We start from the raw sequence: 72,089 nt of genomic DNA, 5'->3' as shown, positions 1-72,089 counted from the left end.
CAGACTCTGTATACGATGAGAACTCGACAGCTACGTATCCCGAATACGTCAGACTCTTGCAACACCGCTTAAAACATGCTCGTGATAAAGCCTTAGAATACATACATAAATCTAAAGAAATCTCAAAATCATACTATGACTCTCGTACTCGTCCCGTTGTATTTAAAGTAGGTGACTATGTTTTAATAAAAAATCACCTTAGGATGCGTAAAGCTTTATCGCCCATTTGGAAGGGCCCATACAAGGTTGTAAAAGTTCATGGCAATCATACCTTATCCCTTCTAATAAACAGACGCCATTTTAAGCATCATTATGATGAGGTTAAGCTCGTGAGAGTCAACGATGAACCTCATGCTTGAAAAATCCATATAAACATTTTCTATGAGTTTTAGTTTACATATACTTTAGATATACACCTTTTAAACTAAATTTTAGAGCACTAGTAAGTAAGTACCTAATTCTAGAAGTAAATATATAATAATTACCTTACCCTTTTATTAGTAATTAAGGAACAACTTAAATGTAACTTTTCATTACAGCGGTTTGGCCCAAGGTCTCACTGAATATGTGCATCCAATCAATTCAAGCCCTGGAATTTATTTCGACTCAGTTGGCGAACTCAAAATTAATACAGGACATTTAGACATAGTGACCCCATACGATATTTCTTATATACAACCCCACATTCAGAATATCAATACTGTAATAAATCAAATTCGATTTGTTTGTGGTCAAACAAACAATCGAACAAACAAATGGATTTCGTAAAATCCTTAGAATGTCATAACACACTGGAACCTCTCACAGTAAGATATCATGACGTTGTTTCCGAGTATGCTTTCATCGAAAATCTGTCAAGTCATAATAGGTTTAAACGTGAGGCATGGATAGGTGTTATAGGTTCCCTGTCTAAAACCATATTTGGTACTCTAAACGAAGATGATGCTATCAAATATGATAACGCCATACGAAATGTACAAGATAATGAGAAAAGGTTAAGTTCATTAATAAAAGAAAATATTTTAATTACGACTTCCACTTTTTCTTAATTTAATGAGACCTTAAATAAAATTAAAATCAATGAAGCCAGACTAAACGAAGGTATTGATAATCTATCATTAAAGTTGAAAAATTTTTCTTTAGCCTCTGACAATTTAAATGTAAGAACAAATATTAATTCAATATTAAATAGTTTGGTATTTATTTATTTATTATAGTAAATATATCGCAATGACCAAAGATAAATCAGAATACTGTAACCTCGATACGTTAAAAGAATGCAGAGTGATAAGCCCCCGTGACTTTATATGTGACGTCATGACAGTGTTTTCTACTAGTGCAAATCCCAGTTGTGAAAGCGAATTAATTTCAAATGTGATAAGTGTCTTACCCAAACAATGCCAAACGGATTTTATATACGGTCATTTAGATTTATGGAAACAATTAAGCAATAATAATTGGATTTATGTACAAACTAAAAATACTAAGTTATATATTGAATGTTCCAATCAAATAAATACTGATTTAAATATTATTGGAACAGGTATTGTCAATATTCCAAATGATTGTTTTGCATATTGTAAAAGCACTAAACTAATTCCTAGGTTTAATTATATAAGGTTGAATTAATGTCAGCGTTATCCATTCAGATTTTAATATCATAAACGATTCCTGTTGTATTCTAGATAAGTTTAAAGAAGAGATAAGTAGTGAACCTCGTATTAAATTACAAAATATCGATCTGGATCTTTTTACTCCGGAAACTAAGTCAAGATTAAATTCAATCTCTGATAAAACAGACCAAATTATCAATCAACACCAAATAATCAAATACGAGACTAAGTATTCAATTTTATTGATGCTAATTACTTGTATTATATTTCTGTATTGTATAGTTAAGTTAACTTTGTATATTAAATCACGCAACCGTCATCCCTACCGATTTCCCTTATTTTCCCGACCAATTTCAATGGACCCACCTTTGAATGAATTACCTAATCCCAATTCAGCCATTCCTGTTAAGGTCAGTAAGACTCCCCAGAAGCCAGAGGACATTCCATCTCCTACTACAAGAAGAAATATATGATTTTCTAATATTTTCCTAAACTTTGAAGTTCAACCCCAAAGTTTAGTCTGTCCCGGGGAGGTGTTATAACATTCCCTTGCATCCTATAATGCTTACTCATGATTATCATACATTCCCTTGCACCCTATAATGCTTACTCGTGATTATCATTGTCTCAACGTCTCCAAATCCTAACCAGTAGTTAGGCAGTCCTATTCCAACTTCCATATCCGACGGTTGTCTTAAGAAAATCTATCTAATTCTTTTTTTTAAAAAGTGTCAACTCCTAAACCCTATAACAGTTCGTAGCCGAAGGACTTAAAAAAAAACCGAAAGTACTTTAAAAGTGAATTTATTTTAATTCACAAACATTAATACTAATTTAATTAGACTACTTCATGTGTTGAGGTTGTAACACAGAATGCCCCCAGAACCAATTATTATATTATTTATATAATAATATTATTTATATTAATACTTTTCTTAATTTTAAGAGACACAGAAATTATAAAGAAAGATCGGTGTGGTCCGTTGTTGGGCGGCGTGATGTTGCGCAAGGGTTGCTGGTACCGGGCCGTCGTCGGTGGTCTCGGCGGTCGCATACATAACATGCACCAGGTTTACAAGTTTACTATTATTATTGTTTTGCTTATTTCTAATTTTAAAATTTAGGAATTTATCCAAGGATAAATTACTATTACGTAAATTAATATTAGTATTTATAATACTTGAGCCAGAGACTACCTCTATCTTGAAATTCAATTTAAATTACTTTTATCAGTGTTAATATAAATTAAATTGGTAACATTACACATAAAATAATTATTAATATTGTAAGCAATTAGGTTACCAATTTGTCTTCTGGATTTTATTGGTAGGTACATAGTACCCTTTGTCAACTTAAATCTATATATGAATTTATTAATGTCAAATAACATAAAATCATTGCTACAATGTCGGGTCAAATTTTGTAATAATACATTTAAGTCATAAATATGTCAATTCTGTGCATCTGTCAAAATACCATCGACTACGACATATGCTTGGTAATCCTAAAGTCTCTAAATATAGGTTCTACTCCTATTGATTGGTTTCGTTCTTACCTACTTAATCGACAGCAATGCATAAAGGCAAATAGTAGTTTTTCACCTTATTTAGATATTCCTTCTGGTGTTCCGCAAGGTGGTTTACTATCTCCCCTCCTCTTTTCTATTTTTATTAATACTCTCTCCACACTTATCTCTTCCTCCTATCATCTATATGCTGATGATCTTCAAATTTATGTTACCGCTCCCTTGGACGGTATTGACGAAGCTGTTGCAACTTTGAATAATGATTTGGCTAAGATCACTGAATGGTGTAAACCTTACGATCTCCAAGTGAATTCGAAGAAGTCGCAAGTAGCTGTTTTTGGCAGTCCTAAGCTTCTGTCGAGGGTTAAAGACAAAAATCTATTTCCAATAATGTTTGAGGGCCACATATTACTGCTACGAGACAATGTTAAAAATCTTGGACTACTTCTGGATACTTCCTTCTCCTGGGTACCTTAAGTTGCAGAAATGAGCCGTAAGATGTATGCCATTATTGGTTTTTGGAGCGATAAAAAAATCTACTGCCCATCAAGGCTAAGATCAGCTTAGCCAATGCTTTCCTGTTACCAATATTGGATTATGCTGACGCCTGCTACACTGACTTAACTGAGAAGCTTCTAAATAAATTAGAACGACTGCAAAATTTAGCCATTAGATTTATCTTTGGTCATCGTAAGTTTGGTCATGTTTCGCAGTATCGGTTTCAGTTAAAGTGGCTGGCAATCAGGCTTCGAAGGAACTTGCACGCCTTATCTCTTCTCCACTCGATACTATATGTCGAACATACACCACCTTACCTTAAAGAACGCTTTAAATTTCTTGGGTCTGACAGCATACACAACCTGCGTTCTAGTGAGGATAACAAACTAGTAACACCCTGCAGCCGGACACAAACCTACAGCAACTCTTTCACTTTGAAAACCGTCAAACTTTGGAATGCACTACAAACTGATGGCATTGCATGGACATGGCAGTCTAAATCCTTGTCCATCTTTAAGCATCATTTGCAAAACTGTTATCTATCCATATCTCAGTTCTGTCACGGTACTCGTGTACGTCGCACGCGCCGACCGATTATTACGAGTATAATTAACGTATTCTTATCTTAGTTGTTTACGTTTATTAAGGCGGGCCTGCTATGCAGGTTTCCGCAAAGATTGTAAGGTATGGATCCGGATGATTTTGAGTGTGAGCAGAAGGAGAAAAACTCAGACATGAGTCAGGACGAAGAATTACGTGGTTGGATATCGCCAATTCTAATGGATCACAATAAGAAAAAATATGAGCATGTATTTATGGACGTTAAAGAGAAAGAAAATATCACTTTAGATAAACCGATAAAGCGAAGCAGAGAGGAAGATGATATTGGATGGACAAAGGTGGAAAAGAAGATAAGGAAACAAGGCCAAATTAGAACTGAAATTTTTATATCGAGTAGAGAAAAATTACCAAAACAATTTGCTATTGCCAAGTTATTTACATCACCCAACTTTATCGAAATAATAAAAATAAAATATATTAATCCGTATAGAATTAAGTTGGAAGTTCCAAATGATGACTACGCTAGCAAAGTTATAAGTTGCCCGGATTTTGAAAAGAAAGGCTGGAGAGTGTATCAAGAGTCAGAAGTTAACGTTACTCATGGAATTATAAGAAATGTGGACCTTGAACTAACTGACAGTCAGGTTTTAGATGCGATTAAGTGTCCTAATAACATACAGATCCTAGCTTTAAAGACTAAAACGGAGAAATGAGGATGGCCAATGGATACCTAGTGAAGTTGCGCGTATTGACTTTAAATGTTCCTACTTGCTGGCCTATGTATACATCGATAATTTGCGTACCAAGGTGGAGCCGTACATTTTCCCGGCCACACAATGCTCAAGATGCTGGAAATTCGGGCATCCTAAAGCCAGATGTTCGTCTCGGCTGATTATTTGTCCTAAGTGTGGCGGTTCACATGAAAATTGTGAAGTTAAAGAATATAAGTGCGTGAACTGTAATGGTAATCACATGGCGCTGAATAGGAACTGCCCTATTTATTTAAGAGAAAAAAGGTTACGGGAATTAATGGCAGAGTTTAACTGCTCATACCGGAGTGCGTGTAATTTATATGTGCGGCCAGAATCATTACCGGAATCACGGCAAATAATAAAACAAAACGAGGAAAAACAAAATATTATTACTTCAAATAGTTTTATACATCTGCAAAATGAAGAATCTACTACGCATAAATATACGCCAATCTTACCAGAATTCTCACATTTGTTTACTCCGAAGCGAACTAAGTCACAACAAAATAATAGCAAGATCAAAAACACAGTCGGTACAGCAAGTAGTAAAATGAATGAGTCAGAGCGGGACAGGTGCATTGAGCCGGACTGCACTCCACACAGATCAACTGATAACGATGACCATAGCAACATAAATAATAATAAACGCGAGGTGCATTTTAGCGAGCTTGTATCACGTTTGAAAGAAATATTATTTATTAAAAATTTAACTTTAAGTGAAAAATTTCAAAATTCTATTAAGTGTTGTATTGAATGGGTTATTCTTGTGGTGGTTGATAATATTTCTGACTGGCCGTATATGAGTTGTATTTTGGAATTTATCATTAAATTTATCAGTGGATAGCAATAACAAAGTAATTAAAAATAAATTATTGCAATGGAACGCTCAAAGCTTAAGACCGAAACTATATGCTTTAGAAAATATTTTACTTCAGGAAAAAATACATATTTGTTTAATATCTGAGACCTGGTTGCAGCCCGGCAGTTGTTAAAAATTAATTCATATAATGTTTATAGGCAGGATCGTGATGACTCATACGGAGGAATCGCTGTTGTTGTTCATAAATCAATTAAAGCGCAGTGTAATAGTATTAGTTTACCTAACCGGCAATCAAGCATTGCATATTAAATTTTTAACTGTTGTCTTTTAGAAAATGTGATTTTAGTATATTGTCCGCCAAATATTAACACGTCTAGTTACGACTGGAAGTTATTATTCTCAAAATTGTCTCATAAAACAATTATAGGGGGGGACTTCAACGCACACCATTTAAATTGGTCGTCTAAACAAAATAGTAGAGGTGTTCAAATATATGACGCTTCTGTTGAATATAATTATGTTTCACTTAATAACGGAGATTCAACGCGAATTAAATACACCTCGAATAATTGGCAGACAAGTTTCCCGGATATCACATTTGCGAGCCCTGATATTACTCTCCGTTTTGCTTGGAATATAATAAATGAAAGCTTAGGTAGTGATCATTTAATGGTTTGTATTTCTATAGATATGACATTAACAGGCTTTTATTTTAAAAAACGTAATTTTAAACAAGCAGATTGGCAAAAATATAGAAAGATACTACACGACAAGCTACAAAATTTTAACATTTTGGGAGATATTTTAGAAATATACGATAATATTGTGGAACTGATTAATTTAGCGGTTGACGCATCGATCCCTGTGATCAAGTTTTGAAAATCTCACGTCTGAATTCAGACCGAAACCTTATTGGTCACCCGAATCATCTAAAGCTGTGGCTGAACGGAGGCGAGCGTTAGCACAGCTTAGACGGAATCCTACACCGATAAATTTAAGTAATTTTAAAGAAAAACTCTCAAATGCTCAAAAACTTATTAGAGGGGCAATTGCCTATTCGTTTCAACAATTCTGCAGTACTATTTCACAAGTCCTATCTAGTGGTGAGATGTGGCGGAAAATGCAATGGCTTAAAGGTTACAAGAGTTGCAAAAGTAATTTGGATTGGGAAAAAGCTTGCGTGCTCCTAAAACAGTTAACGCCGGATTACGTTTTATCAAAATCGCCCAATTTTCATTCTCATAATAGTTATTTAGAATCCCCTATTTCGGTACAAGAACTAAACAATATTTTAAAAATTAAAGATACGGCCCCTGGTGTTGATGCTATTTTATATTCGATGATATATCATTTTCCTAATAAACAAATATTAATTCATATTTTTAATATAATTTTATTTGAAAATACCACCACAATGGAGGGAAGTTAAGATTGTGCCGATCCCAAAACCGGGTCGTGATCCAAGTGATATATCATCTTTAAGACCAATATCGCTTATTTCTTGTTTATGTAAAATGTTACATAATATTATTACACGGCGTCTTGAGTGGCATTTTGAAAAAAATAAATTATTTTCTAATAGCACTGTAGGTTTTAGAAAGTCACAATCTTGTTTAGATAATTTAGTCAGATTAGTTTGCCAAATTCAAATTGGGTTTTCAAATAAACAACAAACATTAGGTTGCTTTGTAGATGTAAACAATGCTTATAATAACATTGATATTGTACAGGTTACACGTATGTTAGATGATATGGAAGTTGGATCTTCTATATGCAGATACATTTGGGAGTACCTTATTGAAAGACGTATAACTATATTAGAATTACAAACTAATAACTCAGTCACAAGATGGACTTGCAAGGGTTTGGCGCAGGGGGATCCAATGTCTCCAATTTAATTCAATGTTGCAACTAGTGCTATCTGTAAAAATATCGAAGGAGTTTTTATTTCTCAGTATGCAGATGATTTTGTTTTGTATGTAACGGGCCAAAATTTAAGATTGATGACTATTACTTTACAAAATGCATTAGATAGTTTATCCATAATATTAAAGAACTTAGGACTGGATTTATCACCAATAAAAAGTAAAATATGTTTATTTTCCAGGCGTAGATTACACCAGCAGGTTAACGTTCTTATTGATGAGGTCCCTCTTGAAAATGTACAAACGGTTAAGTATCTGGGTCTATGGTTGGATAGGTCATTAAGATGGGGAAAACAAATTAACGAAATATGTAGTAGAGCTAAGAAATTTTTAAATATATTTTTAAATATATTCTTAGGATCATCTTGGGGTGTTCATCCATTACACTTAAGACAGTTGTATATCTCAATCATACGGAGTAGGTTAGATTATGCAAGTTTTTTAATAGACACTAGTGCCAGGACAAATTTGAAAAAAATAGACAAGGTTCAAAACCAAGCAATGAGAATGATAGGAGGTTTTATTAAGAGTAGCCCTATACACACGATGGAATCTGAATTGTGTTTACAACCGATGTTTTTACGTAGAAGATATCTAGCTTCGAAATTTTTATTAAAAACAAAGTCTTTTGATAACGGTGACACTATTGCAGTTATTCGGAAATTAGCTTCTATATGTGAGAATTCTGGTTATTGGAATAATAAAACCACACCATTGCTAGTTATTGTATACACTGAACTATTTGATATAAACGTACATAGTTCACAACTTTTAGAAATGTTTTCTCTATCTACATGGGTCACTAACATAGATATTAATTCACATTTATGTCTTTGCATCAATAATGTACATGGTTTTAAAAGAAGTCATAGCTCAGTCATGTTGTTAGAAAACTGTATAGCAACCATTCAACAAAAGTATAGTGATTACTATCAAATTTACACGGATGGATCCAGAGATGATAACGGAATTAGGGCATCATTTTATGATCCACAAGCTGATACGACCGCAAAATTTAAATTAAATAGCAAAATATCCATTATGGAAGCTGAACTATTTGCAATATCTGAATGCTTATCATACATCAACTCATGTCAAGGTAATAATTTCGTAGTGCTTAGTGATTCACCTCCACCAGTGGTGCACCTCGGGAAAGCGAGGGTTGCCTGTAGCATATTGTATTTTGGATTTATTTTGAATTTACAAACACGCGGCAAAAATATTAAATTTCAGTGGGTCCCATCACATGTCAATTTGATAGGTAATGAAATTGCTGATATTGGTGCAAAGATGGGAATTGTAGAAGTTATACCTGTAAACCATATACCTTTTTTTACAAATATTTTGAGAGATATTAAAATTAAATGTATAGAAATTTGGAAGGAGTATTTTAACAAGAGGTCAGTGGAAAAAGGTGTTTGGTATAAAACCATTATGAATGAGCCGCCTAAAATACCGTGGTTTATTAATGTTCCGCTGAGTCGACAAATGTTGGTTACGAGCTTAAGACTCCGATCCGGACACATTCCACTGAATGCGTTCGGGTTCATGATGAAAACCGTACAGTCTGCTAATTGTTCATTATGCAATAAAAGAGAAGATGTTTTCCACGCATTGGTGGAGTGTGCTCGGATTGGAGCTGAACGTGATACATTAGAATTAGAATTTGAAATTAATTTACATGATGTTGGGTTATGTAATTTGATTTTGTCTAATCCTTCATCCAAATTGGCCATTAGTGTGTACTCTATAATAATCAAATTAATTAAGGTAAGAAGTTAGTGATTTGTAAATTAGAACGATGAGGCTGACATAGTCGCTCAGCGACTAAAGCCTCTTTTCAAATAAAGATAAAAAAAAAAAAAAATCCATATCTAAATAATGTATGCAAGTATGTATGTAATAATATGTAGTTTATAATTATGTATGTATATATATATATATATTTGATTTAATATACAACATCCACGGGCTCACAGTTGCCTGTGCCTTTTTTACATTTTATTTTTATAAATTGTGGCGTTATTTTATATTTTTACTAAACATCAGCAGACCTTCGCTGGACATCGAGCTTGTCGTCTTCTTGGAAGACGTGGCCCACACTGACATTTTTTTTTTCAGTTTAAAATAATATACAAATAAAATATGGTAATATATAATATATAAAAATACTGTATATAGTAGTTTTTTTATTTTATCCGAATTACTGTAATCCAGCGGGCCCTGCTCCGTGCTCGATCAAAGAGAGCACAGCCTCGGCGACTCTGATGTCGCGTTTATGTATAGATGTCTTAAGGCTGTGCTCTAGGATGGTCTTTTCTGAAACACCCGCCGCTCGGCCGATGAATCTGCTACCATCGTCCGTGTAATAGACACAGGTGTTAGTGTGTCTAGTGATTGCCACAACTGCATGAATCCACAATTCGTGTATACGGAGCCTCACATTCTTCGACTGTACTATGATAACGTCGCCGTAGGTCTGTCCCTGAGATTCGTGGATGGTCATGACGCTTGACCCTTCACCTTTTCCGTATCCCTGGTCCATCAGGAGTTTCTTTTCCTCCTGCGTATGGGCCAGATATAGGGTTTTGGATTGGTCGGATGGTATGTTGGCGTTAGTGAATCTCTCCATTTTGAGGGAGTGGACGATGGGGCTTGCAGAGTAGATGTTACGGTAGACCTCGCTAATGGTGTATGCGACGTCCAGGGGGTTTTGGTACGTACAGGATAACTCACGGGTGATATTTATTGTCAGGCTTGGTCGGCAGTACCTCAATTCGAACAGATTTTCTCTGTCGATATAAGGCAACTGGTTGGTCGGTTACTTTTTATGCTCTCGTTGAACCCGTTCACTAGCACGGATGCCATATTTCGTACCCTTGATTTAGCTTTTTCGCCAAATCAGTGTGCAAGTTGTTCTTTCAGGTCTTTGGCGGCTTCGATTGTGGAGGTGACTACCACTTCTTTGTCCTCATCGAAATTCCTGACAATGTGAGTCATCTTTCCGCATCTTGGTACCCCGTTTATCCACGATATCTGTGGCAGTTCCCAACCCACGAGAGGTGCGTCGACCCCCGGACCTTCTGAGATGGACTTTGCCATTGCGAGTATCCTGTCGTCTAGCATTACTCTCGTGCATCTGGCCACTACTACCACTGGGTCTCCTGTTGGTGTGAAGAACCTAGGGAATGCGTCTTTTCGCCCCTCATCTTCAACCAGGCCCACGAATCCTTCTGCAGCGCTGTAAGCAGCCATGTACCGCTCCGACATTTTCCCTTTGATAACTTGGGATGTGTCGTTGTTGTATATGGCCGCGTCGGCTACTTCAAGCTCCACTTCCAGCAGCTTTGTGGCTAAGTGGACCTCACGGGTGGCCGTCACAATAGCCCGGAACTCTAGGAAAGCATTCACTGCATGGTCTTGAGGGTTTGACGCTGGTCTCAGCTTTGGTGGTATTACTTGACCCTTATCGGCCCTTGTTAGATGGGCGCATGTTGTTTTGGGCTTTCCCGGGTCGTTGACCATCAGGAATTCCCTCATTGACTGCGCCTGTCGGTTCGACGAAACCGCCAGGCCAGGGTCTGATTGGGGTAAGTGCGAGGTCGTGTTCTTCGGAGGTACCAGATCGCGGATTAAACACGTCACCGCCGTCACTGCAGGTCCAGGGCTCGGCCGTCTGTCTCGACGGCACTTCGGTGTCTGGGCCGTTCTCTGCGCCGCTATTTTCAACTGCAATCGCTCAGATCCGCTTAATTGGGACTCGATGGTGGCCGGCTTTGCAGTGGGGAATGTTGTTGGGACCTCGGGTTTCAGGAAACCTAGGTCTTTCTCTCTGTCGTCATATGCGATAACCTCATGTTTTTTCGAGGCTAACAGGCAGCCAAAAAGGACAGCAATGTCACCTGTTTCAAAGCCGACTCTCATGGCGTCCACGCTTATCGTACTTGGCTTCCCTCCGTGGTCCTCCTCGCCCATCTTCGAGAGCATTCTGCTCGCCATTGCAAAGGGGGCTTCCTCTTCCCGTTCGAAAAGTGCGACCACTTTGTTTCGTAGTCGCATCAGTCGACAGGTCAGAGCACCCGGCATTTGCGTTGTTAGCGCGTCGATGGTGGTCCGCTTGATGCTAACTTTGGAAGTGCTCCCTTTAATGAGCAAGGCTATTCCAGGAGACACAGTCAAGCGGGCAACAGAATCCAATGCCCACCCTCCCAGTATCTCCACTCATAAAGAGAGTTTGAGTTTGACCTTTGATTTTGATGTCCGGTGTACCTCGTTCACCCATATTTTGCGACAGCTCCGTGAACGCGGTGTATTGAGTGAGCTGGTTGGACGTGATGGGCTGGTCTCTCTTTACGAGTAATCCCCGTAGAGTATGTGGGAGAGCCTGTAGTTTTTGCCTAAGGGCGTTACCGGTGGCCCAGGTTTGGCTTTGCTGGGAAATCGACATCAGGTTTGTATTTTGAGTTTTGTGTTGTGTGCTTTGTGGTGTGGTCTATGCTGTTGAGGGTATTGTGTATTGAATTTGTAGTTGTGGGAGGGTTAAGGATGGTGCAGCGAACGAATTACTTCTTTTTGCAGCTATATGGGCGGCTTTTCTGGCGAATGCGAGGAACTTATATATATATATAAGTCAGATTTTCATTAGGAATAGATTTTTTAAAAATATCATGACCGTTGGCTCCTTGAGAACCATCGGTCATGCTATTTTCATTCATTTTAAATTACTGAATAGAAAGGAATAATTCCTTAAGACTAATGAAATGAAATCACAAAAATAATGATTGACTTATAATTTGATGTAATTTATTAACCTTAAAATCTAAAACTTATTAAATAACAATCTTTTTACAATTTAACGATGAACAATAAACTATAACTGATTAAAATAATTAAAACAAGAACACAATATAACAGGGGAGATGTTACCGCTCGAGTGCCCAACGCAAAAGTGCCGGAGCGTTGGGCGTTCGATCTTAAATAAATGAGTGCACGTGTCACGCATTCCTACTCTCAAAGCTTGTAAGGTGGAAAAGTCAATTCGTTATTGCACTCATTTATTTTTACAATGTTTTTAAGTAGCTTAATAATTTTAAATTACAATGTAATAAATCATTTCAAAATATGAAATGATTTTACAAAGGTCTAAAACAGTTGAGAAAGCATACTGAATAAAATGCAAACCCAGTTACCTACTTCCTTAGTCAAAATGTCATCCATTTAAGTTCATAAATACTAAATAGTAAGTAGTTGGTGTTAGTTCAAATTAAAACTATTTAAATCTAAACAAAATTTAACTTTAAATCATTTAATTGCTATTTGATAATAATAGGGTTCAGTAAATTTACTTATTATAATAAACGGGTAGTTTCGGATAAAAATATTACAATAAGATAATTAAGACTTACGAACTAATGTAGCTATGTGTAGTTTATTATTATACACTAGTATAAATATTTTTTTATTATAGTTTTTTTTATATCCTCTCTCTATCTATTTCTGCACTTACCTGTTTTCGATCTAAGCTTCTATCGCCAAAAGTTGTCAATGAGAGATCGCTATAAGCGATAAGACCGCCTTTGCGCACTATTTATTTAATGTTTTGTGTTTATATTATGTATTCTTGTGCTGTGCAATAAAGTATTTTAAATAAATAAAATAAATAAGATCTTATATCATGATGACAAGCTTGGAGGATTTACTGCAAACCCAAGAGCAAACATTTGGGGCTATAGAACAACTATACAGCAACTTCAAAAAGGACAGCGCGGAGCGCAAAAATGCTGATTATATCAAACGTCGGTTAATAACTTTAGACGGTTACTGGCAAGAATATCAATCAAATAATATTCAATTGTGTGGATATGGTGATGTCTCATTCATATTTTACATCAAATCAATACGAAATGAAAATGAAAAATGTTTATTAACAAAAAACAACATTATATAATGAAATGTCCGGTGGTACCCACACTAGGTATTCCTGTGTCGTGGGTACCTATTGATAGTTTTACAGTACATGTTTATTGTTGTCGCTCGGCTTAGAATATAAATTATATAATTGTTTAACATACATTGCATAATTTAAGTAGGATTAACTTACAGAAGGTCTTATGTTAATGAATAGGTACTATACTAAGTGCAAGAAAAGTTTTTCGGTGGTATCATAGGTCAATGAGGAGAGCCAAGAAATATTTTTTGTTTTGGCTTGTTTAACGGAGCAATGTTTAATATCACAATCGTTGGCTACTTTGTTGTAAATAAACGACTCAATGAAAGGACTGAAGCGTCTAGTAAAAGATGTTTTAATTTTGGGCAAGGGGAGCCTATAGTCCCGACGTTTGAGTAAAATTTTGTAGTCTTTTGAAGATATAGTTGAGTGATGAACTTTAAGTGCGATTTTTAGTATATATAGTTGGCGTACAGTTAGAACTTCGCTTTCCTGATAAAGCTTGGTTGTTGAATAGTCAAAGGGTTTATTCAACATCGTTTTGAACACTGATCTTTGGGCTCGTTCGAGGTGAATTAAATGCGTTTTACAAGCGCTTCCCCAGGAACTAATGCAATAGGCAATCAGTGACTGACAGAGAGCAAAATATACGGCCCGCAAAGTGCTTAATGATGCTGACTGTCGAAGTATTTTCATAATATTTATGACTTTGCGGACGCGACCAGAAAGAGATTTGATGTGAGCTTTAAAGTTCAAATTTTGATCTATAAGAATTCCGAGATATTTTGCTGCACATATTTTGGTCATTGCAACACATTTGCATTTGTCACTGCGTACACAGGTGTGAAGTTATAATTTTAGAGTTGGATTAGGTGCAGAAATCGCTGTTTTATGGAAACAGATGTAATTTGTTTTCGATTTATTAAGCGTAAGGAGATTGTGAGACAACCATGTAGATACGTGTCGTATACCTACCTCAGCTTTTTCAAATACCTCTGACCAAGTGGATTCTTTATAGATAATAACTGTGTCATCTGCATAACAGATTATTTCACCGTCTATGTTAGCGTGTATAACATTCATGTACATGATAAAAAGTGTAGGTCCAAGAATGCTACCTTGGGGTACGCCAAAATTGACTGCTACCTGGTCACTGTCGTAACAACCGACTCTAGTGCAGTGTTTCCTATCCGTAAGGTATCTTCTAAACCAATTTAGTACTACACCCCGTATACCGAATTGGGATTCCAGCTTTCCTAAAAGTATTGGTATCGAGACGGTGTCAAAAGCCTTGGACAGATCCAAGAATACAGCAATACTGGGCTTGTTATCATCCACGTAAGATGCCACTGTAGATGTTAGCAAATTTACCGCGTCTTCTGTAGACTTTCCTTGTCTAAAACCAAATTGCCTGGGGGAGATCAAGTTGTTAGCCTCAATGAAATTGTTCAATCTTTTACTAACCACCTTCTCAAGTAGTTTTGAGAAAGCGGATAGCAAGGAAATTGGACGGTAGTTTTGCGGGGAATCTTTTGTGCCAGTTTTACACGCCATCTTCCACTTTTCGGGAAAGATACCAGTCTCCAAACTTTTGTTAAATATAATTGTAAGAGGCGGAACAATAACGTCTTTTATTTCTTTTAGAAGACCGTTACTTAGACCATCGATACCAGGAGCTTTATCATTTTGAAGTGACGTAATTAAAGACTTCAGTTCATATTCGTCAATCGGTTTCATAAAGAAAGAGTTCAGCACTGATTTTTCTGGATAAATTTTCGCTGCCAACTTTTTTTCATCTGTTTGTAAATTATTTAAAATATCACTAGCTAGAGTATTACCTACAGTTGAAAAATATAAATTGCACTTGTTTAAAGAATTTTTAGCGTCAACCGATCCTTCGATCTTCAGTAGTTCATGAGGATCTTGTTTATTTGTAGGAAAGTGACAAATGGCCTTTATGGATCTCCACATTCTTTTGGTATTATTTAAACTGTTAGATAGGGTAGTGTTATCATATTCTGTTTTTAGTTTACGCAATAGATCATTACAAAAATTTCGATAACGAGTACAAATTATTCGTTTGAGTATGTCATTTGGGTGTTTTCGTGATTGCATGTGCAAACGATCTCTGTACCGCATACAACGGATTAGTCCGGGAGTAATCCAGGGTTTAAAAACACGCTGACTACGCTTTATTGATATTTTAGAGGTATATTTGCTAATTATTTGAAAAAGGTGAAAACAAAAGTTGTTGATGGTTTCGTTAAGGTCATCAGTGCTGAATGTTTTGGCCCAGTCGATTTCACTAAGGTCTTTTTTAATTGCATCTATATCATGTTTAATCCTGAATCGGTTTATAATAATAATATGTAATCTTTGGATTAGGTATAGTTAGTGATAAACCAAGTATGACAATATCATGATCAGTTATGTCACTATTGCAGACTATGCCAATGGATCCCTCGGTTTTGTTGGTAAATATGTGGTCAAGACACGTATTTGCTCTCGTGGGATTTGTTATAGCAGGGAAAAGACCATGTTCGGCCATTAAGCATAAATATTCTATATCTTGATTGCTGGTCGGGCATAACAAATCTATATTTAAGTCACCGGCTAATACTAGTGTTTTGTTTAAATTAGAATGCGTGTTCAGTATGCGATTAAGCGAGCACAAAAAGTTATTAGTGTTTTTAAAAGATGGCGGACGATAAATTGATAACACTGTAACTTTATCTGGTATTTGGATTTGCAAGCAATTGGCATCCTATAGCTCGGGCTCAGAGATAATAGCGTTCAGTGTTTCTTTAGTGTAAACTACAACACCACTGTTTTGATATTTTCGAGTATAACTGGTAATATAGGAGCTAATTTTTGGGAGTATAGATAGATCGTTTATCCAGCATTCTGTTAAAATGATAATATCAAAAGAGCTGCCAAATCTTTTTAAGGTTGTTACAAAGTTATCAAAATTTTTGTTTATGCTTCTTATATTAAAATTAAGTATTTTAAAGTTGTAATCCTGTGGCATAGACATTTTACATTGCTCCGGTTCTTGAATTGTGTGGCAGTTTATACGTATTGAATCTAACTCATAATTATTCATACGATTATCGCCTGATATGCATATTTTCTAGACAAAAGAGCTGAAAATTTTGATAAGAACTAATTGCAAAAACTGACACATAAGTCATTCCTCGTTTAATAAAGACACAGTTACAAGAAACTACATAATAGGTTGCCAAAATAATAATTGGATTGTTTGAAGCACATACTGATAAGACAAAAGTTAACCATCATATGACCTCGATAAAATAAACAATTATGCGTGTTATACTAAGAACTAAGTTATTTTTAGAAGTAATACTTAAAATTATAAATATATACCGAAAAAAAAATCAGATTGCTTTCGATACCATATATAAGCAGTACAGTCGACACACTGATATAACCAATGTAACTGTTCATAATGATGATTTTATGGCTTGCTCCTAGACGGTGAGAAAATTTCGGCCAGGTCATCATGATTGTGCACAGAGCGAGCTGGCTTTCCTTCATATTGCCTGACAAAGATATTGCCTTGGGAACACCAACAGTGTGAGAAGCCCATTTCTTTGGTTTTCTTTCGAGATTCACGAAAAAGCTCACGGTTGAGTTTTGTCAAACGCTCGTTGTAATAATTTTTTTTTGTGACTCTCCAGGAATGTCCATGTCAGCGCTTGTTATATTTCGTCTTACCCTAGCAGCTTTAACTATTTCATCTCGCTTAGATTTTCGTAAAAGGCGTACTACAACTGGTCTAGAAAACTTTGTTTTACCCTCCGTGAGAAACGCGGGCTTGCGAGGCCCGACTCGTGTAACCCAGTCAATGTCATTGTCGTTTAGCTCCACACCCACCTTACGGGCAGCCAATAGCGCTATATGATAGAGATTTTCATTGCTAATCTCAGGTACACCAGACAATTCAAGCTCGTTTTGTAACTGATTTTGACACTGCATGTTCAGTTCTTGTTGTAAGTCTTTGACTGTTGCTTTTAATATATCCGTTTGCTGTTCACGGTCTTCCAGGTGCTGTATACGAGTATCATTTTTAGCTATTGCGGATCCTAACTCATCAAGTCTTTTCTCGCAGCTAGGTAATGATAAAATAGCATTCTCAAGCTGCATTTTTAGTGGTCAAGGACAGGTTCGCAGGACAATATCAGATCTGCTATACAAAATTACGAACCTCTAAAGAAGCAGACATTGCCTCCTTTGATAAGACCGGCAACGCCTTTAGGGGTGCTGAAAGACAAACATGGCCAGCAATCTACTAGCCAAGCTCATCAAGGGTCATCTAGCAAAACAGACGAGTTACTTAGAAAACAAAGTAGCAACTTTAAAGCGTTTGAACATGCAATCATGTTGGACACAGTATCAGAAAAATGGGAGTTCGATCACCTGTTACGTATATTAAATACTCGTTGGTCTGTAATCGACTCTCTTCATTGGGAACTAGACGGCGAATTAGGGGGTAGGGACCCAGGTTACGAAGCTGCGTTCTTCAAGTATGAAAAAGCCTATAATGACGCTATCAAATTTATCAATAAAAATATGTAGTCAGTTTCGCATCGTGATCAATTTACTCCGCAGATAGAAATACTAATTTTCTCCGGCAGTTATCATCTATGGATTTCGTTCAAGGACTTATTTACTGAAACGATTCATAGCAACCCTTCACTCTCTAGCGCCCAGAAAATGCAATTCCTGAAGTCTAAAGTCAAGGGTGAAGCAGAGAGACTTATACAACATTTATCTATATTATCTGATAACTATACAATCTGTTGGGACATCTTAAATCACAGGTTTAACAACAAAAAAACTAATTTCGGAAACATTTCGGAAAGCCTGAATCAAAAACCTAAGCAGTGAGGTAGACTCGTGGGATCCACTTCTCATTTATCTCATGTGTCAGAAATTGGATTCCGACACTCATAAAAAATATGTAACATCCGTGAAGAACCCAAGAGACTACTAGAATTTCTATCATTTTTGGAGAGTAAGCTTACTACCATGGAATCGACACGTTGTAAGCAAGAACAGCATTTTAACAAGCCGATTACGCGAAACGGTGGTCAAAATCAGCAATCATTTTTTGAACCGAAGTATCATAAATCAAATAATTATAATAATAAAAAACTATTTCAACACCCCGGACGAGCAATTTCGCAATCTCTACCAAAAAAATACGTTAATGTTGCAAAATTTTTCAAGTGTCCTATTTGTGAATCGAATTCACACGGAGTTTTTCATTGCAAGCAATTTATCGACATGTCGCAACCGCTAAAACGTGAAACTGTAGCGAAATATAAATTATGCCAAAATTGTCTATATTGCCATCATAGAAAGGCATGTATTTCAGAAAAAAGATGCCGTTAATGTAATCAAGCACATAATACCTTACTACATGGAGCATTCGAGAAACTTGAGCCTTCTGTCGGCGCGGCGAACTCAAACAACCTACGCGGCGTTTCGAAATACAAACCTCCACAGGCCGCGCGAAGTAGCTCGCACGTGTCACTACAACGCAATATACCTGAAATACTTTTAGCGACAACACAGCTCAAGGTTCAAAAACCAGATGGAACTTATATCATCCTACGAGCTTTATTAGATCAGGGCTCTCAAACGTCACTTATCACAGAAAATGCTGCACAACTGTTAGGGTTGCTTCGACGAAGATGTGATGGAATTATCAACCGTGATTTTGAATTTGAAACCGATGCCTTAATCATGAAAAAACTAATGAAGAATTTACCCAGTTATTCATTTATCAAGTCGACTTGGTCCTATTTGGACAACATAACACTAGCAGATCCTGAATGTTATTATAGCAAGCCAGTGGACCTACTATTAGGTGCTGATATTTATTCATTGATTCTTTCAGAAGAGATTTGTAGATCAGATCAAACTTTGCCCATAGCACAAAATACACGTCTCGGCTGGATATTAAGCGGAAATGTCAAGATACTTCACTTTAATGTAGTACTAACAAATCTAGAGGAAATACATAAGTTTTGGAAAATCGAAGATATCTCAACTACGATAACTAACGATAGAAGAATCAAACTTATCGACAGAAGATAAGCAATGTTTACAGTACTATAAGGACACGACCACTCGGCGAGAAGACGGTCGGTAAAAAGTCCGACTGCCTTTAATATCAAACTTTAAAGAAAATTTGGACAATTCAAAAACTAAAGCCATAGCCCAATTTCGATCACTAGAACGAAAATTCAGCAGAAATGAATCTATGCAGAACGACTACACATCATTCATGAAGACTATAAATCATTGGGCCACATGGTACCCGCCGATAACATCACGATGCCCGATTGTTACCTCACTCATCATGACGCTATCTTACCTGCGGGTAAACGGGCATTAGGAAGAATAATATCAGTACACCCCGGAAAAGACGGGGTTGTACGTGTAGTCACACTTAAGACCAAGAACGGACTAATGAAGAGACCTGTACAAAAAATATCACTTTTGCCTGTAAATCAAAGCGAAGAAAATCAGGAGCAACAGCAAAAACATAAAGCTATTACAGCAACTATCGCCTCAGTGAACAAACAATCAAAGGCGGCGCATCGAGCCAAGTTAAGCAATACACAATTCATATTTTTGTGGCTGGCACTGATTATAGCCCCCGCATCCTGTTATTACAAACTGTAAAGTTTAAACAACACTAATAGTTTATATTTGGATAAAACCGCGAACATTCGTCTTGAACAAGATCAATGGAAATATATTTTGATATGGCTCCGTATTGGCAAGGTACCGAACTGCTCGGTAATACATAAATCATCGCGACGACTCCTGTTTAAACGGTACTACTAAAAATATTACTCAATGTGAAGCCATCCTCCTTCAAATACACCACCACCAACCCGAGCACTACAATGGTATTCTGCTCGGTCAGCAACTCACACGGGTCGGCGCGCGCACGCGCCGCGGCCTTATCAATGGTGTCGGATTTATTGCGAATACGCTATTCGGCGTACACGATCTAAATTTCGCCGATCAGTATGCTAGAGACATACAAGCTTTGAGAGATAACCAGAAACATTTTGGTAGCGAAACGAAGCGAGCTCGAAAGCGCTATCAAAATGAATGATTTTACATTATCTTCAGTTATCGCAAATTTTATTCTAGCTAACCTACGGAATATTCAAGACACGTTAGTAAGCACAATAACAAACATATATCTTGGAAAATTCAATTTTCATTTACTGACACCTAACCAGTTAAGAAACGAATTGAATATCATTACAGGGGATTTGACAATCCCATTAACGGCCTGGCCACGGAGATCGGCGGTGCGAACGGCGAAGCGAATGGCGAATCGACAATTCGCGCGGCACCGTTTGCAGGCCACGGACAGTGACGTTCGTCGCCGCGAACAGTGAGGTCGTTCAACGGCAAAATGTCTTTATCGAAGTTATCTCGATATTGTTTAGACAGTAATCGTTTTTTGGTTCAAGACCTAATAGTTGGAAGAGATTGTGGAGTACATGATTTGTATAAGAATCGGGGTATAGACGGGGAATTCTACAAGAAATACGAGAGTTACAGAATATATCCAGAATTTTTTTTCGAGTATACTTGAATGAGTATTAAAATAGGTGGTCTAGGTCTTTCAGCAATAAAAATTTCGGTATTCATTTTTCGCCGCGAAAAAAACTAAATTCGTTTGATCACAGCACCTATTCGCTGCGACTACCGCCGAATCCGTGGCATGCTCCGTACTGATTCATAGCTATATATACAGTCCGACCTATCAAATATTTATAACTTACTTACTGTGAAGCCGAAGGCATTGAAGACTTTCATAATTTTTGAAGTAAATATACCTTTAGTAAACAGAGATAATTTTGTTATGTATAGACTATTACCAATCCCACAGAAAATCGACAACAACTCGATAAGTATCATTCCAGAATCCGACTATGTAGCAGTAAACGTACGAAAAGCCCCCTACGTTCCTATGTTTGACAGCATATGCAGGTCTGCGTCGCATACACTGACACTTATATATGTCCTTTAAAACAACCCATATATCTCTTACAATCAGGTGAGAATCTATGTATTAAAAATCATGAGCTTAATCAATGTGAAACAATAACATCAAGCTGTAAGAATACGTGGACAGGATTAAATTTACGTAACTTAAATACATACCTATTTTTCTGTTGCGGTCAATGCTCTGTACGAGTCAGATGTGAAGATCATGTTACAAACGAACAACTAGTTACGGCCGGAATTATAAGCGGTGAATGCATTATCAAAGGAACTATGTTTACGATTTATCCACACAAAAGCCTATCAAAAATTATAAATCAAAAAGCCGACGTCATCCGAAAAATGTAATTGTGTTCCCATTTAAGCGACACATATTACTACTTCTAGTGCTAATGTAAGTAGGTACCTGGAGAATTGATTTTAATGTGTGTACAATCAATAAGCTCCCAATATCCTCGGAAATCCTGCAATGGAGTAAAAGTCGTTTGCCACTTCTAGTCGTTCTTGGGAATCCGGCATTTTAATGAAATTGCAACTGAGTTTTGCTATTGCAGCTGTGACTTTATGTACCACACGGTGAACACAGTTACTTGTTCGGCGTGGAATATGTCTCCTATAAATTTTTGATAACTGCCACTAGTGTAAAATCGAAGAGCTATCAAAATTTGATCTCTTGGCTGTAATGCTCGATTGCGTTTCGTCAAAGGCGCGATTTCCTTGCAAAACAATGACTCCAGGTATAATACCGTATCTTTGGAAACATGGAACCGACTTAGAAATTGGTTGTCATCATATTTTTCGAGGGCATTCAGCTTTTCTTCATTCTTACGGCTGTTACGGGATGTCGTTTCGTCGTCCGAAACTGAAGATAGTGACATTTCTAAAACTTATAAAACACTGAAAAACGATTTAACATAGCTAGCGTCACTCTCAAATTTGAGTGATGCTCAAAAGTGACGTTTGAGTATGCGAAATTTTAATTTAACGGCATTTAAGACAAATAGTTGAGTTGGAATTAAATATTTAAGTGAAGTTTCAGTATTCGGCCCTATTTAACTCACACAAAGGCACATTGGAATTGTTAGTATATGAAAAAGTAATTTTATAGTTATATAGTGTAACGATGTACAGTTATTTTTTATATAAAAAAAAAAATACATATACAGGATGACTGGTTAATTACTATCAATATTTAAGGAGAATACTCGGTACATGATTCTCATTCGAATTATGTAAAAAAAATAGGTACTTAATTTTTGACCAAATTTCCGTATAAATAAATAAAGTGTGGACACGTTCCCAGCCTTGCCGGCGGCGCGTGCGGCGGCGTGCTGATACAACACCACGCCGCCGCACGCGTGTGTCGCTACCCCCAACCCCCGCCCCGTGGCTAATTAGTCGGGCGAGCGCCGCCGTAAGGTCTGTACGTCCGTCTTCCCGCGCGCGCGCCTAGCGATCGATCTTACGCGTATACCTAATCTGTCGTGTGTGCGTGTGACCCGTTATTACTTATTAGTAATTAAGTATGGCTTATCAATACACAAATGCAGAATACTTGGACATGGTTCGTGCGTATGCGCGTGCAAATGATAGCTTGCCGGGCACAATCAATTTGTACCGGGAGATGTTCCCAATCGTCGAGTACCTACGGCCAGCGTCATCTTAAACGCTAATCAAAGATTACGAGACTTCGGACAGTTCCGTGTTCCAACACATGCCCAAGGACGAGGTGGAGCAGCATACCCTGTCTTCCTACAACTAGTGCTTTCGAAACTATTAAAAGTGACCCATTCGTATTAAATCGTGTGAAAGACAATATGCGTAAACGTGCCGAACTGTGTATCACACGAGAAAGAGCTCACTTTGAACATTTGTTAAGGTTAGTGTAGTTATGTAGGTAAATAGGTAGTTTAATGATTGACAATTGTTGTAAATAAGTATGATTCCATTTTTAAATACGCCGGAAATACCAAGATAGGTAAACAGTTCATATTATTTTTTGTATCAAGTTCACACCATTTACCTAGTCAATAAATTGGTTGCTTAAACGAATGAAATATCTTGGTATTTTTGCCTGTCCTAAGCCAGGATTAAAGTATGAAGGGAATTGGATCATTTTTGTTTATCTAAGGTAGCCTGCTACCCTGTTAACACGCGGCGGCGCGCGGCGTTTGGATGTAGGTAAACTACCGCGCGATAACTAAATGTACTACCTACATAACTGTTTTGTGTCGATAACGCAGCTAGGGTATTCACACGATGCGTAATTAATTACATAACTTTTGGTTAACTTTACTTAGAAGTTTAATAATATTTATGTTATATTAATTTTTAATTTGTCATATATGATCATCAAATATCACGTCCTCAAGTATCGATAGTAATTCACCAGTCACCCTGTATATTCGGATAAAAATAAATAAATAAAAATTAAATAAGCATACAATAAAACGGCACTATTTACATTTTAAATAATTAAGTACATACATATATCATGGCAACATTTAGTTTTAAAATATTAACGTCCGAATGCTCACGGCTAATAGCTCGCTTCAATGAATCATTCTCGACCGTCCCCCCTACTCCTGCACCCCTCTCGGTGGCGGCTGCGCTCGCGCCGCCGCGCCGGCCGTCAGACATGATCAGCTTCGAAGGAAGGAGCACTTTTACGCTGTCCTGCCTCCCGCGACAACGTATCTTCGTACGAGCCCTTCCGCATACTCGAAGTATTGCACGCAACGTTTTTTTGTGTTGCAATTTAGTTGTAAAGTATATATACGTTTGAACCCCGTTTTGGGTAAGTGTTAAACATATATTTTATACGTTTTCGTAGTAGGAAAATGTAAGGGTGTGTATTGAAACGGTTACTTTTTAAATATGTCTTTGTTCTGCCAAATCCTATTGTACTTATGTTATTTTATTTCTTGTAGCTTGGCTTAATGCTAAATTGATTATTATTTTATTGCCTTCCTCTTTTCAAATTCATAACCGTTATTTTTTTAAATTCTTTTGACTTTTTTTTGATTGCGTATGAACAAAAAAAATAATTAATCAGATTTAAATATAGCTTTCTTTTTTTATTGTGTAATATATAGCTCCGATCTGATTGTGACAATCACTTACCAAGATTAACGTATTGCACCATACTTGCTTGCTTTGCTTTCGCGGCTTGTTTGTAAGGGGTCACATTCGGAGGAGCGTATGGTGTGAACTTGAAATTTCGGCGTGACGCAAGTTCTCCACCATCCCCTCTGGAGATCACGTCTGAAGCGCGTCATCTTGGGACCATCACAGAGTACCAGCGGGCTATAGCGGACTTCGTCGCCACGCCCTGACGACGTGTCTCACCTGCGCGACTCCTGGATTCCTCCCGAACGACCAGCTGCGGGACAAGCAGGGCAGTACCAGCACGGCTGCCTTCACGGATTTTAAAATTGACAGGCCCTTCCAAACCACGCCCAATAAATTTTATGTTGACTGAGGGTGCTGTACGTAGAGGAGCGTTTGACTTCTTTGGAAAACAAAATCTCGGGTTCTGTCGATCAAAATTTAAATGATGTCATCACGCAATTAAAATCAGACATCAACGACCGTGAACAAAAGTCGCTATTAAATGACATCCAAATAACGGGTTTGCCGGAACGGAGTGGTGAGAATGCTGTCCATCTGACTCTGGCGGTCACTAAGAAATTAGGCATGGCTCTCGACTCTTGCGATATTGCGAGCGCGGAGCGAGCCGGCCCGCATCGCGCACTTGTGTCGAGTGAGGAGCGTCAGCGTCCGCGACCAGTGATCGTGCGATTGGCGCGGCGGTCTCTGCGCGACGATATCATAAAGGCCGCGCGGGTACGACGCGGCACCGACACATCAGGCATCACTGACGGCAATCCGTCCCGAGTATATATCAATGAGCACCTGACTCGCTTTAATCGCCTGTTGTTTTATTAAGCGAGAGAGGAGGGAAAACGACACGGTTGGCGCTTCATATGGACGCGAGAAGGTAGAATATATATGCGACGTGAGACGGATACGGCAGTACAACGCATTCGGACAGAATGTGATTTAAGTAAAATTTTTGGTTAAAAATAATTTGGCAATTAACAAATTTTATAAGAGTTGTGTATTTATATTACAAATATTTTCTAATATTGTTCTTGTTTGTTTATAGTCTAAGTAAAATTAATTTATTTGCCTTTATTGGTATGTCTATATTTAGTTTTTTTGTCTACTCTTACTATATACTTTAGTTAAGGCTGGATAATGATCGAAATTATTGTAATTTGAAAACGCAATTTGTAACCCGCAATGACGTGTCCCCGGTCAGTATGATAAAATATTTAATATTGTATGAAGCTAATATAAAATTATTTATATACTTCTACATTCACCACATTAACTATTACGTTCATTTGAATAACTCTAAGTATTTTCATCATTCTTTTATATACAGCTTAGTATTATTTTATAAAACGGTCATATTTTGTACATCTTATTTATTTTTTATCTTTTTATATATTTTTACTTACTATAAAAAATGATCAATTATAAAAATCTTAAATTGGGTTTATTCAACCCGGGTTCGCTTGGCTCACATCACGACGAGTTTATAGGGCTTATGGAGCGTCATGAGGTAGATGTTATAGCAATTAACGAGACATGGTTGCGCCCGGGAGAGGAGGGCAGAGCTCCTGTTGTGCCTGGTTACCGGTTGCGACACATACCACGGCCAGCAGAAATACGTTCACGAGGTGGCGGTGTCGGTTTTTACGTCAAACGCGGTATATCTGCGTGTACACTTGTACATCCGGTATCACCCCTTGTGGAACAAATGTGGGTAAGTATCAAAATAAATAGCAAAACTATAATTATCGGCACAGCATACCGCCCTCCCTGGGGAAATATTACAACTTTCTTTGACGCCTTGACAGAATCTATAGGTAGCTTACCCTATCATGATAATCTGTATTTATTAGGAGATTTTAATATTAATTATATTGGCACTCGAGATCATCATAAGCAGGCATTGGACTTGTTCCTTTCCACTCATGATTTAACACAATATGTCACAGAACCAACATATTTTACACCTAATAGTGAGACTATGATTGATCTTATTTGCTCAAATACTCCGGTTGGTCAAATTGCAGTAGACCACGTAGCGGAATTCGGTGGCCATGCCTTTATATCCTGCGAAATAACTATTAAAAAAAATAAAATTTTTACAAAAAACTATTGCGTTTAGACCTTTAAAAGATATTAATTCAGAACACCTTACTGAAGCTCTTAATTTAATTAATTGGCAGAGTGTGAAGAATTTCGAGGGTATAAACGACATGGTGACCGTATTCACTAGTAATTTGTTGTGGGTATTTGACTTAGTTGCGCCTATTAAAATGATTTCTATTAAGGAAAATCAGTACCCCTGGATAACGTATAATATAAAGTTGTTGATGGATCGTCGGAATGAGGCACACGTTAAGGCAAAAAGATCTGGGTCGGAAACAAGTAAAAATTATTATAAAGATTTAAAATCTCAGGTCACCCAAGCAATTTATCGAGAGAAGTTGGCTTATTTTAATTTCCATATAAACTCAAATATCAAAAACTCAATTATACTTTGGAGTCACTTAAAAAAACATGTTAACATAAAACAAAGGCATAATAATATTATACCAGAAGAACTTAATGATCCGAATACGATAAATAACCATTTTTTGAACATTCCTGGTAGCAACTACGTTTCTCCGTCGACAATCGATTATTATGAGATGCATAAATATGGCTCAGCTATTTTCACGTTGGTTACTGTCGATGAATTAGAGGTCTTAAAAACGGTACGCTCTTTAAAGTCAAATGCTATGGGAATAGACGGTATCTCATTGGATATGCTCTTACTAACTTTACCGACTGCACTGGCACATATCACTACAGTTATAAATAAATCTATTACAAGCAACACATTTCCGACCCTATGGCAGGCGGCTCTAGTGAGACCTATACCCAAGAAAGACAATGTTAGTGAATTTAAGGATCTTCGACCAATAAGCATATTACCTTGTATTTCAAAGATATTGGAGAGAATTGTGTGTAACCAGTTAACAGGATTCTTAGAGGCTCACAATATCTTACCCACAAGACAGTCTGGGTTTCGAAAACATCACAGCACTACTACCGCGTTATTGGATGTGATTGACAATGTGTTATGTGCACAGGATAGGGGTGAGGGTACGATTCTTGTTTTGTTAGATTTCTCGCGGGCCTTTGAAACAATGAATAGGACGTTATTTTTAGCAAAACTGAGATATTACGGGTTCAGCTCTGACGCAATTAAATGGTTTTCTAGTTATTTAGGAAATCGTAAAAAATTGTAGAGGTAATAAATGAGGATGGGTCAAGGGCTCTATCTGATTGTTGTTCCGTTCACAGAGGCGTCCCCCAAGGATCAATATTAGGGCATATTATCTTTGCGCTTTACTGTGCGGATATAGTCGAAAACATAAAACATTGTAATTATCATATATGGCTAGCAAATATGGCTATACGAAATTTAAATGATGATCTTAAACGTATTTCAGAATGGTCAGATTGTCATAATCTCATTTTAAATCCGAGCAAAACCAAATATATCATTTTAGGAACAAGTAAACATGTGAAATTAATTAATGACCTAAATCCATTCTTGCATATCAAAGGAGAAAGAATAGACCGAGTCACGGAAGCACGAAGTTTGGGCTTGTTGATCGACGAGCATTTAACATTCGAAAAGCACATTATAAATACAACTCGCAATTGCTTTTACAGGCTAAAAGTCTTATATCAGATCCGGGACGTGCTAAGTAAAGATTTGCGTATAAAATTATGCGACACTTTAGTGCTTTCGAAGTTTAATTATGCTGATGCGGTCATCGGACCTAGATTACTCACACGCACAAAAAATCTTATACAGCGGGTACAAAATGCATGTATAAGGTACTGCTTCAAAATACCGCCTCGCGCACATGTTTCCCCTTATCTCAACAACGCCCGAATAGCGCGGATGGAATACCGTAGGCAACTGCACTTTGCAACCTTGTTGTTTGGTGTAATTAAAAATAAAACGCCTATATATTTATACAATAAACTGAGTTGGTCCAATGAAAGTAATAGAAGTTACCAAACGAGAGTTTCATCTTATATGCTGAATGTGCCGTCACACCGCACAGCAGTATTCCGCGGCAGTTTTCGGTACGCAGCAACGAGGTGTTGGAACAACATCCCCCCTCCGCTTCGGATCCTAAAGACCATAACAACATTTAATATTAAATACAAAAAATATTTATTTAATCTACAGTTAGAATTGGAATAATAAATATATATTCGTATTTATGTATATGTATATAATTATATATATGGTTGTATGTGCTTTTATGTAAATATGTTTATATTAAGTATATATAAGTATTACATATACATAATCTTAAAAAAATTGGCTTCGTTCTCGAGTTTCATAACTATGGGGTGACATCGGCTTAATAATATAATATATAATAACCTTGTAATTTTTATTATTATTATTTTTTTTTTAATTTTTTTTTTTTTTTACTTGTATTTTTTTTAATATCCAAATGGATCTTCGATTATATATCAATATAGTACTAAAATATAACATACATTAAGATGTAATTTTCTTTACCTAGGTATATAATTATTAATTACATATCATCTAACCTTAATGGTATAGCTCCGCTGCTTGCATCGTGTTGTTCCATCTACTATACGTTAGTTGCGCTGATAAAACTGCGGCTAATAACGAGGTTTTATTATTTGATTTTATCGTTGGGTAGTCTAGAAATCAAAGAAAGTATTTCATTACTAATTTTTTAATATGAGCTCACATACACTATTATTATATGTAATATATTTATATCTTACCATAAATATTTACGTCCACCAAGTACTTTTCTTTTTTTGTGTCCACTGAATTCACTATAAACAAGTAACACGCACGCGTCACGCGACCACCGGCGCGCGGCGCACGTGGCACTCTAATAACTTTCCCAGTGATCCTATTTCTCCATAACTGGTTTTGCTTTATACAAAATATAAATATATTTGCGTGTAGTTTATCGAATGAATAAATTATTATTTAATGTATGCAATTTATCTTATAAATAAATTATATATGTAATGTCTATTGTTTTTACTTTAAATTTTAGTATTTGTATTTTAATTGGGTCACCGCCCGTCAGTATGTATCAAAAAAGGGTACCATTGAAAACCAGCATTAGGTGTCCACACCTATGAATTGCTGAATGGTATACCTATTTGGGACACGTCATATACCTATTGTACTTGTTCTTTTTCTTTATTTTTTTTTTTTGTATCGTTACTTTTTTTTTTTTTTTATTGTTCATTTTATTTCTTTTTTTTTGTGTAAATGATAAGTTATTAGTACTTAAGTTATTTTTTTTTTATTATTATTATTTTTTACTTTTTATTTTGTACCTAATTGTCATTTTGTCCCAAATAAAAGTGTTCTTTCTTTCTTTCTGTATTTTTTTAACGACCCCGGCACAGTAGTTAAACGAAAGAGGAACAAAATGAGTATAAGTAAGTATTAAGTTTAAGTATAAATAAGGATATCTGCTCTCGACGCCTCGGCAGCCTTAAAGGGCAGGACCTATCGATTATCTGGTTGCGTGTAGACTGCGACGACCATCCGCGAATCTACGCGTGCCTTTATAGGTCCCATAACGGTAATGCCGAAACCGACCGACTGGTTGAGTACGTCCAAATGGCTACAGATTACCTGCTACAGCAGATCCCATCTGCAGAGATCGTAATTCTTGGCGATTTTAATGCCCACCATGCCGAATGGCTTGGATCACGCACTACCGATCATGCGGGTAGATCTGTTCTCGACTTCGCTTTAGCATACGATTTGACACAACTAGTCATCTCGCCAACGCGAATACCAGACGTGGAGGATCATACACCTTCCCTGTTGGACCTTCTGCTGACTTCTCATCCGGATAGCTATCAGATTATCGTCGATCCCCCTCTGGGCTCGTCGGACCACCGCCGCCGGATGATCCGAGCGTTGTTGCTGACTCTGTCGCCGATGTGGTACTTCAGGGTATGGAATTATTCATTCCATATTCTGCGGTCCCCATCGGTGGCAAGTCCCAGCCCTGGTTTAGTCGTTTTTGCAAAACGGCTTCACGCGGAAAATGGGAACGCTACCAGGACTGGGCTATAATAATAAATATCAGCGCATTCAGAAAGGAATATAACTCTGCCTCTAGGTCCTTCAAAAACGTGATTGCTGAGGCGAAGACGGAGAACATTGGCAGAATTGGCGAGAGACTCCGTTCAGGAACACGTGAGTTCTGGTCTCTCGCTAAGGCTGTCTTAGGGAATTTCTGTCAGCCCTCTTTTCCATCTTTGCACAGGGACGGTAAGTCATTAGCCCATACCGCGAAGGAGAAAGCTGATCTTTTAGGCTTTTTATTGGGTATCTAGGAATTTTGCGGGGTGTAACATAATTATGAATTTTCATAAATATAAAAAATAAAAAAATATAAAAATTACAAAAAAATATGTTATTATAAAAAATAGATAATTTGTAAAAAAAAAATATATAAAAAAATATATTGTAAAATAATACACATATTTATTTGTATGTAAAGCGGTCACGCAAACATATTTATTAGTAGTAAATAAATAGATCGGCCGCTGCCCGGTCCCATTGTCTCGAACGATACGTCACAAAGGGGCGGCGCTTGCGCCGCGCCGATGGACGATGCACCGGCCGATCGGGCAGTCAGCTGTACGCTTACACGCTATTAACTCAATTCGAAATTCTAAGTAAATTGTAACCGCCGCGTCCTATTTTTATAATTTATAATTTGTAACTGTCTCTGTGTAATTCTGTGCCTCTTCTAAACTTATTCTTCTTCTTCTGACTTTTAGTGTGTGTGTGCTTGTGACTTTCAATAAACTGTCTTTTCTATCAATAAACTCTTTCTCTTCAACTTTTACTCGCTCAACACTCCTTCTTAATTGTACATATCACTACAACTGGTGACCCCGAAGAACACAAGCAAGATGAGCGAGCCTAAAGCACGCATCGAAATGGCACCGAACGTTCCGGAACATGCGGGTGAGACCACGCGTGAATCATTTCGGGTTGGTGTAAGAATCCCACCATTTTACGCCGAGAAACCAGCTCTTTGGTTCTCCCAGATGGAAGCACAGTTTGCTCTGTCAAATATAAAAACTGACGAGACCAAGTTTTATTATGTAACGGGGAATTTGGACCCTCAATATGCTTGCGAGGTGGAGGACATAATCACCTACCCCCCAACTACTAATAAATACGAAAGGCTAAAAAGCGAGTTGATAAAAAGATTATCTGCTTCCAAGGAGAAGAAATTAAAGCAGATCCTCATGCACGAGGAATTAGGAGACAGAAAACCGTCACAGTTCTACAGGCATCTTACGAACTTAGCTGGACCTGGAGTACCAGAAGACTTCCTGCGCACTATATGGGCAAGTCGACTCCCACATAATATGCAAGCAATTATTGCCTCGCAATCGAAAAGCACGATGGACGATCTGGCGGAATTAGCTGACCGAATTAGCGACGTGGTCGGACCTCAAATGGCGTCAACATCAGCCGTCACGAGTAATAGCAGTGAAAATACCGAAATTGCAGCCCTGGCTAAACAAGTCGCTAGTTTAACCGAAAAAATAGAAAGGATGTCGAGAGAGCGCGGACGGTCTAAATACCGGAACCGCAGTCGTCATCGCTCGAGTTGTACGCGATCAAAATCTTCATCACACTGCTGGTACCATCAACATTTCGGCGAACGTGCTAAAAAGTGTATACCGCCATGTGACTACCGAGCGTCGGGAAACGCAAAGGGCGATCAGTAATGGCGGCTAGTGATTGCCCGAGTACCGGCCGCTTATTCGTGACTGATCGCAGAACCAAAAACCAATTTTTAGTGGACACCGGCAGCGATCTATGCGTTTTCCCCCGATCAGCCTTATCAGGACGACGTGAGAAAACGAAGTTCGAGTTAAGTGCGGCAAACGGTACACAAATTTATACTTACGGTTTTATTAATTTAAATTTAAACTTAGGGTTACGCCGTGACTTTACTTGGAGATTTATTATTGCGGATGTTACGAAGGCGATAATAGGCGTGGATTTTTTGTCTTATTACAATTTAATTCCCTGTCTGTCTGCCCATTCAGCAGACGTAATATCATCGGTAAAGGTAATCTCTGGTAATTCTGCATACCACGACATACTACGACAGTACCCCGATATTACTCGCCCACCTGGCATACACCGTACACACTCACACAATACGATGCACTTCATTAAAACAACACCTGGACCACCAGTATTTTGTACACCTCGCCGGCTAGCACCAGACAAGCTTAAAATTGCGAAGGCTGAATTTGAAACCATGCTGCAAAGTGGTATCTGTCGTCCTTCCGAATCACCATGGGCATCGCCTTTACACCTAGCGCCAAAGAAAAATGACGGCTGGCGACCTTGTGGCGACTATAGGATGCTCAACGCTCGCACGATTCCAGACAGGTATCCCATCCGTCACATACAGGACTTCACTCACAGCCTCTCCGGCTGTACTGTATTCTCCACCATAGATCTGGAAAAGGCGTACAACCAAATCAGGGTGAATCCAGAGGATATTCCGAAGACCGCTATTACAACGCCGTTCGGACTTTATGAATTTCCATACATGACGTTTGGACTTCGTAACGCCGGACAGACGTTTCAGCGTTTTGTCGACGAAATGCTCAGAGGTCTTGACTTCACATATGCTTTCCTGGACGATTTCCTCGTATTTTCAAAAGACCAACAGACCCACGAGATGCACCTCTACCAGCTCTTCACCAGACTCCGAGAATACGGTATGGTTATAAACAGCTCTAAGTGTATCTTCGGTGTATCCGAGGTCACGTTCTTAGGTCATCGCATCACAGCTCAGGGAACAACACCACTGCCGTCTAAGGTAGATGCCATTAAGGAATTTCCCATTCCAACGACGGTAAGACAATTACGTCTTTTCTTAGGCATGGTGAATTTTTACCGTCGGTTTATTCCCGGCGCAGCGACTTACCAGGCACCTTTAAACGAACTACTATCTGGTTCTGTCAAAGGTTCCAGTCCAGTCAACTTGACAGCACGGGAAGTTGAGGCTTTTGAAAGCTGCAAAAACAGCCTTTGTCAAGCTGCCATGTTAGCACATCCAGACTGCGACGCAAAGCTGGCCCTGGTCACTGATGCATCGGATAGAGCTGTTGGCGCGGTCGTTCAGCAGCTGAAGGAGGGGGCATGGCAGTCTCTTGCATTCTTCTCTCGTAAGTTAAGCCCAGCTCAGATCAAATATTCGCCTTACGATCGTGAACTGCTTGCCATCTACGAGAGCATCAAATATTTCAGGCGCATGTTAGAAGCTCGCGACTTCGTAGTCTACACAGACCACAAACCTCTCACCTTCGCTTTTCATAATCGTAAGAACAATTGTTCTCCTAGGCAGTTTCGCCACCTCGATCTGATAGCTCAATTTACCACCGATATCAGACATATATCTGGTAAAAACAACGTGGTGGCAGATACTTTGTCGCGTATTGAGGAAATCACCCAACCTGTTGACCCTGAGAGAATAGCTTTAGCTCAAAGTTCTGATACCGAGTTATCAGAGCTGTTAAAAGGCAACACATCTCTGCAACTCCAGCAATTAAAAATTCCTGGATCTCGGGATAAGCTGTACTGCGATGTCAGTAGCACCACCCCGAGACCTTTTGTTCCCAGAGACTTACGCAGGCAGGTATACGAAAGTCTACACTGCTTGAGTCATCCTGGTGCCAATGCTACTGCCAAGTTGGTCTCAGAACGCTACGTGTGGCCTGGAGTAAGGAAAGACTGCCGGAGCTGGGTACGCAATTGCCTCGCTTGCCAACGCAGTAAGGTGACCAGGCATGTCTTTGCTCCAGTGGGAAATTTTAAACTGCCACAATTGAGATTCGCGTTTGTCCACATCGATTTGATAGGACCCTTACCGTTATGTCACGGGTACCGATACTGCCTTACGGCCGTAGACCGCTTTACGCGATGGCCTGAGGCAATCCCTCTAATGGACATAACCGCAGAAACTGTGGCAAAGGCCTTATTAAGCGGATGGATATCTCGATTTGGTTGTCCCACAGATATAGTTACCGATAGGGGCAGTCAATTCGAATCAGCCCTATTTAAAAATTTGACTGTCTGTGCTGGTTTTCAGCATCGGAGAACCACGGCTTATCACCCAGCGTGCAACGGACTCGTGGAGAGGTTTCACCGGCAGCTCAAGGCTGCAATAACCTGCCACGGTAATGGACCTTGGGTTGAGTCCCTTCCTCTTGTCTTACTGGGAATTCGCAGCGCATACAAGGAAGACATACAAGCCTCACCGGCTGAACTTGTTTACGGCCAACCTCTGCGACTACCTGGCGACTTCTTTGATCCTCGTAGCGAAGAAACGGCAGACATGACGGACTACCTGTCTTGGTTGCGTAGTTTTGTGCGGAACTTGCATCCATCGCCAAGCTCACACCACAGTGGTAAAGTCAAAAGTTTCATTTATAAGGACTTACCCACATCATCTCACGTTTTTCTCAGAGACGACACCACTAAACGATCCCTAACACCAGCATACTCCTGACCTCACTTAGTTATTTCACGTAGCGACAAGGTGCACAAAATCATGGTAAATGGTAAACAGGTTACAGAATCGATAGATCGCTTAAAACCGGCCTACATACTTAGTGATCCAACAAACACACTACCATCCTACACTCTCACACACCATCACAATACAACACCATCCAATGTTCACACTCATCATCACAACACACGAGAGAAACATCAGAGGCTATCTTTTGCCGGTGATAATATAAAGAAAACACACTCGGGCCGCATTGTAAAATTTCCCGACTATTATCGCCCGTAACCCGGTCTCTGAAGGGGGGTGATGTAGCATAATTATGAATTTTCATAAATATAAAAAATAAAAAAATATAAAAATTACAAAAAATATGTTATTATAAAAAATAGATAATTTGTAAAAAAAAAAAAATATAAAAAAATATATTGTAAAATAATACACATATTTATTTGTATGTATAGCGGTCACGCAAACATATTTATTAGTAGTAAATAAATAGATCGGCCGCTGCCCGGTCCCATTGTCTCGAACGGTACGTCACAAAGGGGCGGCGCTTGCGCCGCGCCGATGGACGATGCACCGGCCGATCGGGCAGTCAGCTGTACGCTTACACGCTATTAACTCAATTCGAAATTCTAAGTAAATTGTAACCGCCGCGTCCTATTTTTATAATTTATAATTTGTAACTGTCTCTGTGTAATTCTGTGCCTCTTCTAAACTTATTCTTCTTCTTCTGACTTTTAGTGTGTGTGTGCTTGTGACTTTCAATAAACTGTCTTTTCTATCAATAAACTCTTTCTCTTCAACTTTTACTCGCTCAACACTCCTTCTTAATTGTACATATCACTACAGGGGAACAACTAAATTGATTTGCTGAAGTAGTTCAGATGACATTATTTGACCATGGATCAGTTTGTGTAGGGTCAAAACATCGCTGATTTCACGGCGACTTTTGAGTGATATCATTTTAAAATGTTTTAGCCTATTGTTGTAGTTAGCGCGATAAGGACAACTAGTATCCTTGTATGCAAGAAAACGGGTAAAATTTTGTTGTATTCGCTCTAGTCTTTCGATATGAGTGTTATAAAATGGGTTCCATATATTTGATGCATACTCTAAATTGGAATGTACAAGAGAATTATAAATGCAGAGCAATGAGCGAGTATTCTTAAAATCCTTGCATGTTCGTTTAACAAATCCTAACATTTTCCAAGCTTTTGATATTATTTTGTCTAAATGATTAATAAAATTTAAATTGCTATTGATAAGTACACCTAAGTCTCGAATTGAATTAACCTCGGATAGAGTGTATATGAGGATCGCCAGATATAGAATATTTAGATAATATTGGTTTTCTGCGTCTTGTAAACTTTATATGAAGACATTTTTTAACATTTAATTCCATATTATTTTTATTACACCAGCTAGCGAGAGCGTCTATATCTGCTTGGAGAAGGTCAGAATCGGATAACGTTTTTATAGGTCTGTAGATTTTAAGATCGTCGGCGAATATTAAACATTTGCTAAATTTAACGCTGTCTACTATATCATTAATAAAAACTAAAAAAAAGTATTGGACCTAAATGGGATCCTTGGGGTACCCCGGATGTGGGAACAAATTCAAAAGATGAATAGCCGTGAGTAATCACCCGTTGAGATCGGTTATTTAGGTAGGATACTAACCAATTCAGCAAATTACCATGGATTCCGTAATACATAAGCTTCGATTGTAAGATTGTATGGCTAACTTTGTCGAATGCACTCGTAAAATCCGTGCAAATAGCATCAATTTGAGTCTTGTGATCAACGTTTTCGGACAGATCTATAAAATAGTCTAATAAATTAGTCAATGTTGATTTATTTTGCATAAAGCCATGTTGTTGTGTAGAGAGGATATTTTTAAAATATTTGGTTACAATTGGGCAAATGAGCTTTTCGAAAAGTTTTGGAATAACGCTTAAAATTGAAATAGGTCAATAGTTTTTGATATTACGCTTGTCGCCTTTTTTGTAAATAGGAACAACATTGGCAGCTTTCCATATTGTAGGAAATTTAGCAGATTCGAGTGATTTTGAAAAAAGGATTTTTAAAGGAAGTGTTAAGTACTTACTAGTCATTTTAATAAATAATGGGGGAATTCTATCAGGACCAGGTCCTTTGCTAATATCAACCGATTTTAAGATTTTAGATATTTCACGTTCGGTCAAAGGAATTTTATTTAAGCAAAATTCAAGGCTGCCGAGGCGTCGAGAGCAGATATCATCTCTGACGTAAACGCACACCCCAGCTCATGGTTCAAAGGAATGTTCCAATTTATACCCGGGGTAGGAAAGAAAAGTCGTATCGGCAGGAGAAGATATCTGAGTCTCGGTAAGAAAGAGCAAGGCCAGCTTCGCCGTCTCAAGGTGAAAATGGACGGCGTTCAAGTTCGAGTTGAGTCCACTTATGTTGCAGAAGTCCACAGTGAGAATGGTAGGGGTTGCCTTATGATGCCTGCTCCGCTTGCCCCGAACAGTGGCGAGCGCAAAATTGCGCCCCCCAGAATTCGGAGGGCAGCCTGGGCATCCCTGCTCAGGTGGTGTACGTCCTGAGCATGGATGCCCAGAGAGGGATTCTCCACCGCAGTCGCTGATGGTACCCTCCTGGGGTAATGTAACCAAATTCTGCACAACCATCATGTTTAGGGGGGGGGGGATCGGGCCTTCGGGACTCTCACATACCAGACGAAACGCGGTAGAATAGCTACCACTTCACACCGATTTTAAGTGAGAGAGTGGTACTTCCCCGTGCGTGCCGGCCCATTCGGCTGCAACCCGAAGGTATGCAGTGTGGCACTACCACTTCCAAAAGACAACATTGAAGCATCCTCTCGGTTTCCACCTGTACGTAGATCCTATGCAGAGATTGCAAAGGAAATGTTTACCCCTCCTACATATTTTCCAATTCTCCCTAGTCAACCTATCCCTTCAACTACTAGGTCCTATCGGAAGACTGTTATCAGTACTCCTCGCCCAAGATCACCTCTTGGGAAAGGGGTATGATAAACAGGCCCATCAATCGATCGTTAGTAATCGTCCCTCTACTGCTCCTAATGGTTGTGCTCTCAACCATAACCTAACCTAACCCTCTTAATAACAATCCCAACTTCTTAGAAATGCTAACTAAGATACGTACGTTCTTAGTATTATCTCAACATGTAACGATATCCCCTTACCATCCAACGTTGCTCAAGACTTATGTCAGTTATTCTCCATCCTTCACAATGGCCCCAATCAGCTTCCTTCAATGGAACTGCAAGAGCGTCCGACTTAAAAAACATGAAGAGAGAGAAGCTCTCTAATAAACCTCCATAAACCTGTCATTATTGCCATCTCTGAAACATTGTTGATCCCTGGATCCCGATTCCGGGTCCCAGGCTCCTCCTGCTTGAGGGATGACAGAAGTGATGGTTATGCTGTGAGTGCCATTTTCGTTCGGCACTCCCATCCCTTCTCCCAAATTCCTTTATCCCTTCCCAACCAGCATATTTATGCTGTTGCTGTTAGAGCCCTTAACATCTCTTTTCTTTCCCTGTAAATTCCTCATCCTAATCCAGCTTTAATTCCTGATATATCTGCCATAATTTCCTCTTTCCCTAGTCCTATCCTAGTCATGGGGGATTTTAACGCCCATCACACCTCCTGGGGTTCACATTTCTGTGACCCATTTGCTCTCTTGTTGATGGACATATTTGATGATGCAAACCTCTGCATCCTCAATAATGGCTCACCAACACGTAGAGTATATCCTAACCAAAACCCAAAATCCACTGTAGACTTATCCTTATCCTCTCCAGTCCTTTCTTCTCAAATATCCTGGAATGTCCTCTCATCTTCTTTTGGCAGTGACCACTTTCCTATCTTCCTTTCTTTAATTCACCGGTCCATTACCCATATCAATCCAAATCCCTCATTAAAACTTAAACTAAAAAATGTTTACTGGTCTGCATATGCTGAGTCTGTAGATTCCATGATCGACACCCTCTTTGTTTCACAAGACTATGGAAATGTAATTCTTTGATCTGCTATGATATTTTCCTTAATGGTATTTTAACTGCAGCTAATCTCCACTTCTCTAAAAAACACACCTCAAAAAATCATTTGCTTTCCACCCCTTGTTGGGATGAGGAATGCAAACGATTATCTGAACAGAGACTAGAGGCTGAAGCATCATACTCATGGTGTATGTCCTTGGATAACTTTTGTAAGTATCAGAAAATCGACGCCAAATTTAAACAATTAATTTCTAAAAAGAAAAAAGTTAGTTGGATTCATTTCTGTGAATCCCTGAGTCCTCGTTCCTCTTCCCTGTAGTCTGGTCCCAACTTGAAAAATTCCGCCGATGCCTTAATTCTATTGACCCTTCCTCAAATACTCCTTCTGAGTGGCTTAACGATTTCGCTGATAAGCTTGCCCCCCCATTTGTCCCTTATGGGGACACTTTTCTAAATTCTACGCCAGCATACACATCCATTTTGGATGAAATGGATGCCCCCTTTTCTTTTTCCGAACTTCAATGTGCGTTAAATGGTTTATCCGATTCTACTCCTGGGGAAGACTGCGTTCCTTACTCTTTTATTTCTAAATTAAATGATAAAGCGAAAAAATGTTTTTTAAATATAATTAACTCGGTTTTTATCAAAGGAATTGTCCCGCAATCTTGGAAGACACAAATTGTTATCCCGATCCTTAAACCGGGTAAGAACTCTTCAGATTTAAGTGGTAGTGCCACACTGCATACTTTCGAGTTCTCGACTCGACTCTCGAGAACTCGACTCTGGATGACCGAGGAAAGTCACCACCAACAATCCCGCGGTGTGATACCACGATGCCGGAGGTTAAATTCCGGCAAAGTGCAGTTCGTAAAGCACTTCTTTCCTTGGATATTCATAAGTCGAGTGGACCCGATGGCATTCCTCCAATCGTGCTACGGACTTGTGCTCCCGAGTTGGCGCCGGTCTTAACGCGTCTTTTCCGGCAATCCTATGCATTCGGCGTCGTCCCGAACTCCTGGAAGACTGCTTTGGTGCATCCGATCCCTAAAAAGGGCAACCGCTCAGACCCATCCAATTATAGGCCTATAGCCATCACCTCCTTGTTCTCCAAGGTAATGGAGTCCATTATAAACTGCCAGCTCCTGCGGTACCTAGAGGAGTACCAGCTGATTAGCGACCGCCAGTACGGTTTCCGTCGGGGTCGCTCAGCCGGTGATCTTCTAGTTTACCTTACTCATAGATTGGCGGAAGCAGTTGAGAGCAAAGGGGAGGCATTAGCAGCCAGTCTGGACATAGCGAAGGCCTTCGATCGCGTGTGGCACAAAGCGCTTCTTTCGAAGCTTCCTTCCTATGGGCTTCCCGGGAAATTATGCAATTGGATTACCAGTTTTTTGGCAGATCGGAGCATCAAGGTCGTTGTCGACGGTGCATGCTCTGACTTAAAATTCGTCAATGCTGGTGTTCCACAAGGCTGCGTTCTATCACCCACTCTGTTTCTTCTGCATATAAATGACTTGTTGCAAATCAGTATCATTCATTGCTATGCAGACGACAGCACCGTAGACACCTCATACACCGGCCGTGCTAATATTTCTCGGGAAAACGTCGAAGAAAACCGAAAAACAAACTTGTATCTGAAATCGAGTCTTCGTTAAACAAAGTCTCGAACTGGGGTCGGCTAAACCTAGTTCACTTCAACCCCAAAAAGACGCAAGTTTGCGCGTTAACTGCTAAAAAAACACCATTTGTCGTATCTCCACGATTCGAGAACATTCCGTTAGCCGCTACAGCTAGTATCGGAATACTTGGCGTTGATGTTTCGAGTCTCGTTCAGTTCCGCGGTCAATTGGAAGGCAAAGCCAAATTGGCATCAAAAAAGCTTGGTGTGCTCAGCAAGGCAAGACAGTATTTCACGTCGGCCCATCGTCTAAGACTATACAAGGCGCAAATTCGGCCTCACATGGAATACTGCTCTCACCTCTGGGCGGGTGCTCCCCAGTACCAGCTCCTTCCATTTGACTGTATCCAACGTAGAGCGGCTCGAATTATAGACGAACAAGCCCTTTCCGATCTGCTTGATCCTTTGGATTTGCGTAGAGATGTTGGATCGCTCTGCATCTTCTACAGAATTTATCACGGGGAATGTTCCGAGGAATTGTTCGGATTAATCCCGGCTGCTGAATTTCACCTTCGGACATCTCGTCAAAATTCCAAATATCACCCGCACCACCTAGATGTCCGAAAATCCACAACAGCGCGATTTTTAAGACATTTTCTGCCTCGCACAACCACTCTGTGGAACCAGCTTTCGCCGGCGGTTTTTCCGAACCGATACGACTTGGGAACCTTCAAGAAAAGAGCGTACTCTTTCCTGAAAGGCCGGCAACGCACCTGCAAGCCCCCCGGTGTTGCAGATGTCCATGGGCGGTGGTAGTCACTTTCCATCAGGTGAGCCTCCTGCTCGTTTGCCACCTTATGACATAAAAAAAAAAAAAAGATTGCAACTCATATAGACCGATAGCTTTATCATCAACTTTGGCAAAGATCACTGAACATCTGTTGAAGAACCGCCTGGAATGGTTAATTGAAAGCAGAAATATATAATATACTCTCAATTTGGTTTTCGGAAGGGGTTGAGCACCATTGATAGTCTAAGCATACTCACAACATACATTCGAATTACCTTGTGGGAATCTTTCTAGATATATCTTCTGCATATGATAATGTACTTTTTCCGTTGCTCATGCAGAAAATGCATCAGCTGAGTATCCCACCGAGGATAGCTCATCTCATATGTAATCTAACTAACTAACTTGCAGATTAATAACGGTTAGACACTAACATCTCTCACTTCCCCCCAGACTTGTCTGGAAAGCTCTTCCTCAAGACTCAGTACTTAGTCCTCTACTTTACAGCATATACACCCATGATCTAGATTTGTCTGGTAACAATTTTTGTAACATACTCCAGTATACTGATAACACTGTTTTGTATGATCTAGCTCCATTGAAAATTTAACATTTCGATTAAACTCTGCTTTGCATTACCTATCCCAGTGGCTCTCTGACCATGGCTTATCGCTGTCGATAGCTAAAAGTCAAGCAGTGGTATTTACTAAAAAAAGACGTATACCTGTATACCTTTAATTTGTTTTATGAGGGTCAACGCATTAACTTTGTAGACAAAACAAAATTTCTTGGTATTATTCTCGATCACCGACTGAACAGAATTTCTTACTCTGACCATTTAGCCAAGAAATGTGAAAAAGTTAATGCGCTTAGAGCAGTATCTGGAGTTTGGTGGGGAGGGTATCTGGAGTTATAAGGGTGACCTTATACATTGAAGCTGATCTATAACGAAATAGTTCGTAATCATTTGAACTATGGACTGCTTGTTCTAGATCCCTTCAATAAATCAGCTTCAGAAAAATTAAACAAAATTCAGGTTAAATGTTTGCGCATAATCTTGGGTGCGATGAAATCCACCCCTCCTAATGCTCTGCAGGTTGAGTGTGTTGACCCTCCTCTGGGTCATTCTGTAGTTTCGTGCAAAAAGCATTTCCAGGCGAATATGCTTATGAATATTAGTATTAATTTTAAATATTAGTAGCTCATCGATTTAGAACATAATCATTTTTTTACTGAAGGGTAATGAACTTTTTTAGAAGAAAATGAAAATATAAGTGTAAAGGAAAGCTACGAATAGTATTTGAGTTTTTGAACGTATATTTGTATCAATTATTTTCTCGATTATCGTGTTTATACCATACGCTATCCATTTCAGTAATATAATGGCAAAAACTCGTAAAAAATTAACAAGAAAAGAAAAAATGCCAAAAGACAGGCTACGTAAAAAAGAGAAATATATGAAAATAAAAAATGACCCAGAGCTGTATTCTATACAGAAAGAGAAAGAGAGAAGTAGATATCTAGAAAGAAAAGAAAAGAAAAATGTTTGTAGTATTAAAGATATGACTCCTAAAGGACAAAGAGAACAAAGAAGACGGTGGAGAAAAAACACACAAACCTATTTAAAAAAAAAGGAAGAACAGAAAAAAATACAAAAAATAATAATAGAAAACTCACCTCCAGAAAGTGACTCGGAGACCACTGTTAACCCAGGCCTATCAAGACCGGATCCCTTGATTTTTGCTGAACCAGGACCGTCTTCAAATCCAAATAATCTAAATATTAGACTACCTAAGTTCAACAATGCAATAAGGCGCATGCGATATAATCACATGAAGACGGTAAAAAAGCTGAAAGAAGAAATTAGTAAATTAAAAAGAGAAAAGGATACTTTGCGTAAACAAAGTAACATAGCTCAACCGGAATTTGATTCTATTGAAAAAAAAGTTGAAGAAGTTTTAATTTATATACAACCAAAACAGAAAGAAGTAGTAAAAAAACAACTGCTTTTTAATGAAAGTATATTGCAACAAGTACAAGACAGATACAAAACGATTTCTAAAAAGAAAAAGAGACATTTCGCAGAACAGATTATAAATGAAGAAAGATTGAGAAAATATAAGCTCCTTCATAAATTGCCATTTGATCGAAGAAATAAGGACATTAAAATAGAAAAAAAACAGTCATTCATAAATCAGATTCATTATTTTTTTGAAGACGTAAATAGTATAGTTGCTGCGGGGAAGAAAGAATTTATAAAAAAGGGAGGGGTGAAGAAACAGAAGCGGTACCTGACAGATAATTTAAAAAATTTGCATAAAAAGTTTTTGAAAGAACAAAGTATAAGCTATTCAACATTTTGCAAACATAGACCCTTTTGGGTGGTTTTTCCTAATCCCGATAGAGACACATGTCAGTGCAAACTACATTCCAACGTAAATCTTCTAATTAAGTCTTTAAAATCTTCAGAAATCATCACTGAAACTACTGGAACAGACGTTATTAAAAGTCTCTGTTGTGATACAAAGCAAACATGTCTTGAACGTACGTGCACAATATGCGTAAGTAAAGTTTTAAATTATCATGAATATCAAAATACCAAAAAAATTAAGTTTTATCAGTGGATTGTAGATAAAAAATCATATTTAGCAAAAAATGGAGTACAAAAAATTAAAAAAGTTACTACAAAAAAAAAGTTTGAAAATTCTCCACGCGATATCATTTATAAATTAGAGTCAATGTTAGTTCCATTCCTCAAACACAATCTAAACATTACAGTACAGTATGAAGTTATTAAACAATTAAAAGAAAATTTAAAAGACAACGAGATACTATTTCATACAGATTTCAGTGAGAATTACAGCTTAAAATATAATCAAGAGATACAATCCTTTCACTTTGGAGGAAGTCGTGCACAAGTGTCCTTACATACAGGAGTTCTCTACTATAAAAACAGACAGGATACCTTTCAAACAAAATCTTTTTGTACAATGAGTGACTGTTTTACACATGACGCTGGAGCCGTATGGGCTCACTTATGTCCTATTTTACAGATGGCTTATGGGCTAGTGACATGTAATGTTGTCCATTTTTTATCTGATTCATCGTCTAGCCAATACAGAAATAAAAATATTTTTTATATGATAACAAAGTTAAAATATACTATTCCAACTATAAATAAAGTGACGTGGAATTTTTAAGAATCTGGCCATGGCAAAGGAGCCCCAGATGGCGCAGTTATCAAACGGACTGCAGACAATTTTGTAAAATTCGGTGGAGATGTTGGTTCATTCAAAGATTTTGCGACTGTTATAATTAAAAATATACAAAACGTACATTTTGACATAATAACAGAGAATGACATCATACAAAAGAAGTTCCCCCATAATGTTCCTAGATTTAAGGGAACGCTGCAAGTTCATCAAGTCATGTGGACTGCTGATCAAAGAAAAATAATAGCTTTACGAAGTCTTAGTTGCTTTGAATGTTAAGACTGCCTTGTGTGCATAATAAACATTTAGGCATTCTTAATTTTGATAATTATGGTGAAGCACTGGTAGATCAATTCAATTCTAATGAAGCCGATAACGATTAGTCACAAAGCATAGATATGTCCATGATTTTAAATAATCTATATAAATCTGATATTTTAGAGAACTTGAAACCTCTCTCAGGCCCAATAGATTTACAGCTCTCGCCTTTGTCAACGTCAACAAAAGCGAGATCCCCAAAAGTCAAAATTTTATCCGACGTCTTTTTAAATTGGGAAAACCGCAAATTCTATGTAGCCCCAAGTAAAAAAAAAAATATTTAAAAAAAAATTGATTTACTTAATTCTCAGCACCAGTTATAATTCGAAGCATTTGTTAAGACAAATAAAATAGAAAAAGAAAACAATAAATTATTTGAATCAGATGATAGTGACGATTTTGATATTTTTTAAATGGTGTCGTGTTTGCACAATTTTATTTAAGTTCCAAAGATTAAGGAGACTTTGTATTATTATAAGTATTATAAATTATATTAGATTGTTGTGATACATAATTATTTTATAAAGATAAAGATATTTTTTTATTTTTTTTATTATTATTAATTTTTGTTTTTCGTGAGTCTTTAATAAATGTTTTATTAACCATAAAATTGTGATTCTGCATAAAAACATAAGGAGGGATTTATTTGGTTTGATACTATGATTGGTATTGTATTGATTGTTGAAGTTGTTATTTTTGTTATTTTGTACGTTACAAAGGTTTTATATTAGATAATTTCATACTTGCCTCAAATCTGAATCAGCGAAAAGTTAAGGTAACATCATTTCTAACATTTATTATTTTGATTACGCTGATAAAATTAATGTGTACTTAAATATAAATAATGTTATTGATTAATAAATCTACATTGTGCATTTTTTCGATTCTACACTACTATTATGACTGATTTTACAGTTCAAATATTGTATTTCCTTACCATATCATCATACCATGCCGTGATTTCATTACAATCCTTTACCATTTCATCACTATCCATACCTTAAATTTCAGGAATTATTTTCTCAGAAGCAATACGAAATATAAAAGTGCCTCCCAATTTTTATGAATCTAGTAGCAATTTAAACTTGATTAATTCCTAAAAAGCCTAGAAAATATGACTTTTTTTTTTAATCCGCGGAACGTTTGAATTTGCACGAAACAGCGGAATGACCCCTCTACATATAAGGAGGCAATACTTATGTGACCGCTTTATCATCAAATTGTTACAGCTATCTTCCCATCCTCTATTGGCCCGATTAAACAAATTATCCCACCTTTACAACCCAGACAGTCCGAAATCCTCATTCCTATTAAATAGTTTCCTCAAGTATACCAACTTCCCTCATCCCCTTACCACTTTTCCTTCTAATCCTCTTTTTTCCACCTCCTTTAAAGCTCTTATTTATAATACCCCTGTTATAACAAACCTTGGTCTTATAAAAGGTTTCCCTGATACTAGTGTCCAATTTCAAAAAATGTTTCATAAAAATTGGCCAAATCACCTTTCTATATCTACTAATGCCTCTAAACTCTCACCATGTCAGATGTCAGGTAGATCGGAGAGCAATCGGGGTTGTCGTCAAGCAAAGAAAACTATATGTTTGTCAAGCTAACCGATACTACGGAGCGTCTTTATTACACTAAAAGTACATATAAAAATGTAATAACATAATGATCGTAACTGGGTCATACGAATTGTGTGACGTCAAGTGTCAAAGAACTTACAGGCACGTGTACAGCGCTAGCTTGTACATATTTCCAACTACAAAAAGAAAAAAAATAAGTAAACAAAAATAAGCAATTATCTAAAATTAAAGTTACACGTTAGTTATTTAAGTCCCCAGTGCTCGTATTAAGATTAAAGTGGATTTTCCTCGGGATGGTGGGTGATGTCGCAGTGTCGACACTCGTTGTAGAGCCTCGTGTCGCTGTACTTGCGGCTGTCATTCTCGGGATCGGCGAAGAAGACGGCGGGGGCGACGACACTATCTCGTCTAATGTAATGTCATTGTTTGTAGCGGCAGGGTTTGGGTTGACCTCACTAGGTTTCCATTCATATCTTGGCCTCAGATTAAAATATGCGAGTGTGAGCAGCAACGTCGTCATCAAGAATAAAATTGTATAAATTACAATATAATGTGTAGAGCCATGGGTTTCAAATTTCTTCAAGTCTGACCGCTTCAAATCGTCTATGTTTTTCTTTATTGATGTAAACAATTCTTCATGGTTCTCAGCGGTGAAATTGTGAGGCAATGATATCTTCATGAACTCGTTCAGCGTAGATATAACTGGTACATTGATGTGAGTCGTAGGTTGAATGTACATCTGATTGACATAGTCATGTTGAGCGTGAACTGTAAAGGATTCACCTCTAATAGTACAACCAGGGTCAAGGTCGATTACTCCATTATCACGTAAATGTTTCATTGTTACATTATTCGGACATATGATTCGTATGGCGCATTCGGTGCAGCAAGAAAACATCCATGTGTCACGAGCGTGTAATTTAATCCATCTGTCGGAGCATACTTTCGCTTCTGACCGACAGTATGGTTTGTTTTCATTGCTAATCTGTAGTTTCATATTACAGAGCGATTGTTCAACTTGCATTGTGTATACAGGATGGTTCAATGGACATAACATTTGTTTATGTGTCTGTCGTATGCACATATTTGTATCCTTTTCTGTCATGGGTATTATTGTGTCCTTTCTCACGTTGACAGCGAGATATTTTGTTTCCGTGGAAGTATAGATGACTTTGTCTCCTCTTCGTTGAGGGATATCGATGACGTCATTTAATTCAAATTGGTTTCTGTTTAGCAGGGGAATCTTGATTTCCATTATCAGGAATCTCCTAGTCACTTTAGCTCGTACTTGTAAGAGACCGTAGAGATCTCGAAAATTGTTAGTTGGAACAACAACATCATCCTGTAAATGGCCGGATATTACATTTAATTGTTGCGTAAGTTCTGCCGGAGTTAATAAGTGTATATTCAGGCGGCCGTTATAAATATCGGTCACGATGTCAAGCAGAGTGTCCTGCGTACGCCGAAGGTTGAAGATAATCACATCAACAGATATTAAAGATGACAGTAAATGGAATGCCCGTAGAGTGCTTTGTCGTTCTTTTTCGACTTGGTGCATCTCAGTAGATATTACTCTTTTTTATGGCATTGGTTGGCGGACGAGCATATGGGCCACCTGATGGTAAGTCACCACCGCCCATAGACAAAGGCGCCGTAAGAAATATTAACCATTCCTTACATCACCTATGCGCCACCAACCTTGGGACCTAAGATGTAATGTCCCTTGTGCCTGTGATTACACTGGCTCACTCACCCTTCCAACCGGAACACAACAATACAGAGTACTGTTATTTGGCGGTAGAATATCTGATGAGTGGGTGGTACCTACCCAGACGGGCTCGCACAAAGCCCTACCACCAAGTAAATTACTACTACATACTCGCAGATTTTTGTAGATATGCTCAAATTGAGTGTTCATAATTTGTTCGTTTCTTTTCAGGATATTATTCTCCGCTTCGATCAATGATGTTTGGTTTTTAAATTAAGTAAATTATCTTCTCGCTCTTTTACGATCAAACGATTATCTTCGAGCAAATGTGTCATCCAAGACCCCAAACAGGGTGTTAGCTAGGTAACCGGCCCCGTTGATTAAGCCTCTCTTGTTTCGTTGCAGGATGTGATGTTGGTTCGTCAGCAATTCGTTATAGTGTCGAAGTTCATCGAGCTCGTGAGCGAATTGCGTCACAACAGGTGCACATGAGTGATCGTTGTTGCAGGTTTTGTTTACCGAGTAGATATATTTTTTAACGGCGGTAATACTATGCCAATATGTTGTCATGTTGTAGTAGGCAATAAGTTTCCATTTGTCCTGTATGATTCCTACGTCAGAGATTTTGTCAAAGAACAATGTGTTATTGTTCAAGCTTTTGATGTAGACATTTGCTTCAATCGTAGATGATAAAAGCATCAGCAGGAAAAGTACCAAGTTCATCAGTGTAGTTGGCAGACCTCGATTTTTTCGCAATGTACGTGGTGTCGAGGTGTCATTTTTCTTGGGTTCGTCATTTTCCAAAGTGATTTTTGAGAAGTCATGTTCATTGTTTACCAGAAGTGGAACTAACTTGATTATGGGTCGTTTTATTTCTCCACTCTTCGTACGTAGTGTCACGACTCTGATGTGCCCATCTGTTCCTGGATGAACGACAATCACTCGACCCATAGCCCATTTCGTCGGTGGCAGGTTCTCTTCTTTGATGAGAACAATGTCATTAACCTTCATATTTTCTTGAGGATGCTTCCATTTCGAACGAATTTGTAGGTGTTGTAAATAGTCAGACGACCATTTTCGCCAAAAGTCACGATGCATTATCTCAGTGAGCTGATCCATCTCGTCTTGATACAACGTTCGTCAAAGTCAGTCAGCGGCGGGGATAAAAGTGGTCCTCCTACTAAGAAATGTCCTGGAGTTAAAAAGCTGTCGTCTTCGTTCTCCGTCAGTGCACACAACGGCCGCGAGTTCAGACATGCTTCTATTTGATTGAGTAACATTGTAAACTCCTCAAATAGTTTTTGCTCTCCCAAAACTCGTTTAAGATGGTGTTTAGTACTTTTTACCGCCGCTTCCCACAATCCGCCAGCGCTTGGTCATGCGGGTGTATTTAAGTGCCAAGTAACACCCATCTCGGCAACTTCAGATAGAAAGTCATGTAATTCTACTTTGTAGAGCTAGCATTTTTGAAGTCTATTGTTGTCGGATTTATTTGTTCGGTTTTCAGGTGTGCAAGTAATTGCGGACAATTACTCGACCATTTTCTAAGGTTAATTTTAGCGCCCTGTAACATCTCGATAAGTTGTCTTTGGACTTCTCTTGCGTGGTCAATCGAATGGCTGCCGCTTAACAAATCGTCGACGTAAAAATTATGAGTCAGGGCTTCAGCAGCAAGCGGAAATTTAGTTTTATCGTCAAATGCTAGCTGTTGCATCGTACGCATAGCTAGATATGGAGCGGCTTTCATACCGTACGTCACGGTGCACAGTTGATATTCTTTGATACGATCTTGAATATTATCTCGCCAGAGAATTTTTTGCAGGTGTTATTGTTCGGGATCCAGAATACAGCGGTACATCTTCTCGCAGTCTGCTGAGTATACATAGCGGTACGTTCGCCATCTGAGCAATAAACTTTGAATGTCTTGTTGAAGCTTGGGACCGCTTTCCATTAGGTCATTCAAACTGTTCCCCGTAGATGTTTTTGAGGAAGCGTTAAAGACGACACGAAGTTTGGTGGTAAGCGAGTCTAGCTTTTGTACCCCGTGATGTGATAGGTAGCACATAGGCTCTTTTTGTTCAGTGCATTTGCGCATGTGACCTAGATCTATGTACTCATGTATGAATTGCCCGTAGCTCTGACGTAGTGTGCTATCCTTCATCAGGCGACTCTGGAGCTGTTTAAATTTAGCCACGGCGCGTGCTTTAGAGTGTCCAAGATGCTCTTCAAAGTCAGTTTTCATCGGTAGTCGCACTTCATACCGACCATCAGGCAAGCGCTTAGTTGTTTTGGTATAAAGTTCTTCGCAAAATAATTCCTGTTGCGTCATCGGTGTGGTTTCGGATGCGATTTCCTCCACCTCCCAGTAGTTGGCGATGTCTTCAACTCCATTTATAAGAACGTGGCTGTTAAAAGTAGTAACAGGCCCAGACAGAATCCACCCTAATCTCGTCTGTTGGGCAATGGGCTGTTGTTTAGTTCCCTTGATCAAACCGCTCATTATGATTTCTGCATAAATTTTTGCGTCAAGTAAAATGTCAATTTTGTTTGAAATATTGTAGTCAGGATCAGCGAGTTGAATGTGTTGCAAGTGTGGATATTTCTTGGCTGCAAAAGTAGCATGCGGCAAGCTGTTCACTAGTTTTGGCATTACTAGGTCAGTGGTGAAATTGTAGTCATTATAGATCGACATGCAGTGTAGGTGTATTCCTACCTTGCTTCTTTTTGCTGAAATACCCACTCCTGTAACAGAGGCATTAAAATTTTGGCGAGGCAGTCCTAGGAGTTGCGCAGCATTTTCAGTTATAAGAGTTGTTTGCGACCCTTGGTCTAAAAGTGCTCGCAAAGTCAGGTAGGTATCGTCAATAGCACGTACACGTAATTGTACGGTCGTTAATAATATTTCGTCATCCTCGCTAGTCACATTGTTTGTCGCATGCTGCCGGCGCTGAGGTACAGAGTTCGATGCCGGTGCAGTTGACGCAATCGGGTCGTTACCCGAGTCATGCAAAGAAGTATGATGACCTCCATTGCAAACTTTACATCGCTTTGTAGAATTACATATGTTTCGTTTGTGCACATACAGGCAGTTTTTGCAAAGTCGATGTTTCGCAATTAATTTCCACTTAATTGTCAAGGAGTCATATTCCCGACATTGGTAGAGCGCATGATTTAAATTGCATAAAATACATTGAGTATTGGCAGACGTCACGTGTGCAGCCTTATAAAATTGTGCTCTATTACCAGTTCCGAAGTGAGAATTTTCTTTAGCCTTGAATGACGTAGATGATTTCGTCGATGACCAATTTTCTTTCTCTTTCTTATTCGTGAGTTCAAGCGCAATGAATTTCGACCCCTAAAAACGTTATGAATTCGTCAAATTCGGGGAGCTCGCGAGGCATCTTTCGCGATTCCTTGTAGTCACTACGCGTTTCAGGATCAAGTTTCTGGACTAACAGGTAGACCAACAGTGGATCCCAGCTCGATGTGTCCACGCCTAAGTTGTGAATAGCGTGAATACATTCCATCGCGGTGTCGTGTACGCGTTTAATTTCAGTCAATGATTGCCTTGCTATTGGGCGCTGGTTGAGAAACACTTCAATATATTTGTTAAACAATATTTGAATGTTGTGGTATCAGTGATACAAAATCTCCCAGGCAGTTTTGTAGTTCTCTTCCGATACAGTAAGGTGTTAGACGAGGCGATGAGCTTCACCTTTTAATTTGCCTTTTAAATGTTGCATCTTTTGAGAGTTGCTCAGAGTCGAGTTGTCATGTATGCCAGTTTTGTAGGGATCTAAAAACGTAGGCCATTGTGTGTAGTCACCGGAAAATGTTGGAACCTCAACCTTAGGGGTGGACTCGCACTGATGCGCTGTAGGAGATATTCTTTTGTTTAGAGATCTTTTCATAGCCTTGAATTTCTCCTCGTACTCGGAAAATTCTTGTTCGTACGCCGCATCTTCACCATTTAATATGTTGTCAATTTTGAGGTGCAAAGTGTCAATATTCTTCCACCGGAATTGCAGATTCTTTAATTCGTCCTCCATCTCCCATTTTTCCGTCAGTTTGTCAAGATTGATGTTCTTTATTTGTCGGCTTAACGCACGGAAGTTGGTACGTTGCTCACTAAGCAGATCTTGTGTAGAAGATTTTTTCACGTCATCGTCATCGTCCGACGGAGGACAATAATTCTTAATGACAGCTTTAATTCGTTCATACAGAATTTTGGTTTCAGTGTAAATATCTTTCGATATGTACTCTTCAGATGGATCAGGCTTTGTTGCCAAAATGTTGTTATGGTTAATATCAAATTCCGTCCAAAGGCTGTCAAGAGTGCTTACTCGTTTGCGGATGTAGGCTTCAGTCTTCCTAGTAGCAGGATCCTTGTTAAAGTTCTTGTGGATCTTCTTGATGATTTCGATAATTTCCGATTGACGAGTAATAACTTCCATGATTAACAAGAATAAAGTTCACTTCACTAACAGTCACTGTCACGTTCAGATAGCCTGGGCTGATATTCCAGAGGCTGGGGGGTTTTAATGACCTTGTGCCCTTTACGCGTTTCGCCGTCTCAACTTAGGTTGCAAGGATCAACTAAGCCGATGCGCTATTCACACTAAAAAATACAAGATCATCCGGCTCGAAGGACCAAAATGAACGGGCTAGTTAGCACACGTTCACTTAATTCGTCAGATGTCAGATGTCAGGTAGATCGGAGAGCAATCGGGGTTGTCGTCAAGCAAAGAAAACAATATGTTTGTCAAGCCAACCGATACTACGGAGCGTCTTTATTACACTAAAAGTACATATAAAAATGTAATAACATAATGATCGTAACTGGGTCATACGAATTGTGTGACGTCAAGTGTCAAAGAACTTACAGGCACGTGTACAGCGCTAGCTTGTACATAGTGGATCGATTTGTACCAGCAAAACAGTATACGATACCAAAAAATATCCTGTATGGTTTAGTAAGAGTTTAATTAAATTGATTAAAAATAAATTAGTACATAAACGATGGAAAATTTATGGTCGTAGTAGCGATTATGACAATTTTACTGACCTGAATTTTCGACACAGAACTAAATGGATGGAAATAGAGTGTTATAATGTATTTATTGCTAGGGCGGAAGATAATATTCATCATAGTTCCCGGAATTTTTGGTCATTTTTAAAATCAAAGAGAGGTAGCAACAACGCAGTAGCATGTTCCTTGGTAATACTATTAGTTCCGATGGCTCGTCTATCTCAAATCTATTTAGTCATTTCTTTCAATCTGTTTTCGAAGTAGATGATGGGAAAATAGCCGAGGACGATACTTTAAGCAAGTACGATAGTCAGCCCCTAATTGGTACTTTTAACATTACACGCCGTACAGTTGAAAGATATCTCTCAAAAATCGATTCATTGGATTGCAGTGGCCCAGATGGTTTACATTCTACATTTTAAAACAATGCAGTAAGTCTTTATCACGTCCTTTATATTTACTTTTTAACAAATCCATTCAATCAGGCATATTACCACCTGTTTGGAAAAGATCCTTTATTCTTCCTATTTATAAAAATGGTGATAAGTATAATGTTAAAAATTATCGTGGAATATCAAAGTTGGCAATCATACCAAAATTATTTGAGAAGATTATTTACGATGTTTTGTTTCATTTAATAATCCCTGTTTATTTCCCAACAACATGGATTCGTAACAAAAAGATCAGTCAAGTCCAATCTTGTCGAGTTTCTTGATGTTGTTCTTTTAGCTATGGAGAGAGGACATCAAGTTGACGTTGTTTATACTGACTATTCTTTTTTTTTAAGTTAGAGGTGGCAAACAAGCAAGAGGCTCAACTGATGGTAAGTGACTACCACCGCGCATGGACATCTACAACACCGGGGGGTTTGCAGGTGCGTTGCCGGCCTTTCAGGAAGGAGTACGCTCTTTTCTTGAAGGTTCCCAAGTCGTATCGGTGCGGAAAAACCGCCGGCGAAAGCTGGTTTCACAGAGTGATTGTGCGAGGCAGAAAATGTCTTAAAAATCGCGCCGTTGTGAATTTTCGGACATCCAAGTGGTGTGGGTGATATTTTGAATTTTGAATCCAGTGCATTCAAATCATGTTGCAGAAGCAAAACATCGTTTTGTTCTTTTATGACGCGTGTTAGCTTAAGATTGTCGGCGAAAAGGTAACAGCGTGAATATTTTAATACTGTAGTAATATCATTGATAAAGATATTAAAGAAGAGAGGTCCGAGATTAGATCCCTGTGGAATACCAGAGTATGCCATGACGAAGTCAGATTGGTAGCCGTTTACAACAACCCTAGAATTTCTAGCTTTGAGATAAGTTGTGCACCACATCAAGAGGGCGTCGGAGATTCCCAATAGTTTTAATTTTTTTATTAATAGGTTGTGGTTCACCTTATCGAAGGCCTTTGAAAAATCCGTATATATAATGTCATTCTGGTGGCCCCTGTCCAGGTCTTCTGAAATATCCGTCACATACATCAAGAGATTTGTATTTGTAGACCGTTTAGTTATAAATCCATGTTGCTTGTCACTGAGGTAATCTTTAGCGTAGTTGTAAATTATAGGATAAACCAGAGATTCAAATACCTTAGACAGAGTACACAAAATAGAGATAGGTCTGTAGTTTTTAATTTGTTCGAGTTTCCCTGATTTATATATTAGCACAATTCTTGCTTCCTTCCACCTTGTAGGAAATTCCCCAGAAGATAAGGATTTGTTATAAATTAGCATTAGTGGAAATGATAAAGTGAAAGCACAATTCACAAGAAAAAGAGGTGGAATATTGTCTGGTCCCGCTGCTTTGTTAATATCAAGTCTTTTTAGCTTTTTATAAATCTCAGTTTGTGTAAGCTTAAATGTACGTATTCCGTTTTGGTTTATTTTATAAGCAAAAGGATCAATACCAGTTAACGAGTCTCTCTCGTATACTGAGGAGAAATTGTGTGCGAAAAAATTGCAAATAGATTGTGGGTCATTAGACTTCTCGTCGCCGAGAAACATAGTTGAGGGGTACGGATTCTTGCGCTGGCGAAAATTTTTTAAATGAGTCCAAAAATATCTAGGATTTTTTCCTATTTCATTCTATATTTTAGTTATGTAGTTGTGGTAGCACTGAGATAACAATTTTACGCAGTCGGATCTAAGATATTCGAATTCAATTTTATCCAAAGGATTTGCATATTTTTTGAGTTTAACGTGGTTGGAAGTTTAAGTTGGAAGTTAAAACACAAATGTGTTTTAACTTCAATAGCTGTACAAGTTCTTTAGAAAACCATTTAGGAGAATCTCGTTTACTGTTTGTTTTTTGGGGTACGAATTTTACTACAATTTTTTGTAATATGACGTAAAAATGATTCAGCATGTCGTTAACATTATTACAGGTAGAAAATTCAACAAGCCACGATATTTTGTCAAGTTCATTAATAATTTTGTTATAGTCGGCCTTATAGAAGTTAAATTTATTTACACTTTTATTAAAGTTTTTTGTTTTTCTAGGTAATTGGATAATTATATCTAGTGGCGGATGCAAAACATCTATTGTCTTTTTTAAAGGATTGTAACTATTCGAGACTGTAACGTCTTGACTACATAGTACTAAATCTAGAATTTTATTTTTGGAATTGTATATTAGGTTATATTGGTTTAAATTATTCAATGATATAAAATCAATTAAGGAGCTCTTGATATGACAATTGTTATAGTTGTAGGGTATAGCAAAAGAGTCTTCTTTAGAAACTTCCCAATAAACATCGCTTAGGTTAAAATCCCCAACAATAAGTGTGCATTCATGACTGTGACAGTGATCCCGCAAAACTTTGTTTGTATTTTCTGTAAGTTCGTCCAGTAACTCACGTTTAATAAGTGGTGGTAAATATACTGCACAGATATTAATAATTACTGGCTTTAAATCTACGGTTAATCTTCACAGTCACTTTCCCATTCAAGTATTCTTTGTGATGTGAACATCTTAGATATAGCTATTAAAACACCTCCACCTGTCTTTTTATGTTTGCTTAGGGCGCAGCTTTCGCGGTCCCGTCTGTATACGATGTAATTGTCATCAAAAAGTTCCCCCGTGAATAGACTACTATTTAACCATGTTTCAGTAAATATTATAATATCATAATTCATCGCTAGTATTTCTTGACGCACCTCATTAATACTTGACCTTAAACCTCTAACATTTTGGTAATAAATTGAAATGGAATCGAATTTTAATAAATAAATTATTATAAACCTGTCTTTAAAACAGTGTGTTACATATACAGAAGGACACTTAAATCAATGTGGACAGTGTTTCTATGTTCCTTATGAATTTGTATTCGGATGTTTCAGTTTTCCGCATGTAGATATTGCCTCCTCTGACCCAAACAAATCGGTACTTTAATTCTTTCGCTTTTAACCGCGCTGCTGCATGAAGAGAGATTTCTGCGTCGGAGAGAGATGCTCAACCACGTAGATTGACTTCGGATCGCCTCCTATTCCAATATGGTTGGTATTCATTTTTTCGGAGTTGTTCTTCGCTTTTTTGTTAAAGTTAATAGATGCTGCTAGGAACTCATCCCGGATTCTTGGACTGCTAAACTTAATTAAAATAGAACGCGGCCTCGGGCTGTTATTCTGAAGCTTTGCGACTCTCGTGCAGTAGTGTATATCGGACTCATTCAATTTATAGTTTGTGGTTACTGCTATTTGCTTTACAAGAGTCAGCAAGTTTTCATTCTTATGTTCAGGTACGCAGTGGATTTCTACATTCATCGAGCGTGAGTGTTGTTCTATCTTTACCAGACGTGCTCCTAATTCATTCACCGACGTTTGTAAATTCTTGCACTCGGTCTCCAATGTCTGAATAACTTTTTCCTTCGCTGATATTTCCTTCTTTAAGTCTTCGTATTGTTGTTCTATAAAGTTCATAGAGTCTGTAACTTGCACCAATTGGTCTAGCACTTCTTTAGTTTTAATGTTCAATTGAGACATTATATTACTTTTAAAATTGTCTAAAGTGTTGACTAGTTCTTCCCTAATAGCTCTGCGGACGTCAGCAAGTGTCAGGGAGTGTAATTCGCCATCATTTGAATCATGTGTTTCTTGTTTTCGTCTAAGGGTGATATTGTTTTGTTGTTCTTGATTATTATCTGGGAAAGATCTTACGGGTGTGCTGGTGTTATCACTTCCAGGACGAGGTCTGTTACATGATGGGCAGAGCCATGAGGATTTGAAATCTTCAGACAAGTTTTTATACAGTGTAGTAGTAATAACCGTTACGCAGGTATAGTAATAGTTTGTATAGCCAATATTTAACATTAAATTCGTAGTTGCAAAAAGAAGTAAATTGTGGTAATATTAGTGCTAGCGATAATGAATTGATTGTCGATTATTTACAGCAATTTCTTTCATTGTATAAAGATATTGTTAGATACTCTTCAACGTCATCCGATTCGAAAGAATTTATTAGTAATTCAGGTCAGACTATAGAAACTATAAACATGGAAAAATTTGATTTAAAAGTTGCTCTGAGTTTGTTACCGGTTATGAATGACGATTTATCTGTAACTAAACAATTAATAGATTCCGTTGAATATTATGAAACCACCCTTACTGCCGATTCTAAGCCCCAATTAATAAATTTTGTGTTAAAAAATCGTTTATCGCAATCAGCAAAACTTAAATTACATCCAAGCTATTCTAGTATTTCAGACTTAATTCATGATATGAAAAAAGAGCTTTTGCCGAAAAAATCTGCTACGGCCATCCAAACACGATTGCTGAATTTTAAGCAGAATGAGTTGACCACCGAAGAATACGGGGACGTTATAATTACCGAGGTAATCAATATCGAGGGTACCGTGCCGTAATTCGAGCCGCTCTACGTTGGATACGGTCAAATGGAAGGAGCTGGTACTGGGGAGCACCCGCCCAGAGGTGAGAGCAGTATTCCATGTGAGGCCGAATTTGCACCTTTTATAGTCTTAGACGATGGGCCGACGTGAAATACTGTCTTGCCTTGCTGAGCACACCGAGCTTTTTTGATGCCAATTTGGCTTTGCCTTCCAATTGCCCGCGGAACTGAACGAGACTCGAAACATCGAAGCCAAGTATTCCGATACTAGCTGTGGCGGCTAACGGAATGTTCTCGAATCGTGGAGATACGACAAATGGTGTTTTTTTTAGCAGTTAACGCGCAAACTTGCGTCAAAGTCAAAGTCAAAGTCAAAAAGTCTTTTTGGGGTTGAAACCTAGTCCATACTAGGTTTAGCCGACCCCAGTTCGAGACTTTGTTTCGCGAAGACTCGATTTCAGACACAAATTTTAAGTCGGAGCATGCACCGTCGACAACGACCTTGATTTTCCGATATGCCAAAAAACTGGTAATCTAATTGCATAATTTCCCGGGAACCCCATAGGAAGGAAGCTTCGAAAGAAGCGCTTTGTGCCACACGCGATCGAAGGCCTTCGCTATGTCCAGACTGGCTGTTAATGCCTCCCCCTTGCTCTCAACTGCTTCCACCCATTTATGAGTAAGGTAAACTAGAAGATCACCGGCTGAGCGACCCGACGGAAACCGTACTGGCGGTCGCTAATCAGCTGGTACTCCTCTAAAACCGCAGGAGCTGGCAGCTTGTAATGGACTCCATTACCTTAATAAATAAGTAACAGACCGCTGCACCGAGCGCACGTGTGCATCGTTTTAAAATTTAATCGTTTTAAAAAAACACTATTACTATAAGCAATTATAATCCATATCGCATAGTACAAATAGTGTAGTTTTGTTTGTGAGTTAATTTCGCACGAAACTATTTAAAAGTGAGTGATTACGGCGTACGCGCACCCCTCTCCCCTCGAGTAAAAGAGATAGCAACTTATTTTTGATCTCGCTCGACAACCGTTGCGTCTATTGAGCCCGCTCACTTAGCATTAAGATGAGTTTACAACCTTCATCGAATAGCGGGAATATCATGAGCGGCAGCGATTCGGCTCCAGATTTACGTGTCATTACACGAGAAGAAAACGTAACAATACGAAAAAGAAAAGAGCGTGAAAATGATTCTGCATATTTTATAGAAGAATTGACGAAATTGCGCTGTGAAATAAAAACATTTTTTGAAAATTTTGGGATAAATCAAAATCATAACAATAATAAAATTTTTCAAGAAATATCTGAAATCAAACAAGAAATAAAAGCAGCCACAGAAAATTTAATTTTGGAACAGCAAACTTTAAGACTTTGAGACAGAATAATTTGAGAAAATTTGAGACAGAATAATTTATCCATTCAAGAAAAAATTAAACAACTCGAAGATGATATTACTGAATGTAAAAATAATAACTATCCGTCCTCATCAAATCCGCTAACGTCTAGTTACGAAAACATTACCTTTGAAATGCAAGATCGTTATAACCGACAGAAAAATATTATCATAGCGGGTATATCTGAATTAAATGATAAAAATTTGGAATCACGGCGGAAATACGACCAACAAGAAGTATTAAAAATAATTAATCTAATTTATAACAATCCTCCAATGCCAATGAAAATTATACGATTAGGAAAATTGGTCTCAGGCAGAAATCGAAATATTAAAGTTTGTTTCAATAACCAAGAAATAGCTGCATCGATTTTACATAACCGTAATAAGCTAAATGACACTAAAATTCGTATATTTTGGGATCAGGCACCTACACAAATAAAATACTTGAAAAATTTGAAAAATGAACTCCCAGAGCGACAACAAAATGGCGAAACAAATTTAATTATAAAATACATAAATGGAGTACCTAAGATAACTAAAACGACTTTAAAAAACTGAATATAGATCCAATACCAACTGATTTACCTACGTCAAATGAACCCATCACACATCAAATTACTTACAACAATAGCAACGTATGACGAAGAATTCTTTGAAATTTTTCTATGCAAATATGAGAAGTTTACTAAAAGAAGGTAAAATGGATGAACTGAAATGCAATATTAAATCTTTTAAATATACAGTACACTTAATACTTTTAACCGAAACTTGGATAAAATCAGAGAAAGATGCATGTTCTCTTAAAATTCCGAATTACACTATCATCATCATGTATCATTTTTATAACCTAAGGACTGATAGCATAGGTGGAGGAGTATCAATTTATATACACAACGATCTAACGCACTCAATTACAGAAGAAAAATATATCGATGGAAACAACTATTTGTGGATTTATCTTAATAAATATGCCTTGCACATTGGACTTGTATATAAACCTCCAGCTACGAATACAGAAAATTTTTTACAAACTTATTCCGAGCAATTAGAAAATATAAAGAGATCGATAGTATTTGGTGATTTCAACATAAATTTATTGAACAATGATAAATTCTTAAAAAAAATATAAATATATTTTACAACAAACTGGATATGAAATTTTAAATAAAATAGATATTAACTACTGCACTAGAGAAACAGAAACTACTAAAACAATTATTGATCATGTATGTACAAATATTAATAAGGATTTCCATTTGGCCATAATAGACTCTCCACTATCAGACCACAAGCAGATTTATTGCGAGTTAAAAAGATTTAAAAAGGAACCAAAGAAGAAATATAGCTATGAAGCGATTTATTACAATTTACTGTACAGAGATATGTGTGTAACAAAATTTTCAAATGTGGAACATGATTTTAGCGTGTTAGAAAACTGCATTAAAACTCAAATTGATAACCATAAATCATTGGTTGAAACGCGCGCACTCAGTTAACAACGTTTCATTAACACTCTTGGTTTTTTTTTATAAATAATATATATTTAAAGTAATTAGTTCCTGCTTTTTGTGTTTCAAAATTAAAGTAGTGATTATTGTGAACTTATCAGTAAAATTTCGAAGTGGTACACCGTGTAATTTAGTAGTAATAAAGAAAAACATCTTTAAATATATGCAACACCCTGACCTACGACAACTTGCACTGCTGCCGCATCGTCTTCGCTCGGACAACCGTGTCATTGACCTCGGCTGACTCACAGTCACACAGCGTACGCTTGTAACTAACAGTTGTCTAACTATTAAATATTACTTTGCTTAACCGTAATATTTGCTAATAAAACTGAATGATGAATTGTATAAAGTGCGCCGGCTGTCCTAATGCTATGAAAGATGCTCCTTATTTGCATTGCGTGCGTTGTAAAAATACATATCACGTTATTTGCACGAGACACACTTTGTTAGAATATAAGAACATGACCCCTGATATTATAAACGTTTGGGTTTGCGATTTATGTCGTAGCAAAGAGCCGATGAAAGGAAATAATACAAATACCCCGGTACGCGGACCAGCAATTGCGGCACAACAGGATTTTACGAATTTAATCCTAAAATAAACGAGATCCACGACATACTTTCTTCTCTTGAGTCGACAATGTTGTCATTTAACACTGAAATAGAAAAATTAAAAGAGCAGTGCTCGACTCAAGCAGTGTTAATTGAATCGGTTCGCGCGGATAATAACGCGCTACGCGCGTGTAACGATTTATTAAATTCCCGCCTGTCGCAGCTCGAACAACACTCACGGGCATGTAATGTGGAAATTCATGGTATACCGGAACATAAGCAAGAGAACTTGATTAATACTGTACAACAATTGGCTAAGGTTATTGATTGTCCCGTCGAGGAGAAAAGCATACACATTTGCACCAGAATTGCTAAAATGGACAGAACCAGCCCTCGTCCCAGATCTGTTTTGGTGAAATTTAATAGTCCACGTCTTCGCGATCAATTCCTTGTTGCTAACAGTAAATTCAACAAAAAGTTTAATAATGAGAAACTGAACTCCAGCCACTTAGGAATTGCCACTGCGAAGAAGGACTCCATTTATATTACAGAACATTTACCGCCCGAAACTAAAATGTTGCTTGCTGCCACTCGTCGTAAAGCTAAGGAGTTAAACTACAGATTCGTATGGGTACGAGATGGTAGAATTTTTGTAAGAAAAACCGAAAATGCTAAATATATTCAAGTCCGGAACCACGACACAATCATGAACTTGTCATAAATACGCTAAGGTTGATTATTATACTTACTAAAGGGCACACTTAACGGTTTATCGGTATATTATCAAAATGTCAGAGGTTTGAGAACTAAATCTGTTGACTTTTTTAATAATGTAATTTGTAGTTCATATGATATAATAATTTTGACAGAGACTTGGTTGAATGGAAGCGTCTTTGACTCAGAGTTGTTTGATAGTAATCGTTATGTAGTTTATAGGCGTGATCGCGAAAGTAGCGGTTTTCATAATAAGAAAGACGGCGGCGGAGTCCTGATAGCAGTTTCAAGGCAATTTAATTCTTCTCGACTTGTTGGTTTTGAATCTTTCTGCGAAGACCTCTGGGTCAATATTGAATTTGACAACAAAAACGGCACAAAGGAAAATATTTATATCTGCGGTGTCTACATACCCCCTCCCGTCCAAAAGCATATTCTTAAGCACTTTTTAGACAACTCTAATAGAGTTCTAGAATCTTTAACCGGTACCCTTCTAATTGTAGGTGACTTTAACTTAAGTAATATGTCTTGGACTACAGGTAACCATAACTCACTAGATGCGGGTGCTTCTAACAGCTTATTGCATAATATGTTATCGGATTTTATGGCGCTTAATGACTTAGCTCAATATAATCACGTAGTGAACAACAAAGACAAAATACTTGATCTAGTTCTTGCTAATAAATCGCTTAGTAGCTTATCTGCATGTACGGATCCCCTCACGTGTGTAGACGCACTTCACCCTCCACTAATATTTTCGTATGATATTAATTTTACTCCACTTTTACCACCTAATGATAACATACACAAACATTGTTTTTACAAGGCCGACTATCAAAATATTCAAAAAGAACTTGAATCTATCCAATGGGATGTTATCATGAATGAATGTATGTCAGTTGATGACATGGTTTCAATTTTCTATTCTCAACTGCAGACGTTAATACAAAAATATGTTCCGCTTTCTAAGCCTCGAAGCTCTAAATATCCTATTTGGTTCAATCGCGGTTTAATTAATTGTATTAAGGAGAAATATAGGGTCAAAATACGAAAATATAACAACCCCCGTGATGTTCTGACTTTTGAGCTCTTAAGAAAAAGGTGTGATAAGCTATTAAAAGAATCCTACTCTAAGTACATAAATAACCTCGAGTCTTCATTAAGATCTAATCCCAAGCTGATTTGGTCATACCTGAAAATGAAAAAAAAGCCGAACAACTTGTACCCCGCAAAAATGACATTGAATTCCCGTGTAGCTCTTCATGGTGCAGATATTTGCAATCTATTTGGTGATCATTTCTCTTCTGTGTTCAGCAATAGTACAACGTCACCTCCAGTGAACGTTGCCACTATAAATATTTCAAACAGGAATTATAATATATGTACATCACAAAGTCTGAGTCATATATCTTTTACATCCGAGCAAATTCTCAGAGTTTTGAAGGGCCTGAACAAATCTAAAGGCGCGGGAGCGGACGGAATTCCTGCACTATTTGTTACTACGTGTGCAAATAACCTAGTGAAACCACTAACTATGATCATCAATCGTTCCCTAAAAACTGGCCAATTCCCTATACTTTGGAAAAAAGCCTTGGTTCTACCACTTTATAAAAACGGTGACAGAGGTTCCGCAAAAAATTATAGACCAATCTCTATAATATCAATATTTGCAAAAGTGTTTGAGCTACTTGTATATCCTATTATCTCTTCCCATTTCAAGCAAGTTGTTGCTCCGGAACAACACGGTTTCTTGAAAGCCCGATCTACCAGCACAAATCTCATCTCTTTCGTCGAGGACCTTACTGAAGCCATTGACAGTGGCAATTCAGTCGATGCCATTTACACTGATTTTAGTAAGGCCTTCGATAAAGTTAACCATTCTGTTTTGCTTCATAAGCTCGAAATGATTGGCATAACGGGTATTATGCTTGATTGGTTTAAGTCCTACCTTAAGAATAGGAGTTCAACAGTGGTTATAAACGGGCATTGTTCAAATCCCTTTTCATCTCCCTCTGGCGTGCCTCAGGGCTCTCACCTGGGACCCCTGTTGTTCAACATTTTTATTAACGACATCAACTCCTGCTTCGATCATTGTAAATGCTACTTATTTGCAGATGACCTGAAACTTTTTAGACCTGTCTCCTCCGAAGCAGATGTTGTATGCCTACAAAATGACTTGGACAATCTGGTCTCATGGTGTCGCAAGAACGTTATGTGTCTCAATACTGAGAAATGCTTTGTTATTCGCTTTAGTAGGAAGAAAACCTCTGTTGATCGAAGTTATTCTATTGATGGACATTTACTTACTGAAGTAGATCACATACGGGATTTGGGAGTAATACTGGATTCTAAATTACGGTTTCACATACATATTGATAATATAGTTGGCAGGGCCTTCAAAGCTTTGGGTTTTGTTCTACGTAACTGTGGAGTTTTTAAAGAGGCTCGAACTAAAATTTCCCTGTACACTGCCTTAGTGCGTAGTATTTTAGAGTATTGCTGCACGGTGTGGAATCCACACTATGAGATTCACAGCCACAGATTAGAGCGAGTCCAAAAAAGATTTCTTTGGCATCTGTCCTATAACTTTAAGTTGGCTGGTAGGCTGCACAGCTACGAGGAAAGATTGTCGCATTTTGGACTTCTTTCTCTTCGCGATCGTAGACAGCTTCTCGACAACATATTTCTTTTTAAATTAATTAATGGGTCCACAGACTGCGCATACCTATTAGGTAAATTGAGGATTAATGCTCCAAGAAAATTTTCTAGGCCGTCTGTATATGCACCTTTTACTGAAAAATTAACGCACTCTCGTCAAGGGCGTTTCTCCCCTATTAACAGAATGTGTATTAATTATAACAACATATATAAAACTATAAATAAAGTTAAAAGTACACAAGAGTTAAATTCAACAGAAGTGAGAACCATTGACATTTTTGATAATAAATTGTATAGCTTCAGAAATCAGTTACTTATGTATTTCAATAATAAATAATTCCTTCTTAGTGTAATTTTTTTTTATATGGATTTTTATTTTGCAATCTTGATAAAGACTAAACCAATATTCAATCTTAATTTTGGTTGTGTAATTTTTTGATTGTTTTTATTGAATAATTTATTGATCTGTAATTTATTTATTGATTGTAACTTATTTATTTTATTTTCTCATTGTTAACTTAATATTTTTATAATTCTCTGACATTTTAATTTTAATTTACTTGTTTAATTTTGATAATTTTCCTCTATTCATTATTATTGTAACACAAATAATTTAAATCATCTTAAATTTTTTGTTTATAACTTTTTTTATTTATAATTAATTCAATTTTAAACTTTTTAATTGTATCGTTGTTAACTATTATTTTTTGTTGGTATTATGTAACACCTGTAAAAAAGTAGTCACTAAGAAATATTATTAGAACATTTTATTCCTTGTAAATGTTAGTGTTCTGCTTGTTGGTGTTCAAATAAATAAATTAATTAATTAATTAAATATAAAATACAAAACTTACCCCAAGAAGATTGGATAAATAAAAATATTATTGAAGAAATCAGCAAACGTAATCAGTTATGGAGAGACTTGAAACATGATCGCAATAACACTGATTTAAATAATGATTTTATTTGGACAAGGAACCATGTTGGAACTCTAATAAAAAATACTAAAGATAGATATTATTTTGCTGCTTTTATGAAAACTCACAAAAAACCAAGGCAAATGTGGAATTAATTCATAACTTAGCTACCAACAAGAATAAATGTAGTGTTGTTCCCTCAAAACTCATAATAGATGGTAAAACTGTTAATGAACTCCAGGACATATGTGAGTCTTTTAATATATACATAACATACATAAGCAGCCCGTAAATGTCCCACTGTTGGGATAAAGGCCTCCTCTCCCTTTGAGGAGAAGGTTTGGAGCATATTCCACCACGCTGCTCCAATGCGGGTTGGCGGAATACACATGTGGCTGAATTTCGTTGAAATTAGACACATGCAGGTTTCCTCACGATGTTTTCCTTCACCGCCGAGCACGAGATGAATTATAAACACAAATTAAGCACATGAAATTTCAGTGAACGCGTGCATCTTAACCGATGATTTCGGGTTCAAACCCAGGCAGGCACCACTGAAATTTCATGTGCTTAATTTTTAATATATACTTTTCTTCTATCGGTCCAATCTTGGCAAATAACATACCACAAAAATATCACAAAATAACATCATTCATAACACATACACAAAGGCACCCATACAGTTTAAATGAATTTAAGCTATCTTCGAAAATTGAAATCTAAACAATAATTAAAAATTTAAATGTTAATTCAAGCTCAGGTATAGACAATATAACAACAAAATCATTAAAATGCATTAACAATTTAGTGTGTGAAGATTTAAGTCATTGTATTAATAAATGTATAAAGGAAGACGTATTTCCGGATTCTCTAAAAATAGCAAAAGTTAGCCCTATTCATAAATCAGGTGGTAAATCTGATCCTGGAAGCTACCGCCCGATGTCTGTCCTACCTGCTTTATCGAAGGTTTTTGAAAAAATTATACATGTACGTTTAAATAACTATCTTAAAGATATAGATTTTTTATACAAACAGCAATATGGTTTTCGAATAAATTCGAACACACTATCCGCAACAATAGATTTAGTTAATAAAAAAAATATATATATTGACCAAAAGAAATTAGGTGTATTTATAGATTTAAAGAAAGCGTTTGATACCGTGTCTCATAATATTTTGATAAATAAGTTAACAAATATTGGTATTCATGGATCAGCTTTAAAATTACTTACATCATACCTTACAAACAGACAACAAATAGTTAAGATTAAAAACATTAAAAGTACACCAAAAATGATTACCTGTGGAATACCCCAGGGGTCTATTTTAGGGCCTCTGTTATTTTTAATATATATAAATGATATCAGTCATCTGGGTTTATTTGGTGAAGTATCGCTCTATGCAGATGACACGTGTTTATTTTACTTTGAAGATTCTATTGAAAGTTTATTAGCAAAAGCACAGAGTGATTTAGATAAATTACATGAATGGTTTCAATATAATTTACTAACTATAAATATTGAAAAAACTTCCTTCATGCTTTTTCATGCAAAAAATAAGAAAATTCCAAAATTAAACCTATTAATGATAAATAATCAGACTATTAAACAATCAAATGAAGAAAAGTATCTTGGCCTGATTCTAGACTCTAAGCTAACATGGCATGCACACTTAGACTACTTGCAAGGAAAAATAAATTCACTCACTGGGGCATTACGTAGATCGTCGCGATTTATACCACACAAAATCCGTATTATAATATATATTTCACTTGTAAAGCCATTATTAGAATATCTTGTTGAGATTTGGGGTAGTGCATATAAAACTAATATAAAGGATATTCAGATCTCGCAAAATAATTTACTAAAGTCATTATTCCATCTAGATTACCATATGTCAACTAAAGAATTGTATAAACGTACTAATGTATTATCAATTAACCAGTTATACAAATTTAAAACATGCATATTAATTAGACAAATACTAACAAAAACAATACACACACAAATAACGTTTAGAACTAAAACTTACAAACATTACACTAGAAATAAACACAAACTTGAATTACCCAAGACCAGGACGAAATATGGAATTAAATCTCTACAGTTTGAGGGAGCAAAACTATACAATAGCTTACCTAATGAAATTTTCAATGAAAAATCCTTTATGATTTTTAAGAAAAAATTATTATCTTATTGTAAAAATACTTAGATTAATTACTCCTGAATTGTTTAAGTCGTTACTACTGTACTAAATTGTTGTGTTAAATTATTATGTAAAATATCTCATTTAAGTGAACATTGTATGTTCTTTATGAGAAAAATAAATTCTTAAAACCATACCTTGGAGAACAAGGAGGTGATGGCTATAGGCCTATAATTGGACAGGTCTGAGCGGTTGCCCTTTTTAGGGATCGGGTGCACCAAAGCAGTCTCTAGTCCAGGAGTTCGGGATGACGCCGAATGCATATGATTGCCGGAAAAGACGCGTTAAGACCGGCGCCAACTCGGGAGCACAAGTCCGTAGCACGATTGGAGGGATGCCATCGGTTCCACTCGACTTATAAAATATCCAAGGAAAGAAGTGCTTTACGAACTGCACTTTGCCGGAATTTAACCTCCGGCATCGTGGTATCACACCGCGGGATGGATGGTGGTGACTTTCCTCGGTCATCCAGAGTCGAGTTCGCCGCGAAGAGAGAGCCTAAAAGATCAGCTTTCTCCTTCGCTGTATGGGCCAATGACTCACCGTCCTTGTGCAGAGATGGTAAGGAAGGTTGACAGAAATTCCCTAAGACAGCCTTGGCTAGAAACGAAAGAGAACGCACGTGTTCCTAAAGGAAGGCGTACCAGTCTCTCGCCAATTCTGCCAATGTACTCAGTCTTCGCCTTAGCAATCACGTTTTTGAAGAACCTAGAGGCAGAATTATATTCCTTTCTGAATGCGCTGGTATTTGCATCACGAGACGCCAATGCGTTAGCCCAGTCTTGGTAGCGTTCCCATTTTCGGCGTGAAGCCGTTTTGCAAAAACGACCAAACCAGGGCTGGGACTAAATGAACAGTTCCATACCTTGAAGCACCACATCGGCAACAGAATCAGCAATAACCCTCGGATCATCCGGCGAGAAACAAACCTGACCACTACACTACATGTCAGCAGATTGGGGTAGGATGCAAAGAAGAACCGCATCCCATCCCAATCTGCTGACATGTAGTGCCACACGCGGTGGCAGCCCACGAAACGAGGTCGTGAGTACCGCGCAACCGGCACTGTACTCCGAACGAGACAGTGGTCCGACGAGCCCAAAGTGGGATCGACGATAATCTGATAGCTATCCGGATGGGAAGTCAGCAGAAGGTCCAACAGGGAAGGTGTATGATCCTCCACGTCTGGTATTCGCGATGGCGAGGTGACCAGTTGTGTCAAATCATATGCTAAAGCGAAGTCGAGAACAGATATACCCGCATGATCGGTAGTGCGTGATCCAACCCATTCGGCATGGTGGGCATTAAAATCGCCAAGAATTACGATCTCTGCGGATGGGATCTGCTGCAGTACGGAATCTGTAGCCATTTGGAGGTGCTCAACCAGTCGGTCGGTTTCGGCATTACCGCTATGGGACCTATAAAGGCACGCGTAGATTCGCGAATGGTCGTCGCAATCCACACGCAGCCGATAATCGTTAGGTCCTGCCCTTCAGGGCTGCCGAGGCGTCGAGAGCAGATATCATCTCAGACGTAAACGCACACCCCAGCTCGTGGTATAAAGGAATGTTCCAATTTATACCCGGGGTAGGAAAGAAAAGTCGTATCGGCAGGAGAGGGTCTCGGTAAGAAAGAATAAGGTCGGCTTCGGCATTTCAAGGTGAAAGTGAACGGCGTTCAAGTTGGAGTTGAGTCCCCCCCTTATGTTGCAGAAGTCCACAGTGAGGGTGGTAGGGGTTGCCTTATGATGCCTGCTTTTTTCGGCTGCAACCCGAAGGTATTCAGTGTGGCACTACCACTTAAAAAACGCCCATTTTGGATACTGCATCCAAAAGAGTCCCATCGAAACACCTGTACCTGTAAAGTACATGTGAATAAAATAATCAAAGAGGCAAATGGAACTGCTTTGCTGCAAAGTTTATGCTGTGATGTCTACAGTGAAACATGTTTTAGACGAACTTGTAATTATCGCGAAAGAAGATTTATAAACCTTGAAGAGTTTAACAATGAAAACATAATAAACTATTACCAGTGGTGCAGAAAGCAAGAAAATTATGTCATAAAAAAATAGGAAAAAGTTAAGATTGTAAACACAAAGAGAAAAGTAACAGATAATCCTACAAATATTATAGATCAGCTGCAAAAGTCATTGAATCCATATTTCAAACATTGTGCTAACATTGTTGTACAGTGTAAACTCGTAAAATCTTTAAAGGCCACATTAACTACCATGGAGGCTATAATACACATAGATTTCTCTGAAAATTATTCACTTCAATTTAACGAAGAAATTCAAAGTTTTCATTTCGTGGTGAAGAGCCGAGATGGCCCAGTGGTTAGAACGCGTGCATCTTAACCGATGATTTCGGGTTCAAACCCCGACAGGCACCACTGAATTTTCATGTGCTTAATTTGTGTTTATAATTCATCTCGTGCTCGGCGGTGAAGGAAAACATCGAGAGGAAACCTGCATGTGTCTAATTTCAACGAAATTCTGCCACATGTGTATTCCACCAACCCGCATTGGAGCAGCGTGGTGGAATATGCTTCAAACCTTCTCCTCAAAGGGAAAGAAGGCCTTTAGCCCAGCAGTGGGAAATTTACAGGCTGCTAATGCTAAAAATTTCGGTGGAAGCCGAAAACAAATAACGTTACATACTGCTGTAGTGTATATGATTGATCAAGAAACCGGTATTTTGAAACCACATAGTGTATCAGTCAATGTGCTAAACACGATTCGAGAGTGATATAGGCTCATCTGATACCACCGCTTGGCTATATTCAAGAAATAGCGCCGCTTATTGATACGATACATTTTATATCGGATAGTCCATGAAGCCAATATAGGAATCGGTATATGTTTTATGTTATTAGTCCAAGATTTTCCAAAAATCAAATCTATTACTTGGAATTATTTATAAGCGGGGCACGGTAATGGCCCCGGATGGAGTTGGGGCAGTTTTAAGAGGACTGCAGATCAAATTGTGCGGTTAGATAAAGATATTGGCAGCCTTGAGGAATTTTGGACATATGTTGGAAACAAAATCAAAAACATCAAGTTGCTTTCTGTCTCAGAAGATGATGTTTTAGGAAAAGTAATTCCATCCGAGGTAAGTTCACGGAACGATGTCAGTACATCAAGTTCTCTGGTCCATTAACAGTCCCATGACTTTTAGAAAGCTTAGTTGCTTTTTTTGTGAAAATGGAGAAATATGCTCACACGGTTACCACCTTGGATTTATAATATACTAATCAGCAAAGCAGAATATAAGCAAGGAAAGAATGAATATGAAGATAAACGTGACAGAATAATACAAGCGAATGAGAATATAAATTATTGTTATAGTGATTCTTCTAATGATAATATTTTCTAAGCTCAATGTTGCTTATATGATAAACATTTGAGACTGTGATTAAGTTTCTACTATTTCTATCATTAATAATATAAAACATTAATAATATTTATTTAATATAATTGAATCTGTGATTGTAACTTTTGAGACTAAATAATTTAAAACGGGAAGTTTGATTATTTCTAGTGTAGTATATTGTAACTAATAACTATCCGC

The 72,089-nt window shown here is 37.8% G+C and overlaps 2 protein-coding genes across 2 annotated transcripts; one reads left to right on the top strand and one right to left on the bottom strand.

Annotated features, from left to right (window-relative positions):
* Positions 1-31,788: 31,788 nt before the first annotated feature.
* Positions 31,789-32,619, top strand: LOC125075635. Its single transcript, XM_047687343.1, has one exon. The coding sequence runs from the start codon at positions 31,789-31,791 to the stop codon at positions 32,617-32,619; it is 831 nt and encodes a 276-aa protein (XP_047543299.1).
* Positions 32,620-50,516: 17,897 nt separating this feature from the next.
* Positions 50,517-51,341, bottom strand: LOC125075634. Its single transcript, XM_047687342.1, has one exon. The coding sequence runs from the start codon at positions 51,339-51,341 to the stop codon at positions 50,517-50,519; it is 825 nt and encodes a 274-aa protein (XP_047543298.1).
* Positions 51,342-72,089: the final 20,748 nt, after the last annotated feature.

This window comes from Vanessa atalanta, chromosome W, assembly GCF_905147765.1.
Source record: "Vanessa atalanta chromosome W, ilVanAtal1.2, whole genome shotgun sequence".
NCBI classification, from domain to species: Eukaryota; Metazoa; Arthropoda; class Insecta; order Lepidoptera; family Nymphalidae; genus Vanessa; species Vanessa atalanta.
The sequence above is the reverse complement of the archived record's forward strand: the minus strand, read 5'-3'. Positions and strand labels throughout refer to the sequence as shown.

Excerpts from the sequence above, each read along its gene's own strand:
- LOC125075634 (XM_047687342.1), bottom strand. The coding sequence starts at position 51,341 with ATGCCAAAACTAGTGAACAGCTTGCCGCATGCTACTTTTGCAGCCAAG.
- LOC125075635 (XM_047687343.1), top strand. The coding sequence starts at position 31,789 with ATGAGCGAGCCTAAAGCACGCATCGAAATGGCACCGAACGTTCCGGAA.